The sequence below is a fragment of the Prosopis cineraria genome, unplaced genomic scaffold (assembly GCF_029017545.1).
Source record: "Prosopis cineraria cultivar Desert tree isolate PC_DT_omini unplaced genomic scaffold, ASM2901754v1 PC412, whole genome shotgun sequence".
Lineage (NCBI taxonomy): Eukaryota > Viridiplantae > Streptophyta > Magnoliopsida > Fabales > Fabaceae > Prosopis > Prosopis cineraria.
In genome coordinates this window covers 1-51597 of record NW_026555737.1, presented here as the reverse complement: position 1 = coordinate 51597, position 51597 = coordinate 1, and the positions used below count along the sequence as shown (strand labels likewise).

At 32.1% G+C, this 51597-nt stretch overlaps 3 protein-coding genes across 9 annotated transcripts; 1 reads left to right on the top strand and 2 right to left on the bottom strand.

Annotated features, from left to right (window-relative positions):
* Nucleotides 1-16342: 16342 nt before the first annotated feature.
* On the top strand, nucleotides 16343-35173 carry LOC129296996 (protein ALWAYS EARLY 3-like). Of its 2 annotated transcripts, none has more exons than XM_054935395.1 (20): nucleotides 16343-16481; nucleotides 17300-17349; nucleotides 17499-17614; nucleotides 19530-19628; nucleotides 19859-19921; nucleotides 20567-20644; nucleotides 21078-21267; nucleotides 21578-21837; nucleotides 21916-22297; nucleotides 24454-24531; nucleotides 26348-26559; nucleotides 27938-28258; nucleotides 28344-28522; nucleotides 28620-28902; nucleotides 29815-30048; nucleotides 31428-31589; nucleotides 31684-31827; nucleotides 31941-32156; nucleotides 32601-32897; nucleotides 34793-35173. In XM_054935395.1, exons 3-20 carry the CDS (start codon nucleotides 17516-17518, stop codon nucleotides 34964-34966), a joined length of 3471 nt encoding a protein of 1156 aa, XP_054791370.1. In that variant the 5' UTR covers nucleotides 16343-16481; nucleotides 17300-17349; nucleotides 17499-17515; the 3' UTR covers nucleotides 34967-35173. The 2 variants fall into 2 exon arrangements, with proteins under 2 accessions (XP_054791370.1, XP_054791371.1); XM_054935396.1 differs by lacking the exon at nucleotides 16343-16481 and adding an exon at nucleotides 16522-16764.
* Nucleotides 35174-41332: 6159 nt separating this feature from the next.
* LOC129296999 (uncharacterized) lies at nucleotides 41333-43664 on the bottom strand. 3 transcript variants are annotated; one of them, XR_008590081.1, is made up of 6 exons: nucleotides 43467-43664; nucleotides 43097-43251; nucleotides 42139-42206; nucleotides 41945-42040; nucleotides 41681-41867; nucleotides 41333-41546 (listed from the first exon to the last, which is right to left on the bottom strand). XR_008590081.1 is itself a non-coding variant. In XM_054935398.1 (5 exons), the coding sequence occupies exons 1-5, from the start codon at nucleotides 43571-43573 to the stop codon at nucleotides 41811-41813; spliced, it is 483 nt and encodes a 160-aa protein (XP_054791373.1). In that variant the 5' UTR covers nucleotides 43574-43664; the 3' UTR covers nucleotides 41333-41810. The 3 variants fall into 3 exon arrangements, 1 of the variants encoding a protein (XP_054791373.1); XR_008590082.1 differs by having other exon boundaries at nucleotides 41333-41536; XM_054935398.1 differs by having other exon boundaries at nucleotides 41333-41867.
* Nucleotides 43665-47652: 3988 nt separating this feature from the next.
* Nucleotides 47653-51565, bottom strand: LOC129296998 (sucrose nonfermenting 4-like protein). Of its 4 annotated transcripts, none has more exons than XR_008590077.1 (6): nucleotides 51329-51368; nucleotides 51163-51226; nucleotides 50924-50993; nucleotides 49626-49740; nucleotides 48321-48542; nucleotides 47653-47953 (listed from the first exon to the last, which is right to left on the bottom strand). XR_008590077.1 is itself a non-coding variant. In XM_054935397.1 (5 exons), exons 1-5 carry the CDS (start codon nucleotides 51351-51353, stop codon nucleotides 48451-48453), a joined length of 366 nt encoding a protein of 121 aa, XP_054791372.1. In that variant the 5' UTR covers nucleotides 51354-51368; the 3' UTR covers nucleotides 47745-48450. The 4 variants fall into 4 exon arrangements, 1 of the variants encoding a protein (XP_054791372.1); XR_008590078.1 differs by having other exon boundaries at nucleotides 48353-48542; XR_008590079.1 differs by lacking the exon at nucleotides 51329-51368 and adding an exon at nucleotides 51549-51565 and having other exon boundaries at nucleotides 47745-48542.
* Between the last annotated feature and the right edge of the window lie 32 nt (nucleotides 51566-51597).

Sequence of the window (51597 nt, the reverse complement as noted above, 5' to 3'; positions counted from 1 at the left end):
TTAAGTAGAGTTGATAAGGTATTCAAACATAGGATTTATAGTTTACACATTTTGGTAATTATAGGCACATTGATGGCCTAAAATGGACATTTAATAGGGTTGATGGAGTTGTTTGGGAAGCCATTAATAATGCTTAAAAAGTTTGGTAGAGCCCATAGGAGTTAGAGGCAATTAATGGACCCCATAGTTAGGCCTAAATGTTAGAAATGCGAACTTTAAAATATTTTCAAGTGTTGAAATAAGAGTTTAATTGTGTAAATGGTGCTAATGTTGAGTTTGGACATAGTTGATTATAGACTAATTGTTCGTGCACTTAATTAGCTTGAGAAGCAAGTTTTAGAGCATTGATTGAGAGAAAAATCTTTGATCTTTCAAAGTTGAGACAATTAAGGGAGATCTCTTATATGTAGTTATTTATTAATTGAGTTATGTTTTGAAAATGAAATGATAAATATGAATGACTAAATGTATGAGTATAAAGTGTGTAAAATATGTGAAGTTTTAATTACCTTATTGTGGTTATAATTGACAATTGTGGATTTTGTATGTGTATATACCACAATTATGTGTTGAATTATGTAGTTGATCAGTGATTGAGATAATGATGTTGTTGTATTAACATGTGAATGTAACATGCGTGTGAAGTAGAGAATACGAGATTGTGATATTAGATTAAGAATAAAAGTGATATGTGTAAAGTGAGAATATTTATAATGTTCACATGTGAAAACTTATGGTGTGAATGAAATGAGATTGTATTTGTGTATGAGACACGTTAAATATGTGAGAATAAATTCATTTGCATGATTGTTTGGTGGGAGTTCGCCCAAGAAAAGAAGTAGATAAATCCATGTGGTATTTTGTGGTTGGATTCTAGTAAATGAAGGCTAGCTTATCCTATTATTTATTGAGGGACTATCCTATAGTTGTCAAGAGATTTAAACCTAGCTATCTCTACCTGTTTGTTGAAGAGACTAGCTTAGGGTTTATGATACTCTAGGGATTTAAGAATGGAGGAAGCCATGGTTTAAGGGTAAGTATAGTGACCTTTAGCCTAGTTGCTACTTACAATTGGTGAGCTTGGGTAGTTCATTCATACACATAAAGCACTAATTGATTTATGGCCCATATTTTAGTTAGAGGAAATAAGAAAGGTATAAGGAGGAATCGATAATACATTCTTATCTGATGTGTCACATGGTTGTTTAAGTTTATAACAAATCGTGATAGTTGATTATACCATTATTACATGGTTTTTATTATTGTGGCAATATGTATTATTATATTTGATTGGGCCATTGTCATATGGTTGTTATTATTATGGCAATTTGTCTTGCGATATGATTTGTGGAAAATGAGAATAAGATGAATCTTTTAACTATGATATGTTTTATGTATGATTAAATGTGTAAGAGTATTTGTCTTTCATATATGGTTATTGTCAATTAATATTCAATTACATAGGATATACGTACTTTAGTTATTGAGTGGTTGTACTCATCTATCTTTCTCAATATTTTATAGACTTTAGCTCAGGTGTAGATAAGGAAAAAGCTTAAAAGGTTTAGGAATTTCAATATTCCTACTGTAAAGCTGCTTAGACTTATTTCTTTTGTGTAATTAGAGAATATTGCCAACTATAGAGCATTTTTATGTACTTGCACTAAATAGATAATTATAATTGACCATGGTATTTTAGGTAGTGTATATGTAATTTAATCATTTCTAATAGAGCTAAAATACTAACGTAAGTATAAGGATGATTTATATTGTTCATTATACATGAATATTGATCAAATACATGCTAAACCTTCCCCTTCTGTTTTTGATATTAAGGGGTTGAGAAATAAAAATGAGATTTTATTGTTATTGTATATGTGATGTGTTGTATAGGTAGTCTCAAATTTATTGAGTATGGTCTAAGTATTAAGAGTAACTTTTGACACATGTGTAGGGTTTTAGATACCTTTGAGTTGTGAAAAATTGAGAAAATGTGTTTCAGTGTCCAATTTCTTTAATATCTCCCTTACCTAAAACACAATTAGCTATCGAATTTAAGGTAATAAAGGGTCTAACCCCAATAAGAATTACTAAGTTTTAATTTTGTAGAAATGAGATCTCAAGTTTTTATAACTTAAAATAGATTAAAATTACTTATTAAATTTTAATCAGAGTAGAGTAATACTTTAGAAGCATGTGATACCTCAGAGGAGTGAAATGATTTGAAAACAATTGAAAATATTAAAGTCTGGAAAAATATTGTAGTGCATTGCAACATGTGCACATGTGTCGCGGTGGCTCTTTTTTTGTGCTACACATTGTGGCGTTTTGCACGTTATCTGTGACATCCTAAGTTTTCAAATTAGAAATTTTTAGTATTTCCAAGGGCATTATGGTCAAGTTAGATAAATTAATTGATTAATGACATTATGAGAGACTAATATAGTTGTTGGATTATTGGGCGCCTTAGAAGAAGGTTGGGTTAAAGTTCGAGCGGGCCATGACACGAAGGAAGGTTTTAAATTGATAAGGGACTCTCTATGCCATGTGACACATGTACCACGGCAGACATGTTAATGTGCCAAGTAAGGTTCTCTTAGCTACTTTAAACCTTTGAGATGTCAAGGTTTACCTCTCAATATAAGCTTTTAGCTTGCTTTTCAAATCCAAAGTAGTGCTCAGACTATTAATCAAGTCCAACTTCAGCGAACATTGCTAGAAATAAACTTTGACTCTCGTTTTCCATTTCTACAATACCTAATGCCCATATTTCTCACATTTAAGCCGACCTATTTGGTTTATTAACTCTATTTAGCTCCCAATAGTTTCATTAAATTCTTAAACCATTATTAATGGCTCCTAACAACTCAAACTCCCTCATTTATTCCACATTTTTAGGCATTAATGCCTTCCCAACTACTAAAACTTGTAAACTTATAAATCTTAGGTTTAAATACCTCAAAAAACTTTTATTACCTCCATTTAAGTCAATGAATTTGGATCCATAACTTATATAGATAAAAAATCATCTCCTATTATTAACCCTAACCAAAAACTTCAAGAAAATGTAAGAAAAAGAGAGATTAGGGCTTGAGAAACTTACCTTAAGTGATTAGAGGATCTTAAATGCTGCCAAAACTTTAAATCTTTAAGTCCTAACAGAGTAAAAGATGTTCTCTTCATTTTCTCCTTCTCCCTCTTTTGATTTTTGTCTCAGTTCGCGACGAGTTTATTAAAAAATTTGACCATGTGCTGCGGTGCACGCATCATACATCGTGGCTCATAGCACAGAAAGGCCTTCCTTCTTTATATGTCATGTGTGTCGCAGTAGATGTGCTGCATGTTGTGGCATATGTCACAGAGATAATCCTTTTAGGTTTTCTTCATTTTTCAATGCTTGAGTAGCTTAACTTCACTTTAGACCCATAGATAGGGTTAAAACCACAACCAAACACACTTATTAGATCTCTCTGGCCACACACATATCAAATGACTTAATTATCATAACTAAACTTAGTTAAATAGAATAAAATTTTATTAGGATGTTACAACTTTCTTGTGTAAAATTATTTAAAAGTAAAACTTATGCCATTAGCTAGGTTATGAAGTGAGCTTTTTGTAGATACCTCAATTGGATATTGGATGAAGAAATGGGCTATATTGGAATTTATCCTTGTGTGCTATCATATGATGGCACAATGTTGTTAAATTTTGTGTAGTACCATGGAGCATGGCGCCTACACTGTGGCACGTAGCATAAAGAAGAACAAGCCGCAACACATTCCTTTGTTTTTCACTCTTTTGATGTTTTTCAACTAGTTTTAAGTCTTTTTAACTACTAGATGGTATCCTATGCTTCCATAATCATTTATTCTTAATTTTTGATTGGTTTTATTAAAGCTTAAAATTGGGATCCCATTTTTTGAAAGAATTACCTTTAGGTTTTAAATTACTTTTAATTGGTTGACTATTGTTGGGCAATCCTCTTGGGTTAATTCCATTAATTACCTTGTGTTAAGTTATTTTGGAGTTGGATTAGTAAGAGTAATCTTACACACCAGTTTATCATCTATTATATATGATCGAGGTGATGTTAGTTTTAAATTGCCCCTATTTGATATTTGTTTTTAAATGGGTCCTTTTGGACACTTTTATCTTTTCTAAAACTTGTTTTTGGACAAATTAGCTTCTTGGACACTACGATTTATTAATAAATGATTTTTGTAATGTCTTTTGAGGTTTTAATACTTGCTTTAATGGGATCTCATTTTGATAATCACTTATTTACCTAAATTTTATTTTAAATTACCATGGTAGGTTGATTTGAAATATCTAACTCTTTAATTACTATGGTAGATCATTTTTTACTATGATAGTTGGTTTTAGAAAAAAAATTAGTTTGTAAGAAAAAGTTCTTTTCTATCATGTGGTAGGCTTTTGTAAAATGGTTTGACACTTTATTATCAAGTTAGACACTTTTTTACCATGGTAGAGTTTTAAAATAGTATATAAAGTTTTTTCTACTATGGTAAACCTTTATTTATCATGGTAGTATTTTTGAAAGCATAAGATTACTTCTTATTATCATGATAGACACTTTTTCTATCATGACAAGTGTTTAATGGATAAACTTATTTGTAAAATTATGAAATTTGTGAAAGATCAATATAAATTTTTAGAATGTTATATTTTGGTATTAGAGTCTTTTGTTTAAGACTCTGTGTTATGATACCAATTTAACCTTATTGTTTGGGTTTTGTGTGCTATTTAGAGTTGTGCATTACATATAATGGTTGACAATATACATATTAGCAGGTGCTTCTCCTTGTATGACTTTTTTTGTTTTTAAGTTGACGTTCTTTGTCATATCCTATATCCTTTAGAAAGAGAGATATGATGTTTATTACATAAGCAAATCAAGAGATTTTAAGATGAACAACCACAACCTCAACCAATAAGTGATAAACCAGATATGGTTGAGAAAATCATGGAGAGATCATGCCATGTTAGCTATACCTTATTTGTTTTAAAATGTTTCTTTTATTTAATTTTGTCAATTATTTCAAAATATCTACTTCATACAGGATACTTACTAAATGCATATTATTAAGCCAATTTAGATGCTTTCCACTTTAAAATTTATACTTTCACTCATTCCCTCATATGTCACCTAAATTATTGATTGATTGATTAATGATTGGTTACGTTAATCCTTGCAAAATGATTGAAAAATTTGCACTTAATTTAAGGTAAATGACAAAGTTATGATTTTTATTACGATTGATGATAGTATGGGAATTTGGTTACTATTTAATATTTAAATATGTAAAATTTTTTTATTGTGAAAATTGCAATATGGTCCCTGCAGTTAATAAAAATTAACTTTGACCGTTAGTTGACTAGAAAATGATAGAAAAGGACATCAAAAATTATAAAAAAATGTCTTAAAAATTACAATAAAGGAGCCAAAATGATAGACAAGGACTAAAAATTATAGAAAAAAAACAAAAATTTTTAGGATCTTTTTATGGGCAACTATCGTTCAAAGTTAACTTTGGTTGATAGCAAGGGCTTGATTATATTGTTTTTAAAAGTTGAGGGAATAATTTGCGTAACATCTCAAAAAATTTAATTATGATTAGTTAAGTTAAATGAGAATAATTTAGTAAATTAATGTGATGTATGGTCAAAAAGGATTAATGAATGTATTGTGTTGTGGCTTTAACCTTAGGTTTTCAAGTCTCAAACAAAGTCGGGTCACCTAGACCTTAAAAAGGAAGAAAAACAAACAAATATGGCTTTGTATCACATGCTGTGATGTGTGCAACATGCATTGCGACACATTTGGCTTGAAAAACATAAAGAGACCTCTTTGTATCACATGTCGCACACGTGTGGCATGGGTTGAGGTGCATAGACAAAAAATAGAGAGAGAAAAGATGTTTGAGAGAGAGGACAAAGGAGAACACAAAGATCTATTAGAGCTTGAAGATTTAAAACTTTAAGAGCATTTTTGAGCTTCCAATTACTTAAGGTAAGTTTTTTAAGCCCAAATCTTTCTTTTTCTTCCTCTTTTGACAATTTTATAAGTTAAAGCTTGTTGTTTAAGTAATTTTTGGACTATAATTGTCATAGGTCTGAATCTATTTCTAAAATAGAGTTAGAGGGAGTTGTTTGAGTTGTTTAAACTAAGGATTAAAGGTCTTACATATTAATGGTAGTCGTTGGACATTAATGTTCAAAAATAGGTAATAAATAAGGGTTTTAAAAGTGCTTGAAGGCCATTAATGGCAAGTAAAGGGTTTAATGAAGTTAATGTGAACTAAAGAAAGTTAAGACACCCAATGGGTAAGCTTAAATGCTAGATATATGGGTTTTGATATATTTAAAGTATTGGAATAGAGTTTAAATTGTCTAAATGGTGATGATAATTGTGGGCTTGATTAATTGTAGCTTAATTGTTCCTTGCACAGTTTTGTTTAAGAGCAAGCTTAAAACCTTATATTGGAGGGGTAAACTTTTGATCACTCAAATGTTTAAGATAACTAGAGGAAATCTATTTTGTGTAGTTGTTTGTTAATTTGTATAAATTTACAAAATGATATGGTCATGATTAATGATCAATTTGAAGCAATGTTTGTCAAGAATACCTAATAAATGTTTGTTAATCAATGATGGTGAATATATGGGAAAAATGTGTGTATATTTCCAAGCATTATTTTAGTGATGTGAAGAACACGCTTCGATTACATTAACCAAAGCTATATGCATGTAAATGTGTTAACATGAATTTAGTAACTAAGAGATGATAATAATGTGATTGATGAAATGAAATAGTATAAATGATTATATGTAATGTGATGATATGAAATTTTATGTGACACCTACATGTGGAAGCTTGTTGATGGTAATTGAAATCAATGAGCTTATTGTTGTATATGAGAACATGTTGAAGATGTGAGCATGAATTCATTACATTATTATTTGGTTGAAGTTCACTTAAGGAGAAGAATAGATAAAGTCATGTAGTATTATGCAATTGCCTTTCGGTATTCGAAGGCTAGCCTTATCTTATTATTTGGTGAGAGCTTGTCACATTGTCAAGGAACTTAAACCTACTTAACTCCACTTGTTTATTGAAGAGATTGGCTTAGCGTTTACTATAACATTCCAAAAATTATTTTCTTGATTAATTAAGCTATTAAAGAGTAATTATATAAATTTAAATATAATTGGGTTTGAGGACAGTTAGAGACAGTTAATAGACCTATTAAATTTAGCTTTAGCTTTTAGATTGAGTTTAAAAGTGAATTGGGCCACCCGGACTCAAATTGTAGAGAGCAAATTGGAATTTGGCTTCTTATGTATTATGCTGCAACGTAATGTCAAGAGTTAGTTTTTTAAAAAAAGTAGAAAATGACAAAAACAAAGAAAGAAACTTGAAACAGAAGGAGGGCGATGAAGAGAGTATTTCTTTGCTATGACATCAACTTTTAGGTATTTTGGAGGTGATTGTAGCTTAATTTCACTTAGGTATGTCTTCATTATCTCTTTTTTTTCTCTTTACATGTTTTGTAAGTAAGATTTGAGAGATGATGATTTTTAGACCTAAGGTTATGGGTTTGAACCCATTAGTTTAAATGAGACTAATGAAAGTTGTTTGAGTTGTCTAAACATAACTTTAATGAGTTTGAGCATCCTTGAGCTTGGACTCATTAATATGGACAAAATTATGCCCTAAAGTGCCATAAATGGTAGTAGTTGAGGTAGGTGACTACCATTGATATTGATTAAGGAGTTTGCTAGTGTTAGTTAGAGCTAATAAGAGTTAATAAATCTAATAGTTATTCTTAAATGTAAGAGATTGTAATTTTGAGTAGTTAAAGTGTTGATTAATAGAAGTTGAAAAAGAATTTGTGATGATATTAATGATGATTGGTATGACTAATTATAGATTAATCATCTTATGTACTATTCAAGCTTTGATCTCTAAAAAATTTGAGATAACAAAAAAAAATTTAGTTCATGCATTTGTTTGCTTAATTGATTAATTATAAATGTTTATAAAGTCATTTAAAAAATATATTATGATTGTGAACTTATTTTAATGCAAGTGTGGCATGATGCAGTTGATTTTATGTGATGTGTTAAAAATAAGTTTGATGATAGTTGAGAAAGGAGGATAATTATGTGTAATGGTAATATGATGATGATGATGTGATGAGATGGAATAAGTGTAATTTTTGTAGTATGAATATATGATATGAGTAAGGGTCTTCAAAACCTACCTAAACTGAAAGGAACTAACCAAAATTGAGAAACAATCAAGTTTGGTTTAGTTTTTATGACGTGAAAATGGATTGGTTCGATTCAGGTTTTAATTTTGAGCACTAGAAACTGAACTAAACCTAAACTAGACCTGATTAAAAAAATGCTACTTATTTATTTATAAAATATCTAACCTTAATCTTAACCCAATCTAATATGAGTTCAGAAATAAACCCAAACCCCTTACCCAGTAAATAATTTATTAGCCTACTTCCTAGCCTACATGAAATTAAAGGGGGGACTAACTTCCAAAATGCAATATGGTGGCTTGACTTGAGGGTTGAGAGACTAGTCAAACCATTCACATTCGGTTATTTAAGAATCCATGAGTCAACAAATCCTGACTTCCTTTATGCTCACGCTTTGGGATTAGGTTTCCCTATTGCTTAAGGCTTATTGTATGGTTTAATCTGTGGTTACCATAGAGGTTTTGGTTAAGCACTGGGGTAATAAGGAAAATGTTACATTGATAACACCCTAGGGATTTAAATTGGGGGAAGCTGTTGTCTAAGAACGAGTGTAGCAATTTTTGGCTAGGTTGCTCCTCACAATTGATGAGCTCAAACAGTCCATTCACATGGATAGAGCCTTATTTGATTTATAGCTCATGGTTTTAGTCTAAAGGTACAAGGAAGATACAAAGTTAGTGTGATCATACATATTATCCCATGTATCATATGGTTGCTAAGTTTAAAGCAAGTCTTGATGTTTGATTTTGCTATTGTCATATGATTGTTATTACTGTGGTAATATGCAATTGTTATATGTAACATCTTGATTTTTCCAATCCTGCAATTAGTTGCTAATCAATGGTTAATAATTACTGAGTGATTAGAATTTTGGATGATAACTTGATGTTTTGATTCTTTGGGATATTGAATGAATAGATAAGGGTGGAAGGATAGAGTCTTAAAACGGAGTGTGCGTGTGTGGTGAGGATTTTCCTTACTATGTTATAAGCCAGAACAAGGTACTAGCACCGCAGTACGTAGCATAGAAAATAACCTGATAAGTCATGGACAGCTCGTGAGAATAGAGAAAAAAGGGAAAGGAAGCATGAAAGGAAGAGAGGAGAAGCCATCTCTCTATTAGGACAAGGATTTGTGGAGTATTGGAAGGCATTTTCGATCGATAGCTTATTGGGTAAGTCTCGTACAATCCTTAGCTTTGATTCTTCTATAATTTCTCTTAGTATAAGTTATAGAGAAATTGAATTGAGAAAATTTAAAGGGTTAGTTTCTTACCCTTTAGTAATAAAAAGGCTCTTGGGAGTTAAATTAAGGCTTTACGATTGGTTTAAGGTTAAACGATAAAACTTTAAAGCTATAGGCTTCATTTGGCCATAAATCAATGGTAAAAAGGGTGAAAACTTGTAGAAGTGAAATGGAAAAATGATAAAGAGTGACAATTGAGTGATAATAAGCCTAAATTGACTAAGTGAAAAGGAATGGATGGCTAAATGTAGCTTTAAGTGATAATTAAGTATTTTTGATTAATTTAATTAATTGACTAATAGTACTAATTGGATGTAGATTATTATGATATGTGTATAACTTGAAGTGGAGAGCTAGTGTGGTGACTATAGTCGTGCAAGAAATCCATAGGTAACCTTTCTTATCACAAAAAAGTTGAGGTAACTGAATAACTTTCTTTACTTGATCATCTATTGTAACTATTTGGGAGTATGAATATTATTGCATGAAAATGTTTTAGAATGAGCATATTTACTAAGTGAATATTTAATGCATGAAATCAATTTTTAAAGATTTGAGTTTATGAAATTGCATTTTTGTGATTATATATGTATGTGTACATGGTTTTATATATGTGGATATATGGTTTATGCGAAAACATGATTATAGGGAGCGAGAGTTGACCTATAGGGAAAAGTAGTAAAAGTTTATATGGCATATTTTCCTTAATGCTCACGGAGTATGGTGTTGGAGATTATTACCTTAGTGCCCATATAGGGTGTAATGTTGGAAATTTAGGCCCTTTAGCATTTGTGATGCAGTGTTAGAGCCAACAACACCTCATTATGTGTGATAGGAAAAACCATAGTCTGAAAGTGAGATAGAATGCCTTTAATTGAGTAATTCTATCACTGAAGGTGTGTTCAGGATTAATAAGTGTGTGCATTGATTTAAGGCGAGCCTATAGTTTTGAGTCATGGTGATTTGAAAGTTCGAATGGTAGTAATCATGTTTATGAAAGTGGTGAATAGTAGTGAAATATAATATTGATGAAGTGAATCTTATATTATTAGCTATGTTTAAAAGTGTATTATGCAATAAGTGCTTATAGTTACTTGTGATAATTAATAGTAGTGAGTTATTCTATTGCTGAGATTATTATCTTGCCTCGTTGTTACATTTTATAGGTCAAAGTAATGAGTTGGGGGAAAGGAAAGACTCCGAATCAGCTTAGTATTGCTAAAGCCGAGCAAACTCTGAGTTTGTGTAATGAACTTGTCTTTTGGTATATTGTAGAATGAAAAGTTGTCATAGGTTGACTCATGCATGGTTTAAACTATGACTTGTAATGATTGTATATCTTAGCCTTATAAGTGTTGAATTATATGAAATAGGCTAAGAATTAGTTGAAATTGTTGTAATTTATAGTGATTTTGTAAATCTTAGCCTTATGTGTAAATATATAGTGAAATGAACAACATGGGCTAAGATTTAATTATGAACATGTTGTAAAAATATTAATGGTAAATATATGGTGAATGAATTAGATTTTGGCCCAAAAACTATATTGTGGTAATATTTTAGAAAAGTTCTTATTTAGGAAAATAGGCTGTTGAGCGGCCAAATCTTGATTTATGTATATATATGATGTGAAAGGTCCGTTTGGACTTGATTCTAGGCCTTGAATGGTCTTGTGAAACTAAGAGATTAATTTGAACGCTTTGGTATACCTAAGTATTTGAAAAATAACTTTTTACACTTAGATGTCTAAATTTTAATCAGACTGTTAGATCATGTCCAAACTTTCTCATTAGCTAGTTTATGAAATAAGCCTTGTAACATCCTAATTTTTAGATAAAAAAATTTTATGAAATTTAAGTTTTTTTTTAAAATGATGATAATAATAGGAATTTATATTATTTGAGGTTATTTGAAAATAATAATATGGTTAGGCATTTAATTATGAATTAAAAACTTAAGTTTAAAATTATATAAGAAATATTTTGTTAAGATATAATTTTAAGATTTAAAAAAAATATTATTAATGTGTGAGTGTGAGTTAAAAAAAAAGAAAAGAAAAGAAAGTAAAAAAAAAAAGGGGGAGGGGGTTTAGTCCCACATCGGTTAGATGTGGGAATGAAAGGCACCTCCTCATGTATAAAAAGAGGAGGTGCATTGTGGAGGAAGCATGAAGAATTTTTTATTGCAATTTTTATAAGGGCCCAAGATACAATTTGTGAAAATTGCAAGTAATGGCCCAAAGGTTTGAATAATTAGATTTAAACCTATAGTTTTTTTTTTAATATAATTTTGGGACCACAATCCCATTTTTATATTATTTTTCTCTCTTCCTCTCACGTTGCTTGGCGTTTTCTCGCAAGGGGGGATTATTTTCTTTTTCTTCAGGTATGTTCTAACTTTCCTGTTTAGATTAACATTTAAAAATTTATTTAATTACAAAATTAATTTTATAGTTATTTTCTAAATAATATTAGCTTTCTAGTGATATGATTATTTTGTAGAATAGAGTAAATATTCTGATTAAGATTTTTCTATATGATAGTTAATCTGATGATATGATGGATTAAAAATATAGGTTAAAACTCTTAGGGATATAATAAATATTATAAAATATTTTTTTGAGATTGAAACTCATGTTTAAGAATTTTTGAGTTAAAATCTAGATCTATATGGTTGAATTTATGTGGAATCTGAGATGTAGGGATAAACCTATGATTATTAAATATTTAAGTATGAATAGGTATTTTTAAGGCTATAGAAAGATGATTTGAGGCTTCAGGATAATTCTAAAATTTTTAATTTATTTTTGGACGAATTTTTAGAATATAGAAGGATGAAATTGTGATACGAGAAGTGATTTAAGGATAAAAAAATAGTTTATTAAGGTATGAGAATTTTAGAAAAAAATTTGGGAAGTTAAATGAGGCATAAATCTTAAATTAGTATTAATATGGATTATAGATGTAAGACTTTCTAATTCTTTAAATTAGAGTTATTTATTTTAATGTAAAATTAATATATAGTATTGTGAAATAATTATGTAGATTATATTGACAAAGATAGTGGTAAAAAAGGAGTTGTGAAGGAGAACTTGTTATTCAAGACACAAGGTAACCATTATTAATGTGTTGTGATGAGTGTGTTTGTGAATGGTTATGTGTTGACTTGTTGTTTATAAAAACTATGAATTATTGAAAATAAATATTGTTATATACTTGTTTGAAATTATTGCCAAATGGGTCAAAAATTTATTTTTATTTATCATGATGAGATATTATTGTTCGGATATATTCCTGTTTGGATATTTGAATGATGCATGACTTGTCAGGGTATTTTAATGTATGGTGTTAATGGGAATTTCTGTTCGGTTAATTATTACCACGTGGTAAGCCCTTATTGAACCCAATGAGTGGCGTGTCACTTGGTCCAACTCACCTTTGGCCGGGTGATTTGGCGTCCGAGCATGGCGAAAGGAGGATATAAGGTGTAGTCATGCAAATTAAATACTTGTTCGGTTTGTTTGAAAATATTGTTTGGTTAAATGTTTTGTGTGCCCACTTAGCAATCGCATGATTAGTTACATCCGCATGCATCATTACATATTAATTTTTGGTTACTGGGACTTTTAAGTCTCATTCCCCGTGGTTAATATTTTTACAGGAGCGAGTCCGGCCGAGAAAGCACCAGAGGTGTAACTATAGTGTATGAGACACCATCTTTTATGTTGCCTCTTATTTTAGATTATACAATGTATCTTGTGCCAACTTAGGACATATCTTTTTTGTGAAGCATGTAAACTCTAATCCTTTTTATTAAAAGTATTTATATGACCAAGAGGATTATGTCTGTCCCTCTTGATTTATGATCTGATTTGAATATCATGACATGAGGATCCTGTCTGTCCCTCATGGTTCTAATTTTTTTTTGAGATATTTTAAGACTTGTGATATATTATCTTAGATGTATCATGGTAGAAATTTTTCTACCATGATAAGGGTATGATAAGGGTTCAATGAAAAAAAAATTTGTTGAATTAATAATTTTTGAAAAATCGGTCTGTAAATTTGAGGGTGTTACAAGCCTTATGTGGGCACTTAAATCACTCCGATTAGATATCGTAAGTGAAAACAACACACACCAAAAGTTTGCTCTGCAAATTGTCAAATTACTGTCACATGTGCCATGGCGTATGGCACAAAAAAGGGGAGCCTGTGGCTCTGTGTCATATGCCATGGCACATGTCCCATTTTCAGACCTTGTCTCCTTGATTTTAAACTATGACTTGGGTGTATAATTTCAATGATATTTCCAATTAAGAAAACATTGTGTTTTGTACTCGCATTAATTATTAATGCATAATTGATTGGTTGTATTTTGGGTCCTAAAATTATTGTGTAAGCATGTTGTAAATTTCAAAAAGGTCAAAATACTCGTGTAAGTGTATTGATGTTAAAATGTTACTACTATGTAGTTCTTTTAATTAAATGTAATGATGGACCTCCCCCTATTGTTTTTGACATTGAGGGGTTGATGGTTGAAAATGAAAATTAAGTGTCACTATATAATTGTGGTGTGTTGCACAGGTAGTCCTAGGTCCATTAACTATAGTCTAAGTGTTGAGTGAAGCTTTTGGCACATGTGTTAGATTTTGGACAACCTTGTCTATGTGTAAGTGAAAAAATTTTGAAAATATATTTGAGTGTTCAACTTTTTTGTGTGAAATTATTTGAAAGTAAAACTTATGCCAATGGCTAGTATATTAAGGGAGCTTTTTGTAAAAACTTAGATCACTTTGATTGGATATTGAATGGAGTAATGGGGCATGTTAGAAATTTTCCCTGGCTGTTGTCAAATGACAAAAATTTGTTGTTAAGATCCTATGCAATGTGTCCTTGGCAACAACATATAGAGGAGCAAGTTGTGGTGCATATGCGCATGGCACGACATATTCCTTTGTCATTTTCTCACTTGTTATTTTTCAACTAGTTTTGAGGTTTTTTGATTGTCAAATAGTACCCCATGCTTTTGTATTTGTTTTTACTTTGTTTTAGAATTAATAAAGTTGTGTTTGAAGTGTTTTATAAAGTTTAAACTTCGAATCTCAATTTTTGAAAGAAATACCCTTAAATTTTTTAATACTTGCAAAAAGTTAACCATCGATATTCAATTCTTTTGGATTAATTATATGATCTCACACAATGTGTTAGTTAAATGTTGGTTTACTAAGACTAACCTTACTATTTATACAATAAACAAGTTTATGATCTATGATGCTATTCAAAGGAGTAATTTGCTCATTTACCCTTAATTATTTAATTTGATGTCCTATGGCTTAATCATCATTCTTCCTTATTATTTTAAAGGTAAAAGTCTATGTTTGCCTTTGAAGTATTTTTCGAGAAGCACTTAACACTTTAAACTATTAGTTGGAACAATTTTATTCTTAAAACAATTAAAATGAATCATTTTTGCCCTTGCCATTAAATTTTCTAATGATCAATGTTAGAGTCCTAGTTAGCATTTTCTAATTATTAATGTTGGAAATTTGACAATAAGGGCAAAAATGCTTTGTTTTAATTATTTCAAAGACAAAATTATTTCAACTAATAGATTAGCATGTTGAGTGCTTTTTGGAGAATATTTTAAAAATAAAAATGTACCTTTATCTTATTTTTAATTTAAATATAAATTATTTTAAATTTTTTAGTTATGACATGAAATACATTATTGTTAATGGATGATTATGAATTAACTATGTAAAAAGACACTCCAAATTCTGACACCTTTGTTGTAAGTTTTCAATTTTTTCTTTTAAATTTTAGTCAATATTTGATTGCTATTGATCTGATGTTCTAGCCTTTAGGATCTCACTATCATTATTTCTTATTACTATTTTGAATGCTCCCTCCAGTCCATTTATAAGATATTCATCTTCATATCTATTATACAATGTCTTCTAATAAGATTCTTTAGTTATTAATATAATGAAAATATTTGATAAGATATTAATTATGTTTTGAATACAACCCTTTTTTAAATCCATTAATTATAAGAGAGAATATAATGTAAATTTTAAAATTTTCATTTTAAATAAGAATACAATTAAAAATTTATTCTATTTTAATCAAAGTCAATAATTTAACCATCTTGGTGGCTTACTTGGATGTTTCTTGTAAAAGAGACTAGAAGGAGTAATTTTAGATAAATTTACATATATCATTAAAATTTATTAAATATTCTGTTCGTTAAAAAATATAACACATTTTTAGTATTTTAAAGTTTCATCATCGCATTTTTTTTAAAAATACCCTCAATAAATAAATCACTTTATATTTCTTCTAGAGTGAAACACTTACGGTAAATATAAAAAAATTGTGTTAATTTAAAAATAAATAGCTGCTTTATCGAGATAAAATTTAATTAAAAATATTTATATTTTTAAATAGAAGGAATACACTTTACAACTTTATTATTTTTTAAAAAACAATTATAAATTTTTAAAAATATTCTTCAATTAATAATTGTAAAAGATTGAGGAAAGAATATGATAAGGGGAGAATGGTAATATTAAAAAATTACATTTAATAAAATTTTATTTTTATCAAATTATTTATATTTTCAGATGTCAAATTATCTTTAAAATTATTTTATAAATTGAACTGCAGAGAGTATAAAATATTTTCAGTTTTGGGGTTATGACGTGGAATTTATTATCGTTAAGGGGTGATTACGAATTACGAATTCATAATTAATAATTTATAATTACTTACAATCGCACTCCCAACGCCAGCACCAACACCTTCATCGCGGTTTTTCAACTTTTTCTATCTATCAAACAATCATCACTACTGTCAATGTCACTAGTTTCTCCCGCCACTTGATCGCGTTCTAATCTAACAGCCTTGCTTCGAATCTTCGATGTGAAGGCTCGCCGAATAGGTGAGCTTGCATTTCGATGATGCTCACTTTTCTTTTATGTTCAATTCGTTTGAGTGATTCAGGAAGCAGGACTTTTTTTTTGTTTGTCAAAGTCGGAAACTTCAATTCTGGAAGATCTTCTGGATTGTTCTAGTCTGATATGCTTGCAGAGAAAACTTAGATCAAGAGGGATAAAAAGGCAAAGTCTCTAAATTTCGAATTTCGCGCTGTTTCGGGTTTCAATGGACGTAAACTGAAGCAAAAGGAAGCGTTTTGACTACAGAGATGATTTTCGTTAAAAGCTGTATGCAATTAGGTTATGTTCATGGATTTATTTCTTCGAGATGCCGCAACTCTTCTCTTTCTACTTGTTTCGCTGCTGCCAAATTTAGTGTAGCAGCAATCCTTGCTTCTCTCTCTCCCTCTCCCTCTCTCTCAACTCGACGAGTAGTGATTTTTCTATCACGGTTCTCAGCTCGGACTTGGCATTGAAACTTCAATATATGCTTCCTCTCCTGTCATTTGATCTGTTATTAGAGAGACAACTATTTTCTACATAAATGACACATCAATTGGTTGCAGAACTTGGACTAGGGTGTTTCAACTTGCTGTATCTAATTTTTATTTATCATAAATTCGTTAGTGAAGCTGCAGATTCCTGATTATATGTTCAATATTTCAAACTGTGTTTTTTGGGTAGTGTGAAGGCAACTGCCTGCCTGCTAAATATTCTATTTTCGTCATTGGCTTGTACTCTTCTTGTCTTTCATTGATTCGTGGCAAGCAACTTCTAGTTTTGAACTTGTGATTTCTCATCAACCCTGTTTTTGGATGGTCAGGAGATGCTGCTTCAGTTGTCGTTCGTCTACGACAAACATTAGATTCTCAAGTACAAAATCTTCTTTACATCGAATTCCCTGTGTTTACTGTGGCTAAGTGCAACTGACTAATTGTTGTTGAAGTCTATAATTACTTCATTATATCTGATTTCTTTTGAAAATTGTGATTTTCCTTAAATTCTCTTTCTGATAATTTCAGAAAACCAAGCATTACCCATGGCTCCATCTAGAAAATCCAAAAGTGTCACTAACAAAGATAAAAATACAGACAATGTTAGCAAGACTAGGCCGCAGGGTAGTCCAGGAACTCAGAAGGTATGTTTGCTGCTAAACTGCTTTACAAAGAATTATTGTTACACATAACTTTGTTTACAATAAGGAAAAATATCATATGTGTGAAACTTTGATGCTAACTTGCATGTTGGTGCTTTTTTTGTTGATCTTTCTATTTAATTATGTGTGTATGTGTGTGTGAGAGCCTGTGTGTCATGTTGTGGTTACACACAGACATACACACACTACAGTAGGTGGTAAGGAAGAATTTCACTTGTATATATATACCAGTGTTGGAATTTTTTTACACAATTTCTTCATTTCCACATTAATACCTTGCACCTAACAAATAGCTTGACTTTTGATGCCATTCTGGTGATGTTAACTTTTAATTGATACTAGATTAGACATCAAGTTGAATTCAAAATAATAATGCTCTGACCATTGTTTTTCTAGATGGTCCGATTGATTGATTACATGGTTGAACTTTGATGCGTGGATCCAGCAAATATGACCATGTTGTGCTTTTGGTGGTCACATTTAGTTACTGAAATTTTGATATGGGTGTTTGAATTGATTATAACAATTGAAGATAAATTCCAATAATAATGCCAAAGCACCTAATTTATAAGTGCAATTCCGTGATGTATGTGGATGTACTCTTTGTAATGTTGCTCAATATTAATTATTTTTTGTTTATAGATATTTGACAATGTTATTAAGAATAAATAGGTTTACGTACAAAGAAACTAAAAGAAAATAGCACGCAAAAGCCAAATTAAGCAAGACTAATCAGCTAAGCAAAGATTGTCAACCTCCTTGCACATGCCCCATAGACATGGTATCCAAATCGTCATGATCAAGAAGCTGGAATTTCAATCTTTGCTGACGCTATTGTCTGAAATTAAATTAATTTTGAAACGACATATGAGGGGCCTGTTTGTAATCCAAGCTTTAAGCCCAAAGGGTTTTCACTTTTCACTTGAAGGGACAATTTAGAAATATTAATAAACCATTTATTGGCGTAACCTTAACAGCTGAAGCTTTTAGTCTGAAATGGTCCTTGATTGAGATGACAAGATAGGTTCAGAGACCAAATGGTCAAGATTTTGTTCTAACAAAATTTTTATTATATAATAATGTGTATTATGGACCATGGTTTGAAATCAATTAATGTATTTTTCAGGAACCAGAATAATCTGGATTTCCCCCAGTGTCTTCTAGCAATCCTTTGTTTCCTTCTTGTACAGTTTATTTTATTTCCTTTTTCCTGAAATATAACCGTAATTTGATGACGGTAGGATATATAATTTATTGTGTGCCTTTATGCATATGCCCCCTTGTGGCATTTCCAATGCATTTGTAGTTATTTATGATAAGAGGAGGCAAAACAATTATGATGTGCATTAATGAAATATGGCTCTTTTTACTCTTTTGTATCCCTAAGAGAATGACTTAAGTTAATTAAGAGAGATGAAGTAATTGTAAGCTAATGTATAACCAATGTTATAAATCCTCTGGTGGGACCAAGTGATTTGCTGCAAGTTTAATCTTATTATAGTAGTGGAACATAAGATAACACAAAAGTTGTACTTTAATACTTTGGTTTTTCAGTGTAAAGCAATTTCATTTCCTACTCTCAATATCTGCGTTGAAAAGGCTTCATTATGCATGTGTATTATACCAATTTACATGTTATAAAGTTGGGGCTCATTTTAAAGGATCTGCAGTTCCGCCTTTGGAATATGAAGTTTGGTTTGTCTCAGTTCTTTCTCTCTTTTCTTTCATCACTGTTCCTCTATGACTCTTCACTCCAAGAAACTGAAAGGAAGTTGTCATGATAGTTTTTCTGGTGTCTCATTAGGAGTTTTCTAATTTAAGAAAAAGAAGTAACTTGTTAAATTTGGTTCAGCATTATTTGCTTTAAATTTCATTATTACTTTTCAATGATATGCAGAAGAGAAAATTGGCTGACATGTTAGGACCTCAATGGAGTAAGGAGGAGCTAGAGTGTTTCTATGAAGCTTTCCGTAAATATGGGAAAGACTGGAAGAAGGTTAGTTTATTTTTCAGTGTTGAGGTGCTTCTCATTAATTAAGGTTGGAATGAAAGGTGGGATTTTCGTTTTGCTATAAAAGGGGTATGCCTGTACTTGCTGTTGCCTAAAATTCTTTGTAAAGTTTCTGGGTCAAGCTTGTATCTAGTTATTTGAACCTGCCTTTTTTCAGCTCATGGTCTTTATTGAACATTTTGTCCTGTACTTGAAATTTTTCCCTTTGCTTACAGGTGGCTGCTGCTGTGCATAATAGATCTTTGGAAATGGTAGAAGCTCTATACTCTATGAATCGAGTAGGTGCAGTGATAGCCTTGACGTGCTCATTAACTTGTACACATTGCCTAATTGCATATCCCACAGACACAGATTCTAAAACATACTGCACATTTACATTTAGAAGCCGATTAAGGTGTCTTGGCCTTGGATTTTGTAAATTTATACTTCCAAAATAATTATATGAAACGGAAATAAATGAGCTGATGAAATTGAATATTTCTATTTCTTTGTTTATTAAAAAGAAAAATAGGAACACTTTTTTCATTTTAATATTTTTGTTCCTGATATATAGTTACGTTTTATCTCATATATTATGCCCCTGGCATGTTATTTTTTCTTTTCTTCTCTTCTCTTAAAATTTATAGGTTTACTTAGAAAACAAGAAAACAACTAGATCTAATTGATGGCAAGCAGCTTATACATTCAAATTTCATAGCAAATGAAGTAGGTAATGATGTACAAGAAGGAGATATTGCTTTACGGGAACCTCTATGATGATAAAGGAATCCTCCTGTGATGCGTTTTGTAGAGAAAAATTGTTTCATTTTTTAATTAAGTTTCACTAGTTTGGTTTATTTGGTGATGTATAATATCACATTTTGATGGAATGGATTAATGTGGTATATTGTTTTTAAACCAAGAATGTTCTGGGTTATTTTCAGGCATACTTGTCTCTTCCAGAGGGCACTGCTTCTGTGGTTGGACTCATAGCAATGATGACGGATCATTATAATGTACTGGTAAGCTTGAACTTCAATTTAAAGCTACATTGAATATTTACTAGGCATTACTTTTTCTGTAACATTCCTGTGGCTGGTTTGAGTGGTTCTGTTTCCTGACTGTTCTTGCCTCCAGCTATGGTATAGATAATTCTCTCACCCTGTATTTCAGTTTATTTAACAAGTTCTTTGTTTTCCTCTAGTATTTTTAATATACGAGGGTTGCCTACTTATTGAAAATTGTGTAGGGCTATTATCCAATAAGCTTACTGATCTGTCAACCCTCCCATACCATGATAAACAGATCACTCATAAGATCATAAATTGTATTGCTAGTGTCGTTACATTTAGAAAAAAATGTGTACTTTATAAAATGTTTGTGATTTGCAATGGGTAATGGGCAAATTTTTGGAAGGTTCAAATGCAAATGTAATATGGATGTTTTAATTGGAAGGGAGGAAGTGATAGTGGACAAGAAACCAACGAAGAAACAGAAGCATTTACAAAGCCTCCAAAATTTTCGCGGCAGAAATGTTCAGATGGCAACTATAAAGCATTAGATGGACATTTTTCAGATCATTCTCAGTCACATTCAGTTCTATCAGGTGATGGTTGCCTGTCATTGTTGAAGAAGAGGCATTCTGGTGGGTTGATATTCTAAATGCATATGAAGATTACTTTGATTCATTTTCCACTCTCTTGCTTCAACTTGTGTTTGGTTTTAAAAATCAATTCTTACATTAAGATTGAGGAAGAACAATATTTTCTCCTGCTGGAAACACGTCAGATGCACATACACTGGCACAAATTTTCTTCTGTTTTCATTATTTGGTTAGCTCCTGAATTTCTGGAAAGACTGCCTCTCCTCTAATAGTGTCTACTTTTATATTTGAAAGCGACTTCTATCAAGGCTCTTATTTTTTTATTTATTGTTATTTGGGGTTTTGTTTTAAGGAATAAGTTCTCATGCTGTTCGCAAAAGAACTCCCCGTGTCCCTGTTTCACATTCCATTGGTAAGGATATTGGTGAAAAGCGTTTTTCACCAGCTAGGCAAGGTTCCAGGAAAATGGTCGACGGTAATGATGTTGCTCATAAGATTGCATTAGCACTGACAGAGGCTTCACAAGTAGGCGGGTCTTCCAAAGTTTCTAGATCGCCAAACAATAAATCTAAGGGCATTATGTCATCACCTGGTCAGAATAACAAGAGGAAGGTATGCAGTTTGTCCAGTTGTATTATCTGATATTTTTGAAGATGAACCAATTAACTGTGGGCAATCATGGTTCTTCAGCACACTAAATCAGAAGCAGCAGCATCCAAATTTTGCCATTCTGACTTGAATGAGGGTACCTCTGAATTGAGTTTAGGAAGCACGGGGTGTGGCAACGGAGATTATTCTCGAAAACTGAATCAACGGAGCAACAGAGTGAATGCCAGAAGAGGAAAACATGAAGAAAAGGGAACAAAATACTGCAGAAAAAAGTTCGAACTCAAAGGAAATGTGAATAAGCATTTGGATGATGTAAAGGAAGCTTCCAGTGGGACAGATGAAGATAAAGGACTGGATTTAATCAAGTATAAAATAGACACTAATTTTGCTGGCACCAAAAGTGCTAGGTCCTCTTTCAAGAGTCTCAGGAAGGAAAGTAGAAAAGTACTGCTTGAAAAAAAAGGTAGGCTCAGTTTTTTGTAATTCAAAGGTATTTTTGTAGTTCCAATTATTTCCTTAATTAAGTTGTTTCCCTTTTGCGGCTGTTAAGTAGGCTTATTATTTCTAACTTAAATTCTGCTCAGAGCATGCCGTATATTTTATTGAACAGAGGATCTCATACTCCTGAATATGTTGCCTAACTTCTTAATCAGTGGATTAATATGGAAGTATTGCTTTCATCGTATGAATGAATGTTTTTTTATTTAATTAAGAAATAGGAAAATAATGAGAAATGTATGGTATTTTGTTATATTATCTCACTAATATTTTTGTTAAATCTTCTGTTTTGTTCTATAAGATTTCTATTGTTTTCCCCAAATATTTGGAACGGGAGCTAAGTTTGGCCTTTTGCTTGAGATAATACAATACAAGCACTACTTGCCTTTTATGGGCTTAGTTGTTAGTTCATTTGCTAGGTAAGAATTTGGAACAAGTATTTAAGATTGCAAGAACTGAATTTGTATTACTTCCGCTTCTTTGATATTAGGTATTAATACATTTAGCGTGTCTCTGTTTGTATATGTGATGTTAGTATATTAGGCCAGGCTTCTGGGGCTATTAATAGCTTAATATAGTCACTGTGTTGAACTAGATAGCCATGTCTTGGCATGCATGAGTTCAGATTAAAGTGAATGAGATTCATGTGGCTTCTCATATGTTTTGAATACTAGCAGTCTCAGCTTTTGTTCTTGTTGATGTTTAAGTAACATGGGGAAGTAAGTTTGAGAAGTATCTTCTTTTTCTATCTCCCTTTGCATTTTGATAATGAAGGGTGATATTATTGTCAAAGTGTGTTATAGATTTACCTGAAATAGCTTCTAGCATGTTACTCTCCTTAACACAGTGCTTGGTTCAACAATGGGGAAGGGAGGGATTTAAATATTCCCTTCTTTGGTTTAGAAATGGAGACCAGGGGAGGGAAAATAATAATAGACGGACAGTTGTACACCTATTACATTTAAGTTGTTTCCTCTCATTTTATAAATGTTTAATAATATATAATTATGATATATTACAAAAATAAAATAACTGTATTTTTAATATTTATTGTAAATTTTTTATTGATGCATTTTTAAAAAATACATAAAAAAACAACAAATGTATTATTATTTATTTTTGTTAACGTTTAATTGATGTTTTTTTAATGTATTGAAAACATGGTGCTTTGCTTATATTTGAAAGTTACAGGTGTGCATGTATATGACGTGGTTGGCTGAATAAATGAATAGATCTTTTTGTATTTTTTTAGAAAAAGGAGTATTCATAACATATACTTTTTTTCTTGTTTGTTATTAGTGACAGTGAATTGTCCATCTTAAGTGCTGGGAAAAGATATATAGTTTTTGTCCTTTTTTTAATTTTTTTTATTTGTTCCTTGAGGAGATGAGAGGGGAATCAAAGAATTTGTGGTCTGGTTACTGAAAGAATATACAAATGCCATTGTTATCCGTGTGAGCAGAGAATTCAGAAGAAAGATAAAGCAATTACCCGTGAAGGTGAGTTTATTAAGTTGCACATAAGGGCAATACAAGAATATCTTTAAATAATGAAGTTAATTTAGTCATAATAAATGGGGCTGCACCCCTCCCCTCCAAATTCCCCCACTTTTGGAGGGGAGGGAAATTTTTTTGAACCAAATGAAGGAGGGGAATAAAATCCCTCCTTTCCCCTCCAATCAAATGGACGATAAATTTTATCTACTTATCTTTTGATAGCAATAGTAACAACAACAACAACAAGTCTTATCCCATTAGGTGGGTTCGGCTACATGGATTATATGACGCCATTGTGCTCTATCATTTATTAAGCTTTTAGAAATATTGTTAATTAAAAGGTCTTGCTCAACAACCTTTAAAAGTGTTCTCTTCGGTCTTCCTCTACCCTTCTTGACAGAACTCAAAGTTATCTATTATCTTTTGATAGCAAGAAATAAAATTTATTTGGATGAGAATATTTTTACATTTTGTTTATATTTCCACCATCTGGTTAATACTTGTTTGTCTTCATGTTTTACTTTTCTTCTGGCTCTGCCCTTAAAGTGTGCACTTTGGTTCCGATTTGAAGCATGGTTGTTATCACACATTTATTTTTTTTTCCTCTTGATGCCTCTATTTGTAGATGAAGGCTCTTCTTTTGATGCTCTGAATGCCTTGGCTGATCTGTCTTTGATGATGCCAGTTGCAAACCCTGACACCGGTATGACATTTAAGTTTGGACCAATATTTTCATGCCGTTTCATCTAATTATTCTTTGCTTCTTCCTCACAAGGGTGATTTCCAAGTAAATTAGAATCTTGCTAGGACTATGTTGTTTACTGCTGGGCATTCTGAGTGTTTTCTTACAATTCTCCGTTCATTACCTTTTTTTATGTTGTTTCCTTTTTATTATTTTCTTTCTTGTCCAAGAAGTCAATGTTTATATTGTGCTTCTATCAGGATTGATTTATCTGGATGAAAATAAGAAAAAAATTGACAGGTGAGAAAGAAGTAGGAATAGAAGAGATTAGATGGATGGAAGAATGAACTCAGAATTCATTAACTGTCAAAGCTGTCTCCAGTTTCTGTTATGAGGCTATTTAATGATTCTATTTATTAAAACTAACTAACTTCCTTCTTTCTGTTACTAACTCTGATTGACTAACTAATTTGAATCTCCTAAAAATTACACCTACCAAAAAGCCAGCACTGTTTTTCTGGTCTACTTCATGCTATTATGGCCTTCAGGGCCCAAGTAAATCCAGTGATCTAGTTCAGCAACATGAGAGCTTATCACTCCAGCTCTCAAGAGGAGTTGTCTTCTATTTCACAGCCACCCAGTCCCATCATAGGCAGTCTTCTCTATGAAAGCAAATCACCTACAGATCTGTGTATTTATCTATCTCTCTTTATACAAATAAGAGAGAGTGATATTTTAATTTTAAATTTAAAGCTAATATGGAGTCTTAGTTTTATCTGTAGAGAAGCCAAACTGATCCTGACATGTCACCAAACAGATACTCATCCTCCATAGCTGGAACTTCTCCTCATCATCATGGGCCATAAGTTTAATGGCAACAATTACCTTGTTTGGTCCTGAAGTTGCCTTGATGGTCATTGGGGCCTCGGAAAACTATAATATCTCACTGGAGAAGATGCTGCCCCTGCCATTTCTGACCCAAAAGACATGACTTGGTTTGTTGAAAATAATAATAGGATGTTATGGTTGGTCAATTCTATGATAACTTCATTGGAAAAGCATTTGTCTCGGCCAAGAAAATCTGGGATGGTATTTGAGATGCTTATTTGAAGGTGGAAAATTTTGCTGCCCTGTTTTAGATTAAAGGCTTCTTAAGGAATCTGAAACAGGGTCATACCTTGGTAACCAGTATTACAATGCCTTGATGAAGTATTGGCAGTGACTTCAACACTATGAGATCTATGAGTGGATCAACTCCAATGATGGGTGACTGATGCAGGGTTTTGGAAAAAGAATGCAGCTAAGTTTTTTTCCTTTTTTTGTTACTTGGATTGAGTATTAAGTTTAATGAGGTTAGGGGAAGAATTATGGCTACACGACTCCTACCAGTCCTTAAAGTTTTCACCAATGTTAGATATGAAGAAGGCAGGAGGCAGCTCACTCTGTTCAAGTGAGCTGCTTGCGGCACCTATGGGTTTGATGGAAATCCTGTAGATATGATGAGCTATTTATGACCATTGTCATAAAGTAGGTCACACCAAGGATGCATGCTGAAGGATGCATTGAATGCCCACGGATTTGAAGCTAAGGCAACCATGGGAAGGTCATGGTCTCATGGTTTTCCTGCTTTTCCCAGTCAATTTTTTTCCTTAGACTTTGGCTCCTTTTTATTATATCTTTCTGTGCCCTTTATCATTGTTTGTTCATGCAGTATACTTTTGGTTATTTATACAATTCCTACGTTCAGTTTATAATTTGGCATTGTTTACAAAGACCTATTTGCTTTCATCATACTTCAAATTTAGAGCCTTTGATATGTTGTCTTCTGTGTGTTTAGAGTCACCTGTTCGGGTGATGGAAGAAAGCCAAGGAGTTGTTGATGAGTCTCAAGTGGAAACCGATCATGCAATTTTGAGTGATGAAAGCACTGCTTTAAGTAAACTGGGTTTGATTTCTTCTGATCATGGAGTTTTTGTTCCTCAAGAAGAAGGCGCCTTCCACCTTGATGCTAGAAAGAGGAAAAGAAGACAAACATCTTCAATATTGAAAGTAAGAGTCAATAAACTTCTAGCCTTGAGTTGTAGTTTTTCTTTTAAAATAATTTTTTACCCCTTTTGTCTTAATTACAGTTTTTGTCCCCCTTGCATTTAAGAAGCTGCAATTTGGTACCTATAGTATCAATTTGAACAAGGCATCCCTTTAAATTGGCAAATTGGTGCAATTTATGTTGCTGGGGTGGCACTCTTTCTGCTGACTGGATGCATGCCTCATCATTTATATAAACAAAGATAGTAACATGTCAGCAAAAAAAATTGTCAAATCATCAAATACACACTAAATCTAGAGGGACCACAATGCAACCTTTTCAAAGTTGGAAACACTAGAGGCTCTGTTTTTTAAATAGCTATCATTTCTCTTTATTTCTTATTTGATGTTTGACATTTAATATTCTACTGAGCAAGGGCCTTGCTTATTGCTGCCAATATATTAAGTATATCTCAAGTGTTTGAAATTTTAGTTCATTTTTCAATGTAATTTAGTTCTTCACTTGATTCCAATCTTGGAGATAGCTGCAATATGTTGGACAGAGTATAATAAGTGACAACGTTGCATGCAATATCAGGAAGGCTTTCTATTTCGCTTTGGAATAGTTTATCAATAATACTACTTGTAATTCACTATTTTTATTTGGGGTTGGAACGTATGGAGAATAATAATATCACATATCAATATCTTTTCCTTGTACATAATGTTTTGTTTCCTTATTACCTTTTCTCATTGTTCCTAATTGTTGGAAGTTTGATCCATTGATTTTGTGCTTGTGTTCAGAGTTTTTAGTTAACTGAGTACTTTTGATTGCTTCTATTCCTAGGGTTATATTTCATCCCTCTAGCTCTAGGCAAGAACCCTACCAAGCATTTATAGTTCACACACACCTGTGCACACATGTTGGTGTACTTGTTAGTGTTGATTGACCACTTATTTGCATACGTTTGTGGCTTTTTGCACTGTTGTGCAATAAGTCTCAGTACCTAACTTTTGTTTAGTGGATGTTCAAGTTTGAGGTAATTTTTTTCATTATGATGAATATAAAGATAAGATTTGCTTTACATGGAATTTATTTATTTTTCGCACAAAAGATATTTAAGACTCATGTTGTGACGGAATTTTTTTTTTTTTTTTGATCCAATGTTGTAACATCGATGTTGATTGGGGCTAAGGTTCATTTTTTTTGGGTTGGTTTTCTTCCTGATTTTGTCACTAGTAGACAACCAAACTTCTTGCCATTCATCTATTATGAATTACATTTGTAATATCAAACCTTTGTTTAGGTGATGAGCTTTTGTTCCTTGCTAATTGAACTTGACAACCTTTTCTTTATTTCCGCATGGCCACTTATAGTATCATAGTACCAACATCATTGCAGGCTACTGACAACGTGACAAAGTCTGTTGCCAAGGGTAAGCGCTCTTCTATTTCTACACCACATTCAAGACAATTAAAGGTGGTACAACCCCCAGGAATGATGTCTTCAAGTAATGATGACAAAGGAGGAAGGGATGATTTGCTGCTATTACCCATAAAAGTTTCACCTACAGACAAAGCGGGTCTAGCAACCAAAGGAAGGCATAGGCGGAAGATGGAAAAACCAAAACCAATGATACAACAAGATAGAAAGGTGTCAGAAAATAATTTTAGTGGTCAACATATTAAATCCATTCTCCAGAACAGCGTATTGAGACACAAGGTTGGTTACCCCTCATTTATGTGAATAGATGTTGGCTGAATATTTCAATCTTTGATTTCAAAGTTGTGTTTTTCCATTATTGCAGGAAAAGCTTATTCATTGCCTGTCTTCACATCAAATTCGGCGATGGTGCACTTTTGAGTGGTTTTACAGTGCTATAGATTACCCATGGTTTGCAAAGATGGAGTTCATGGAGTACTTGGACCATGTTGGATTGGGGCATGTTCCTAGACTGACTCGTATTGAGTGGGGGGTCATTAGGAGGTATTTTGTCTGGCATGATTAATTGTACTTGCATTTGCTGCTAGACTTTCCTGTCATTCTTGTTAAAATATTTCATGTATTTGTTACTCTTGTGCAGTTCTCTTGGCAGACCTCGGAGGTTTTCTAAGCAATTTTTGGTAGAAGAAAAAACAAAGTTAAATCAATACCGGGACTCTGTTAGGGCACATTATGCAGAACTTCTTGCTGGTACCAGGGAAGGCCTTCCAACTGATTTGGCCAGGCCGTTAATTGTTGGACAGCGTGTCATTGCTATTCACCCAAAGACGAGAGAGATTCAAGATGGAAGCGTACTAACTGTTGACAACTGTAGGTGTCAGGTTCAGTTTGACCAGCCTGAGCTGGGGGTTGAATTTATCATGGTATTCGTTGCTCACACTACTTCATTTATTCAATTAGAAATCCTATCTTATCTTCCTGGGATTATTTTCTTATCTGTAACGGAACAATAAATAATAACTAAATAATTAAATATAATAAGTATTTAAATAAAGCAATTTTTTTTTTAAAAAAATAGAACCAGTGTGCTCAGGAGAAAAGTTGATGCCTTCGAACACCAACTACTTGCACTAGAGGCAAGATCCACCTACATCTCTTACCCTTATCACTTGAGTTAGCCTTAGACAGTGTTCACATATCTATTTTTCTTAAAAACCACAATCAACATTTTCTTATATTTAACTAGGATGTAAAATTGATTGCTCATAATAAAGTAGCTGATGTAACAACTACTGACAAGGTAATTTCAGAGATTGCTATCTGCTGGTAGAGACTGTGAGACTCTTACATGATAGTTCAGGCTATACACTTGTACTTATTATAGTAGTTCTATATGGGTAGCTATGCCACTTGAAGTATAGCTACATGAGAGTATATTTTTTCTTATTGTAGTTCAAGAGACTATAACCCTGAAGGAACTCATCTGCACTTTTTAATCAACGTGGGAAATCAGAACATTGGTCATGTATCATGTATGAGCTGGATGCTCAAAATGGAAAACCCTACATTATTTTCACGAAGACTCATTTTTCTTTAACATCTTGAAATACCATCAATATGTGTCAGGACACGTAAAAGATAATGAATTTTATAGCCTATGATTATTCTATGCATAATCACAAATTGTAAAGGCTGTTTCACTGAATTTTCTCAACCAACCTTTTCTTCAGCTTTACCCCTTGCCCTATCATTTATTTATTTTTATAAACTTGTCCTATTATTTCTAATTTTCAGTAACAAAAGAATAATGTCACAAAAGTATTTTCATGTGGCAGGATATTGACTGCATGCCTCTGAATCCTAATGAAAATATGCCAGCATCTCTGATAAGGCGCAGTGTGATTCCAGATAAACTAGATGACAACCTTATTGAGTTCAAGCTTAATGGGAAATTGAAACAAGGAAAGATTGAGGAGCACAGGATATTGTTCCCTAGCGAGAACTTTGATCATGTTGATGCTCCTTATATACCCCCCTCAGCTCATGGCGTCAAAAGTTTATTGAACCAGGTACAAATGTATATTCAGACGGAATGTAGTTTCTTTGGGTTTTATCTTATGGTTGTAAATACTTTGAAGTATACATTTGTAAAAACTCTTATCAGAAGACTATTTTCTCTTCAAATGACTCCTTAAAAGAAACTAGTTTTTTTAACCAATATAGAGTTTAGTTTAAACAGAAATTTGGTGAACTCCTTGTAAGGATATTTCCAATCGGGAATTTTAAACAAGAGTGGTTAACTGTGTTCAGAGTGTAGAGATCAGCTCATATAGTAATTTTGACTTAATGCATGCTTGGAGCTGAAATAGGATTAGTGTATCCAGCTTTTAATTCGATTATTTATGGCTGAATATTGCGCAATAGGAAAATACTGAGTCTTGCGATAAGACTTTTTCAATCCCTTTTGATGCCAATTTGTGCTAATAGGTTTTTGCACCACAATATGATACAACCTATTCTAATATCTCAGAACTGGCTACATGAGAAAGAAATTCCCCATATAGGATATCAGATGTCGCATAGAATTGGTACACTTCGTTTTATACGTCAATGCTCTGTGGTCAGTCTTGGTGACTACTCAGCACGAGCCCAACATACCCGCCTGTCCTTTGTGCTTCTGTTATTTTTGTACCTGCTCTCATCTCTTGCCTTTTTACTGACCTGACGTCTTTTGCCTCCATTTCCCCTATTTTGACAACATTAATTAATATCATGCATGTGTGCACCAGTATTACTTTTCCATGATCGTTATTTTCACGATAGTGCTTAATATAGTATAGTAATGCACAAATTTATAATTTGTAAACATGAACGGGATTTCAGGTAGCCTAATGCCATAAAATCAAAACTCTAAAGATTTTTAAGGTTTTTTCTTTTTTTTGGGTTGAGAAAACTAATGCCCCTTTTGGTTTGTGCTAGAGAATAAATTCTCATTACTTTTTTTTTCTGGTAATGTTTATTATACCTATGTAGTCATTATCTACTTTATTTTTTTTTCTTCCTTTTTTAAAGTAGGGACTCATGGTTTATTTTTCATTATTAAATCACTTCATTGTATTTTCCCTTTCATTTCATATATCAAAGGAGCACTCATAATTTAATCCTTCCATCAGGCGCCCCATAGTGATTATGCATGTTTTTCTGTTTCTTGTTTTCCAAGAAAATGTTTCTCTTGGACAACTCACAACTTTTCTGTCCTAACATTTGTGTTTCTTAGGGAACGAAAATATGGAATCAATCTCTTTTATTTCTCATTTGAACAAATTGGTTTCTGTTGACGTTTCTTCTAGCCGTATTGTAGAGTCAACTTATTAATATTATATTGTCCTGCCAAAGTTTCCTGAGTAGTTTACTTTGTCCGTTTCTTTTCTTTTCATTTTGTCTCCAGGGCATCTCTTCAAGTTCCAAATTGCAGGCTAATGTTGCTTGCAATGAGATCGGTAATGCCTTACTGTCAGCAAATTCTAAAGCTTTTTTTCATGAACATGTTCCATCCAAAGAAGCTGGCACAAATGCTGTTTTTGAGCTGGCTCGTGCTCTTCACAAAAAGGTACTCCCTAATGAATAATTATGACAAAGGAAAAATATCTGCGTTTCAAATATTCCTATTATAATATTGAAGCAATGAGCTTATGTCTGTGAAGGAAATTGTGCTGTCTGAACTGAAGCAAATGAATGATGAGGCATGTGAAAGACGGAAATATGGGGACCACTCTTTAAAGGATTCAGAGCCGTTTAAGAGGCATTATGCTGCAGCATTGTTGCAGTTAAATGAAGTGAACCAGCAGGCATGGAATTCATGGAATAATTAACACTCAATTGCACAATTAAGTTCGTTTCATCTTTCTTTCCGCCCATTTTCAACGACTTGCAACTTCATGAGTGGATTTCATTTGTGCAGGTCTCTTCTGCCTTGTTTTGCATGAGACAGCATAACACATATCAGGGGAACTCTAATTTACGACCAAGGCCCACAGCTAATTTGGATGATCTTGGTGGTCATGCTAGTTCTTCGTATTGTTCAGCTTCTCACAACCAAAATTGTCAATCTCATATAGCTGAAATTATTGAAAGTTCTAAAAGAAGAGCCCGTACAATGGTTGGTGCAGCTATGCAGGTATAGAAAGGTTACCCACTTTGTGAATAATTACTGCGTGTTTGCACTACATATTTAAAGTGAACTTAACACTAAACTTCGCTCAGCCCTTTACTGTGTAATATGTTTGGTCATGCCAAATACTTGAAATTTTGTGTTATTATCCTTTGGCTGCACCACTGATGACATTGGATGGTTGGATCACCATATTTGAAGATTCATTTGGATGATTGACTCACCAATTATTAAGGAGTTGATCAATAGATTGTTAGAGCGCAAGTCAATTTCTTGTTTATTAGAAGCACTTCAATAATTTTAAGTGAACATTTTACACCAGTTTGTATGCTGAATTACTGGTGACCAGCTGCTAGATGATTCACTTTCAATTTTAATTTAATCCTTGAGGAGTCATGTCACTATCAATTTTCCGGATCTGACTGTAGTTTCTCATAACAATTATTGCAGGCGATGTCATCTTTTAGTAAGACAGAGAGTAAGGTTGAAGGAATTGAGGAGGCAATTAATTTTATAAATAATCGGCTTTCAGTGGATGACCATGCTGCTCCATCCTCGCAATTCATGCCCACAGATTCTGTTCATGCCACACTAGTTTCTCAGGATCAGATGATTGCAAGTAAATCAAATCCTCTGCCAAGTAGTCATTTACAAGATCCTGAACTAAACAGCTCATCTGATCAAAATGAAGTGAAAATTCCCTCGGAACTTATTTCTCAATGTCTAGCTACATTGCTGATGATCCAGGTACGTCTAGTGGCTCTTCAATTTACCGTTTACCATAAACATTGCATATGGTCAGTCTCACCTCCATTGTTGTGGATGTTTAGTTGTTTTCACCTTTATTTTTAAAGGAAGCAAATATTATATTAACAATAAAATGTCAATAAAATACGTGAATTAAATATCCAAGGAGAAAAATTATGCTCAGAATTCAGAAAATGGAGTCATCATTAGAAGTCAAAATCCTATGGCTGGAAAAGAGATTGATTAAGGTGCGGAGGTCTTCAACAACTGTGTTGGTAGCCGAGCCACTGAGGAAGTTTGCAGAGATAATTTTTTTTCTTCACGAAATGTTTGATGAGATGATTCATTGGGCAGTTGAAGTAGGGCCAATAATTCAGGATCCACCAAAGAGCCATTCTCAACGCAGCTTGATGGGACAATGGGATATTACAGTTGATTTCCAGAATTGAACATTAAGCAGGGTGGATGAGGCAAGTTGAAGGATGATCGAACATTTAGCAGTGTTTGGATTTAATCTTCTTCATCCATGTAGTCCATTAATAACCAAAAGGTTATTGTGATTGAATTTGGGACCTGGCAATTGAGTGCAATTATAAGCACCCCACTTGAAGATAGAATCCAAAAAAACATACGAAACGATGTGGTTGGGGAGATTGTCCATAATGAATATTATAGAGTTTCTAGTTTGCCTGATCATATTGAGAAATATGATGATACCAATTGAGAGATATTATCATGATAAAGCTTAGGAAGAGCCTCTAGTAACCATGAGATAAGACCATTTTCCCCAAAGTCTAGATCTCAGGAGCAAGCATTCAAATCATAATGTTCTAGTGAAATGGCATTGTGAGAAAAGATGATTGATTGTTTCTGACTCACTGCATCCAAGAGGACAATTAATGGAGCAATTGATATGATGCTTTTGCAAGACCTCTCCAATAGGTAGAGACTGATGAAGCAACTTCCAAATGAGTAGGAGATATTTCGGAGGCAACCAAATTTTCCAAATAAAACTCCAAATTTTATTGGAAGATAGCCTCTAGAACTCTCTTAAATCCCTCCTTTGCTCTATAGCTACCATCCATGGAAGATCCTCAAATGAGCTTGTCGTTTTTACAAGTGACAGAGAGAGGAATATTCACCTCAGTTCTGTTATACAGAGTGCAAAGTTTCCTTGAATCCTATCTGGTAGCAGACCATGTGGAAGAAGATGGAATGATCAGATCTGAGACATGAAATCATTTTTAGAGGGGGATGGCCTAGAGGAGCAAGTCTGGTTCAGAATACCAAACTTTGTGGTTTGTGGTTACTGCTAATTATCGCATGTCCTATATTTTTCTAGTTAACTCAGATTTTCTCACGAATTTTTGGGGCTCTTTAGGGGGCTACTGTGTCCTGGGTCAGGATCCCTGTAAGATAGCAGCTATTAGCTAACTATTGAAACTCCCTTATTGTGTATGATGAAGCTGGAGTTTCTAGTTCTGGAAATTAGAAACACATATGATAGCATGAAAAGTAAAATACTCTTTCCTAGTCAATCAAAATTATAGCAAAAAGCCACATGGAACAAGCTCAAGTGATCAAGGGTGAGATGAGGTGTAGGTTGTGACTATGACAACTCTCCTAATGTAACAAAACATCAAAAATAACAAAAAGTAGGATTGGCTACTCTAAGAAACGCATTTCATTTGTGGTACCTAACTGTTTGTTTTTTTACTAATGTCATTTGGGATTATTAAGATGCATCCAATTATTTCTTGTCTGGTTCCACTCTACTTTTTGAGAAAGTGATTGTTACTGCATTAAGGACTACATGGTACTTTTGATTATTATTACTGTTATTATTGCAAATTCTTGACCTGCACCCTGACCCATCTCTGTAAAACAAATAACAGAAATGTACAGAAAGACATTTCCCACCTGCCGATGTTGCTCACGTGCTAGATTCTGCAGTCACAAGCTTGCAGCCATTTTGTTCAAAGAATCTTCCAATATATGGAGAGATACAGAAATGCATGGATGTCATCAGAAATCAGATATTGGCACTCATACCTACCCAAACTACCTAGCTTCAAATCCATTTCTTGTCATTTGGTAAATCTTTACGACTCTCAGCAATCTCACTTGATTAACCAACCATGGGGTATCCATGTATTTGATAAAACACGTGAATGCTAGTGTTGGTATTACATGTGTGTTTTTATTATGTAGATAACAGCTTGATCTCTCTTGTGGTAAAAAAAAAAAATTACACCTTGGTGTCCTCTTTTCCTCAAGTTTTTTTTTTTAATGAAAAAAATTTAGGTGAGTTGGATCCCAAGAGCTCACCAGGGACAGGGTATACCTCCAACCTAGAAGAGTATTTATAGAAATATTTACAAATTGCCCAACAGCAAGGTTCTTATATTGACAGCGAGATTTAATCACAGATGTTTTATTTAAGGTATTAAAAATCGGATTACTCTCAAAAAGATTAAAAGATAGCTTTAAGGTGGAAATATCTTGTCATATATAATAATAGTTTATTATATAATGATGCAAATATCAAAGATTTATATTGAAAAAATGTAACTATTTTTAAAGATAAAAGAATACTATGAGGTTTTAAAATATTAGCAACCAAAAATCTTTATTTGTTATATTTTATCTCATTATTAATTTTGAGATATAAAAATAGGGTGAGGGTATTCATGATTTTTTTGTGTTTTTTTTTTCTGACTCAACTCATCTTTATGGTTTAAGACAATATGGGGCTTGTCTAGAGTTGGTAATAGGGCCAACCTATGGGTTGCAGGTTTGCTTATAGCAAGTTGCAAGCTTTGTAGGATGGGTTGGCGTAACTCACATCCTGATAGGGTTGTATTTTTGCTAGCTCGCAATGGGTTGGCAAGTCATTGTTAGTAAAAAATTTTTAAAATAATTTTTTAAATTTTAAAAATTATAAATTCACCGCTTTTTATTATTTTTTATGGTAAAAAACTATATTTTTTTCTTAAAAATTAATTATTAAAATAACAATAAAAGTCTTTCTAATTCATTAAAAACAAAATACAAATTTAAAATATATTAATACAATCTAAAAATATATATATATATTCCATGACAAACAAACATAGTAAAAAGTTAAAATCTAAAACTTGAAGATAAATTTTGCAATGGAAAAATTAATAACAAAGTAAACTCTATAACACTTCATGATAAAATGCCCAGATTATCACAAAAACAAAAATAGGGGAAGAAAGATAAATTTTGTAATGAATTATATATTCAGAAGGGGAAAAATAATGATGACCCAAAAAGACATTGGACTTGGAGCATAAAACCAAAGACAACAAAATAAGCTCTTTGTCAACTTGTTTTTAGTTGTTTTACTTCCATACATGTATATTCTTTTTTGGAATAAGAATTTCTTTCCAAGCTCAAAACATGTGGAAAAACAAATTGTTTTTAAGTAAGATTGGAAAGTTTAAAAAAGATGCGGTTAATCCACAGCTTGCATATTCAAGTTATACGGTGCGAGTTAAAACTGTCTCGCATCTAAATGAACTCATTTTTTCCAACTAAATCTGCCACTATTTTGTGGGTTGACAGGTTGAGCCTACAAGCTCAACTCACATTATCAGCTTTAAGCTCACCAAGTGGCTACACAATTTTAAATGTATGTTTTAAATAGACAAATTAATATTGGGATAGTGTAGATTGGTTAGAGATCAATATTGTCAAAATTAGATCAAAACAATCGGTTTAACAAGTTGGATTAGGAATTAGCTTATAGTATCGGCTTGTAGTCTCACAAGGACACAATTTAGAATTGATTCTCCCCCTTCCCCCCCCCCAAAAAAAAGGGTTAAGGGTAATTTGGTTCTAAACTTTAAATTCAAGAGCGTTATATATTTTAAACTCATTTTTACTACAATATTCTTCTTTAACTTTTAAAATAGTACAATTTTCCTTTAATGTTAACAAAAAGTTAACTTTGATTGTTAGTAGATAAAAAATAATAGAAAATGAGCCAAAAATTATAGATAAGGATCTAAAAATTACAAAAAAAAAATGTCCATGAAAATTTCTCGGGTTCTTTTTTGTAAGTTTTGAGATCTTTTTTTAAAAATTATTTTCTGATTAACTAATAGTTAAAGTTAACTTTTATTAATAATAAAAATGATATTGCATGATTTTCAAAATTTGAAGAATAATTATATACCAAAAAAAGAATTTAGAGTTTCAAGTGCTCCCGAACCTATAATTTAGGGTCAAATTGACATTTAACCCCAAAAAATTGATCGAACTAAGCTGAATTGGTCAAAATTAATGCTTTGGTGGGTTTGAAACTTTTAATTAGTGTTTGTATTAATATATTTGAATTTGAATTTGAATTTTAAATTTTGAATATTACATTTAAAATTCATATATTTAAACTCTTTTATTTGAATAGTGTGAAAAAAGGGTAGAAGAGAAATAAGTCAGGATTTGATGTAAAAACTAAAGATTTGAAGTAATGAATTTATCTTTATTTTTCAATTGGTGAGAAATAACAAGAGATATGAGATGAGGGGCGAGAATAATACAGGTAATGTTAATGAAAACAAAAAAAGAAGAAGAATTGGGGTAATTGAAATTTCAATAAGAAAGATTTAGAAAGAATTTAAAATTATAAAAAAATAATAATAAAATATAAATTTGAATTTGAATCAAATCACAATATATTGTTGTTTCTATTTTCATATAGATATTGTTGTTTGAAGAGTTTCCAATGCTTCATGTTGCGCCACCATCACGAGATAAACCACTTATATATTGAAATGATGAGAAAGTGAATGAGATTGTTCAATTAAAGAAGTCCAATCTGCAAGGGCTTCTATGTTGTTATGTTGGTACAAATCAAGATGTGAAAGTCAATGTGGTTCCTCCAACAATTCCTCCAATGACAATCTTCAATCATCCGGTGAGTGAAACGTGTGTTTTTGTACTGTACAAGTAACAATATTTTGCTTGACATTATATATATCTTATTTGCCAAAAAAAAACTAGAAAAATTTTTTCACACATAATGCGAATGGTTGGTCATAATCTCGCAACAGAACTTGTGAAATTGGAACAAGGGTTGCAAGTCAAAGGAGGACTACCACAAGGGGAGAGAAAAAGAGAAAGATAAAGCGAAAGAGAAGGCCATATTATAAGATCTATGATTAAGGGAGTATTGTTGGATATAAGGGTGGGAAATATTATAGAGGATATGGGAGAAAAGAGTATTATGAGTATATAAATGATACAAAAACAATTAATATAAATTTGAAATATGAAGAAACAAATTAATATGGACTGAGAACTAGTGGACAATGTTTATAAAACAATTAACATAGACTTGGAATCAGTGGTGGATGTCAGGGAACTAATTCCCTTTATTAATGATGAAGGTGGAAGTACACAAGGAAATGGTTTTGATAATGATAGTGATAATGATCGTAAGTTGAGGAAGTCTCAAAGGGTGATAACACCTTTGATACAATCACCAAACTTGACAAATTTTGGAAAGGCAGCCAAGCCAAGCGAGGCTGAGCGTCTTTATCACTACATAACATAGCAGATAAATAATGATGTCGGTCAGGAGAAAGTCATTGAGATTGGTTCATTCTTTGTTGGAGGAAATGCAATGCTTTCGTTCAAGAAGCTGGTTAAGTAAAACTGCAAGTGATGATGAATTTTATGTCTCTTTAAGTACATGTATTGTGAAATGCTAATAGAAAATCTCTATTGTAGGTTGTATGTTTTATAAGCCACATGCTGATACATGAACAAAAGTAAAGTGGAGATGTTCGACGACATATTTTTCTATCAAATTTCATAGTAAGACTTGAACACTTTATGATCTTCATTGCATGAGTAATACTTGTTATATGCTGCCATTGTCAAAAGACTATTATATTGTAAGACCTAGACAATTGGAAAGTTACTGACAATAGCAGATTTGTGAAGCAAAAAAACAAAAAGCACAATATAAGTGATTGTGACATTTTATTTACTCCAGTTATAAAAAATGAGCATTGATATTACCATGCTTTTGTCCAAAAGGAGCTTACAGTGTACCATCTTGACCCATTACTATCAAACAATGATCCACTATCTAATGTTACATTCTAGGAGAAGAGGGAAACCGATAAGAAACCGATAAGTGGCCCAAAACTTTATTTTCCAATTTGCACTTGTCTCACAAGACAATAGGTGAGTTCAATAGAGTATAAATATATATAGGTTCTATACTTGATGTGGTTGACATTTCATTTGTTTCTTGTAGATTTGACTACAGCATAGATGTCATATAATAGCTATAAGGAAGGGAAAATGTAATAGGCAGAGCTTGAACTTCTTAACAAGTAACTTACACTTAACACTCTTAATTATTAAATGCACATGAGCTACTTGTTAGTTAACTAATGTACACTTGTTGAAACAAACTTTACACTTATTCTTTCCCACAACCTTGTCTGAAATTTGAAGTTGACACTTAACACACTTACTTGTTAAATGAACATGAATGTTTGTTAATTAATTAATGAACACTTGTTAAAACAAGTCCTACACTTGTCCTTTCTCGTAACCAAGCCCTATCAAATTTTTGAATTTGTTAATTAACACATGCTTGCTTGCAAAATGCATATAGATACTTATTAATTAATGAATATATGCTTATTAAAACATGTTTTACACTTATCCCTTCTTACAATCAAGCCTTATCAAATTTTTTAACTTCTTAATTGTCATACCATTGCTTCTTAAATGCACAAATATACTTGTTAATTAACTAATATATGCTCGTTTAAACAAGCAAATGATTTGAAACTTGAAAAATAAATTGACAACATATATTAAATTTTTTATAACATAATTAAGAGCCTTGGTGGCTCTATAACCTTTCGGTAGCCAAAGTGACTCAGGTTCAAACCCCTCTTTGTCTACCTGGAAGATTTAATAGGCCATTAGAATCCGACGATCATCCGATAGCTGGCCATCAATAGTGGTATGGTGGTCAATGCCGAGGAGGGTGTTTAAAAAAATATAAGGATATTACAATCATTTTTCATTTAAAATTATTTTCAAATTATTTCTCTGGTTTCCATAAGTATCTTTTGGTTCTTTTGATATATTAAAAGCCTCTAGCAATCCTTGAATGATATTTTCATTTTTCAAAAATGCATATGCGGATTACGAGGTGACACCAATGGAATCAATTTCATTAACATATACTTAACTCTACTAACCTCATTGCTAATGTGTACTTAAACTTGTCTTCATTTTCCACATTCTATTAAAGTCAGATGTAAAAGAAAGCTTGTTTCCCTTTACCTTTTATTTTTAATCATACCTAATCAATTTATTTTCATCTCATCAACGTATTTTTACCATGTCAATAAAGGAGTTAACAAAATTATAATGAAATTATTTCTGTCAATGCTAGCTCTTGAAGTTTATGTACATTTTAAAACTATAAATATTAACATTGCAAACTAATCAAACTAAATAAACTAAGAACAATGAAATAAAAACATAAAGATTAAAAACAAAATGCAATCAAAGTATAAAGACCTACAAGATCCTTTGCAATTTTGTAAATTACAATCATAAGAATCAAACAAAAAAATTATCACTTGAAGATTTAATTATATTTTAACCCTGAAAGTTGTTGCCTACTTCACGAAAAAAGTTCTCCTCAAGCGTAGGGATTCCAAACATTGCATTCAGAAGTAACAATTTAACTTGCTAGACGAGCATTGGCACAAATGAACAAACTTATGAGACACTTGCATGCCATCTTGTGTTGAGTGTTCATGTTCATTGCAAGCAGTTCTAACAAACAATAAAGGAGTATTGTTTGCCACTACATAAAATTGCTATATTTTATCCACATCTCTCAATCTTGCACCTTAAGTCCTTACTATTATTAGAATATGTATCCAAATTTGTGTGCAACACAATATCTACATAGCACTTGGTTGGGTTTAACAATTGCAAAGTCTTAATTGCATAAGACACATTACTAAGTACTAGCATACTATTTTGAGAGGGATCCAAATTGTTCATGTGATATCTTCGCACAGCATTTACATTCTACTCAGCACAGAGAACATCAGTCCAGCTTTAAGAATATAAAATATAAAAAATAATGTTATAGTTTAAAAATATCCTTTATATTCCTAAATTACAAAAAAATAGCAATAACAGAGACAATTAATGTGAAGTAATTACAACATGCGTGCAACAGATATTATATATTTCCTCCTTTTTCGTATGATGGAAAAGAACTAATTTTCCAAGAGAAATACCAAACGCCCCCAAAATCAAGTGAGAGACTACTTATTTGATTCAGATTAACCTTCATATCCATAGGAAGTCTCAAACTGCAAACTAGTTAAGACCAACGTAGGCGAGAATTAGAATTCATGGTTTTGAAGCAAGTATATTTCATGTAGCAATTGGTGTCTACAGTCTAATGTCTTAAGATTGAAACCAAAATCACATTCATAGTTCTTTAAACTGTTAAAATATCATTTCTGTAACATGATATGCTCCACTGCATCTTGGATCATCATGAGGTAATAATTTGTGAACAGTTACCAAAACATTGCCAACACCACCAACCCCTGAAATAATCTAAATAATAAATAGTTCATCATCTTATCTTGTAAATGATCTGGGAAGTCAATATGCCAAAGCTGTATCAGTGACTCCATGCGTTGCTTGTGACTCATTTGAAGGAAATAACACATGACAAAAAATCCACTGACCTCAGTCCTCCATTTGAAATCCACAAGAAACTTGGTATAACGTTGAATCACAAGGCAATCATGTCAGATGCCCTATGGGGCCGGTTAAGAGGATGCAGATTCAACATCCATGGCTGTCAACCAGAATGAATCAAAATTTGAACTTCTTTTTATGCTTTTTGACTACAAGTCCTGGATCCTCTACTTTCTGCAGCGAAACAAATCTAGTTACTTACTAGGTAAGAAGTGCCACGCAAATAATAAAACAAATCACCAAGCAATGACCTTTCGCTTTTTCTTTTCCTTTTTGCCTATTTTCTTCTTGTTCTTCTTCTTTGATTTTTTCACTTGAGAAGGTTCATTCTTCTCATCTTCAGAATCCTGCCAAGATCAGTAACAAATTAGAGAAAGTGACAAGAGCATATGCCTGAACAAATATTCAGAAACCATTAGAAATAATGTATAATCAAGCACTCCACCTCATAGTCAGTGTCACCAAAGGAGTCTACATGCCGGACACTTCTTTGTGGATTTGATGTACTGCGTGCTGTTAAAAATCAGATAAAATTATTGTTGATGAATATTGCACAAAATCAATCATGAAACCCCAAAGTCATGTTTTGTGAGTGGACAATCGGATTTCTCAAGTAACAAAAAATGTACTTACAATAATTTAATATTCAAGTTGATTATAACATTGGCCGAAAACAAAAAGTTTGGTAATGGCATGCCAAATATGAAAATCTTTTATTTTATCCAGTATAATTACTAAACATCTTATAATTTTCAAAATGATTCATAAATTGATGTCTATTTATCCACCTCTACCAAAGAAACAGGCCAAAATTGACAGAAGTTATATGTACCACTTCACAACCATGGAAGTGAATGCATTTCTTAAAAGATAAAATGAATACAGAACAATGTTTATGGCATCCTAAACAAAATCTATTATATAATACAGAACACATTTGTGTCTCATTTACCAGTCATATAATATCTACAATTACCTTCTTTTTTTTCCATCGCCCGTGTCCTAGGAAACTTGGGGGTATTACCACCTCCGGCTCAAACTAAATCAAACCCCCACTATGTGGGACCATTATTATCAATGGCAGCCTCACAGGTATCTCAAGAATACCTTTGATATATTTATTTAATGCAACTATATATTTTAGGACTCAAACACGAGACCCATACCAAGCTAGTTCAACTCCCTTGACCAATTAAACCAAGCACCCTCAGTACAATTACTATAGCCAAACTTAATGCACTACCATTAACTATCCATGTTCGTATCAGAATATTCCACTCAGGCAAATTCTACTCTATGAAATATTTTCATATTCACAACTATTGCTCCTACCTTGGATAAATAATAATTCCAAAAAACAAAACGCGAAGGAAACTAAAAGAAAAGCAGAGTCGAAGGTTTACTTGCAAAAACAGTCTGTTTGGCATTATTGACAGCGAGTTCAAGAAGATCAGGGTTGATAGACGCCAGCCCATCAGGCTCCTTCAGTTTTCTCTCAAGAAACTTTGCTAATGCCGCCGCTTTGTTTGTGGTCACCGGTCCACCAGGATGAGCCAACCTTCATGGACATATAGGCAGTCGGCAACACAAAGTTAATACCAGAACAACAAACACTTAAAGGACCTGAGAAAAAAGGAATTAATAAACGAAGAATTCGATCGAAAGCTTTTTATCTTCATTTTGAACAAACAAAATATGTTCAACAGCTTACGATGGAAGCATGATTGTTTGTAAGCGTGAATCTGAAGGAGAAAAAGAAAAGGATGCAAGAACCTGGGCTGGGAGCTGGAAGGGCGAGATTGACAAGGAAGAGGCGCGAATTTACTGCCACGAAGTGCGCGTCTTTCATCTTCGCTTAGAGTTTCGATCTCTTTCACCATTCTCTCTGGCTCGTTCGCTCGGCCACCACAACGATCCGACCACACCTGCACCGGCGGTTTAACCCAGTTTGGCCAAATAAGTAAATTTATATCCCAGCTAGGCCTAATTCAGCGTCGTTTCATTTTATTGTTTTTCAATATATAAAGTGTTTTAAAATTATTTATATTTATTACATTTTTTTTAATATAAAGATCAAATATTATTATATTATCATGAATAAAATGAGTACACAAGGCAAGTTTAATTTTTTTACTACAAAAGTTGACATGAGTTGAGTTTTAAAGACTCATCAAGTGATCAAACTCAAAACATAAGTTTAAATTTATTTACAGAAATATTTATATTTGTGAATAGAGTTCTCATATTAATAACAAATAACAGGATTAAACCTATAAAAAAGTAAACAGCCTTGAAAGTAAAAAAGATAAACTTGAAATCTAAGTCAGGAGTTAAAACTCATAAGAACCAACTTGGGCCTAACATGATAAGAGAACAATAAAAAGAAACACAAATATTAAGCTGGAAAGAGAAATCATCATCAAAGTTGTGATTCTAAAACAAACATGTACGTTATTTGTTGTTGAAATATAGAACGTAGGAAATTAGTAAACAATAGAAATCCAAATAGTAAGATGAAAGACTCCAATAATAAGAAAGCTTAAAACCAGTAAAAGTCCAAATTAGACGATTAATCACTAATGTTGGGTTTTGGCCAAAAAAATGTTGGGCCTTCAAAAGCTCCATACCAGTTGCTTAGCCCAAACCTTGCTTCCTGGGTCGGACTAGGACACGTGCCAAAAGAGTTGGGGCTCTATATTTGACAGACACTTCCAAGTATGAATAATATATTTAAAAATTTGGTTGCCTATAGAACAAATTAACTCGTGCAATCCATGAAACCTGGGATAAAGTTTGCTATGGTTATCCTCGTTCCTAAAAGCATTTTAAAAGCACTTGTCTTCCATTACTATATTCCATTGAAGGTTTAAGTGCAAAAATATTCAATAATGTTTTTTGAACAATAGGGGCAAAAATACTCATCAAATGTTAATCAAAAACATCCAATAGTTTAAAATAAAAAAAATAATAAAAATACTCATGATGTTATTAAAATTGGTGCAAAAAATGATCAACCCCTAAACTTGTCCTAACGTTCATTAGTTTTTGATGTTAAATGCTAACTATGCTTATTATATGTCAATATTTGCTAACATAAACTAAAAAATAGGCAAAAATATCCATGAAATCATAAGCAAGAAGTATCCAGCAATCTAAAGTGAAAAAAAAAATAAAAGTACTCATAACGATACTTTAATAGGTGCGATAGTAATTAATCTATACCACGTGATTTCTTTCCATCATTATGTATCTTACCCCTTCCTCCCTCCATTTCTACTCATTTTTCTTATTTGCAAAACCTAAAATTTAATACAGTAAGATAAATTGCACACAATTGAAGATTGAGAGCAAAGTAGCTGTGACTTGCTACAAAGAACACAAGCACTCCATGAAGGAGATTGTCTCTACTCGTAATGCTTTTGAGGCTACACATCTTCTACGTTACCTACCTCAGAAACATTCGCACAACCTTGTCCTTAAGTGATTTCGTTCACAATGAGTTCAAAATCCTTAATGGCTTCCTGCATTACTGCAAAGAAGCGAGAAATTTAATTTGCTATTTCGTCAAAACATTTTCCTACATGGTATTCATGTGATAACCGATCAACATGTAAAAAATTCTACCTAAAAATATTTTTTGTCCATATCAAAAAAAAAGTTAACTTTTGCTCATGTGTCAGTGAAATAATCAATATTGAAAGGATTTAATGGATTAGTCACTATTGCACCTATTAAAATAACATTATAATATTCTTGCCCTCTTTTTCTTATTAAGCTACTGGATGCTCTTGGCTTACGGCTTCATAGGTATTTTTACCCCATTTTTAATTCATGTTAGCAAACATTAACACGTGGCAAATATAGTCAGTATTTAACACCAGATATTAACGAATGTTAAGGCAAGTTAAGGGTTTGGTCATTTTGACACCAACTTTGATAATATTATGAGTTTTTTTTTTATTTTAGATTATTGGATACTTCTGGCCGACCACTTGCTAAGTACTTTTGCCTTTTTACGCTAAGAACATCCAATAATTTTTAAGTGAATGAAGATTGAAGAATACACATGAACTTATTATAATAAGTGCAACATTATAACATTCCCCATTCTATTAAATTTGACTTTTGTCCATCAACATTGATCATTTAAAAAAGGAAGTAAATAAATATAAGATATAAAAATACTCATAAACTTTTTTTTTTTCTAAGAGCTTCTATTATCTTTAAATCAATAATGGTACATAAGTATCCATTAACTATAAAAAAGCCATATAGCCTAGCTTGGCCCAAACAACTTAGGCTAGCCCAAATACCTAAATTATTAAATATTACTTTATTTTATTTTTTTAAGTCAATTTCAATTTTTATATAAAAAATTTATATTTTTAAAATCTAATTTTGATTTCACTTTATTAATAACAAAAAAAAAGAATTTGAATATTTAGGCTAAACCTATTAGAGTTTAGGCTTACCTCAAATTTCTTTGGGCTTATTCAGATAGTCCAAATAAGCTCGAAATAAAAAAAAATTAAACTCTCAAGCCCAATTCTGAGATTTTTCAGGCTTATTTAAATTAGTTTGTAAAGATTAACCTAAATTATTAACTCTAACCTTTCTCAATTCATTAAAATAACTTAACATTGACCATAAAATTTTAAGAATATAAACTTAATGAATTGTGAAAATTAGCCTATTTTATAAATTAATGGAGACCCATTCATCATTATTGACTTGAGAATATCAAAAGCTTTTGAAAAAAAAATTTATGAATTTTTTTGCACATTATATTTGCATCTTTTTTTAAGAGTCAATGTTAACGGGACATTAGTCAAATTTAACTGAATTGAGACTATTGCATTCATTAAAACAAGTTCATGAATGTTTTTGCATCTTTGTTTATTTAAAGATACTAGGTACTCTTGAGGGAAAAAAATACTAAATATTTTAACTCTAACATTAATCATTAATATGGTCCATTCTCATACATTAAAAAAAAAGGATAAAATTAGAAAAATGAAATACCAACCACTAAACTGCTTTCCTTGATAATAGGGAAAAAATCTTATTTAAATTTTGCTCATATATGTGCCCACAATTGATGTGATCCAGCGATCGAATATTGTCATGTCATTTAAGGGTTCCAACCAATCCCTTCTCCAACTCCCAACTTTTCTACCATTAATCTGAATTTTAATGACTAAAAGTGCTTGTATTATAAAATTATTATTATGTTAAACAATAAATTTATTTATAAGAATAACATTAAATAATATATTATAAAATTTAACAGCTTACATTTATTAGGTTATTTCTTATGCAATACTATTATTATAATAATAATAATTTTATAATACAATAAATCTCAACCATTCAAATTTGAAATTCAAGAGTAAAGTAGTTGAGAGGAGACTGGAGAGGAGGAGAGATTGGCAGAAGGAAGCCTGTAAAGTGCAAACCAAGCATCTTAATTCACGAAAGGTTTAAATAAATATTAAATACATTACAGGCCTACGACATTTTCAAATAAATAAATCACAGATTTTTATTAAAATTAGTTAGTTAATAGTTTATACTACTAAGTATCAAAATACCGTCATAACTTTTAATAGTACTCTTCATTGAAATCTTTATCTTCTATCCTGAAGTTAAATTGAAAAGAAAAAAATTTGAATGAATCCCAAGTATATTCTGTTACGAAACATGTAAAACTTGTAAAAATACAGACAAAAATTAAAGCCTTATAAATAGAAACAAGAGAATAAATAATAAAAAATAGCAAGACATGGTGTATTCAGTACTGTTTAAAAATGTTCATTCTTCGTTACGCAAGAATAGTTTAATTGTTTATAAATTCCATAAGATGTATTGATGTATTGTTCAAAACCTTAATGGGACTAATTACAGTAGTGTTTCCATAAGTGAAATTATAAAGACTATCATATCATACTTTGAAATCATATTTGAACAATAACTCCGCCCAATGCTTGATATTATTTCTCATTCTCATTAAGCACTCTTGAACAGTTAACAACAAAATTGAAGGGACAAAAATGCCACAACATGGAACTCATTCTCATCATATATAGGATAACAGAGCCTACCCTTAAAATCAAGCTTAAAATCCTCCGTTCAAGTTCCATAATAGAAGACCAAGGAGCCTTACCTCAGTAGGTGAAAACCGACTGACAGGTTTTCCATAACAGAAATGAATGAAAATAATTCATTCAGCTTACATTTGCCCAGGAAAATCTCAATGTACACTGAAATGAGGAAAATGAAGGTGGGGAAATTAAACCATATTGTACCAGCTCAGGAGTTCTCTTCAAAGACCAAAAGCTGATAATAAACTATACAAAACACCAGAATTTCAATATTCTTCCTCCCATAAATTATCTTCCCCAGTCTTCATATCTTCAACACAGTACAGAATGACTACAGATCTTAAGCTCCCATTTTTTCTTGTATTTATACTGGGAGCACGATGAGGATAACAAGGGATGGGTAAGATAAATAAAAATGGGGCCAAACTCAATTTACAGACCTCTTTCTCTAGCCTAAAATCATTAAAACAAGGCAATAAAGCAAGAGGCCAATCCAATAATATTTTAAGTGAAGAGATCAAATTACCAGTTAAGAGAAAAAAAGAGGGCATAGGAAACCTTTTAAAATGGCTGAGCAGGTGGTGTTGCTTGAATATATGCACAAATGTCATAACCACTGCACAAACCATTGTAATTCTTCATTTTCCATTCTAAGTCTAACCAAGGAAGAACTTGAATATGTCACTCAGTGAAACAATGCCCTCTACTCGCTTGCTGCCAGCTTCCACGACAACTAAACGCCTAACGCCTGAATTTCAGAGTCAACATAGCAGATATTTCTCAGCTGAGTAATCCTATAAATGAAAGCAACTTGATATATGGAGAAACTACGACATGACAAACAAGAAGCACCAATACAAATTCATGTATCAGATACAATATAGCATGATATGGTGGATAAGGTAATTTTCAAAATTTAGGATACAGGTACAGAAATATTTAATAATATATCTCAACATTTTATTATATAAGCATAGGTATTTTGATTTTTGAACAAGAATTTCTAAATTAATATAAGAATATTTGTAACAATCAGTCAAAATATTAATTTTTTTTTTTGAGTTTTTAAGTAATATAGAAAAACTTATTGGAAAAAAAACATAATACAAATGTTAGAATATATGAACACATACTGAAATATCCTACTAGTATTGTATCGGATACAAATACATTTACTTTTTTGAAATATCCGTGCTTTATACTCAGGAGCTCTTCTGTTTATGCCGTAACAAGTCACTGATTATCACCAATACTTTTCTTTCTTCAGAATCATTGCATACCAAAGATGGATTCCGCAAAATTGGTTTCAAGATTTTCTTTATCAGATATGGAATGTCCTGTTTTTACTAGAATTGAACAGATTCAAACTATCAACAATAATAACAACTAACCTCATCTCACAGGTAGAGTCAGCAAACAATTCAAGCTATCGTTCCATCTTAATGAGAAAGCCCACTTCTTAACACCTACTTCCTTCTTTCAAACAACTTCAAGTTTACTTTTTACATGTTATTAAACCTGTTAACTTTGTTTTTTTTTTAAATACAATTTCGAGATACATTCTCCAGTCCAAACGTGTAAAAACGACTACATATTTTTATGCACACCCACGTGGGTAACCATTGCTAGAAGAAAAGTCCCCAAGCACTCCTGATTACGCGTAGTCTGTCCTGTTTATGTGTTTTTTGGTAAAATTCCAAGGGGAATGAAACTTACAGTTTTAGAGACAAGAATTAGAGAACTGGGCTAAAAGAGAAGACAATGTCCCACAAAACAAAAATGTAACCCTGAATGTCCATTCCATTTCATCAAAGAGCAAAGAACAACCTACCTGGATTTGCCAACCGTTCCATCACTTTATGCAGAGAATCAGATCTCAGACACATCTGACATCGCTGACTTCTAAGATCGTATGAATGATATGAGTCCTGGCCTAACTGCAGAGCCTAGAGAAATATGCAAGAGAGACTAAGAACCAAGAAGAAAATCACCAAATAAATGTCAATCTGATTTCAGCAAAAAATAAAAAGGAAAAAAAAAAAAGACAGTACACTTCTGATTGAAATTGATAAGGCTTGCAACATTAGCTACATACTGAAATTGACACTAATCTTACTATTTATAAGTGCAATTTTCCTTTCCCATTTTCAGTTAAAATCCTCAATTAGTAGCCATAAAGAACAAACAAGGGACAACTGGACAAGAAGAGAGTCGCATAAATCCTGACCACAATGCGTTTTATAATTGTATGTTTTTTTAAAAGCAAACGAAAAAAAAGGAAAACTACTGAAAAATCTATCAACTGCAAGAAAACTTCCCCCACCGTCACAGAATGTGACAGCCTAAATGGGGGTCGATTTTTTTTTTTTTTTGGTGGTAAAAAAATATCTTCATTAATAGGTATTCCTAATATTTGGTTGCTTAATCGGTTAAAAAAGACATAAATCTCTCTACGTTTCCATTAAATTATGAATGAGATAAGGAACATCAATAGGGAAATTTTATATCTATCAAGATTTTCAATTTTATTTAAATTAATATTTAGAATATCTTTTAAGCAAATTTGGTTGTATTAAATTCATATATATTATCTCATCTCAGATTTAATTATAAATTTGAATAAAGTTAATCATATCTATAAGAATTGCAGTTCTTTTTTTTTTTTTGCCAAAAAATTGCAGTAGTTTAGATTAACTAGAATTAGGGCTCAACAGCCTTCACTTTAGACCTTTTGATTATTTGATAAAACTGCAGTACTTCGCCATCTACTTCAACCAACCAGGAGATCTCTCTAGCAGTCATAATCAACCAATAGCCAAGAAAAGCAAATCATTTTCTCTTTTGGAGGCATAAAACTCAAATATTTGAGAATAAAGAAAGTTGTGCATTTCAATAAAGGACTAATATTCTAATTCTAACCATCTCCAATTCAAAGGATCCTACTATTATGATATGACCAGTTCTATCAACTCTTAATAACACCACATATCAAACCTCACAAGAGCAGCTAAGTTTACCAACAAAAGGATCAAATAGAAGCACAAGTTTTCATTTACTTCATAACTTTATTGTCAATATAAGTTTATAGCATGCGAAACAAGTTCAGGGAAAATGAGAAACAAAGCATACCTGATGGATAGTCATTTCATCAAAATTGAGGCGTGTATAAGCCCTGTCCTTTGCCAAAGCTGTTATATCACTATCAATATAAGGGGAGGGCAACTGTGAGAAACACTACAAGCGGCTGAAAAGAATTAACTTCCAGGACAATTCATGCTCGAACTAAAGATAATTTTAAAGCAATTTGAAGGTTCAGTCAACCATTGCATCAAGAAGAATGATAATATGGATATGAAAACACAACTAACCTTCGGCAATATATATCTAGTAATGAATCATTGTCATCCACTATCGGTATAGAACTTATTTGGGCTGCAAAAAGTAAAGGACAAGATGTTGATATAAGAATAGCTATTTCATAATAAAAGTAAATGTTTTTCTTATCCTTTTTTGATGATTAGAAAATGGAATTACCCTTATTCCTAATTAACCTAAGCATTATCAGTATAGAACTTACTTGGGCTGCAAAACAATTGAGAAATCAACCTTCTCAAAGTAGAAAAAAGTGTACTCTGCCATTACACTAATACCTCAGAGAGTTGATGTGGTACCAATTTCATTATTATTTCAACCAATAGACTTTCTTCTTTATATATTATTTTTCATATTTTCAAGGTCAGAAGACGAAATCAACCTTGAACTAATAAATTTTAGGGCTGAAGTAAGAGATGCACTAGGTCTCA

Excerpts from the sequence above, each read along its gene's own strand:
- LOC129296996 (XM_054935395.1), top strand. The coding sequence starts at position 17,516 with ATGGCTCCATCTAGAAAATCCAAAAGTGTCACTAACAAAGATAAAAAT. Across the intron at positions 21,268-21,577 it reads GTTGAAGAAGAGGCATTCTG|GAATAAGTTCTCATGCTGTT; the intron begins GTGGGTTGATAT and ends TTTTGTTTTAAG. Across the intron at positions 28,903-29,814 it reads TGGGGGTTGAATTTATCATG|GATATTGACTGCATGCCTCT; the intron begins GTATTCGTTGCT and ends TTCATGTGGCAG.
- LOC129296999 (XM_054935398.1), bottom strand. The coding sequence starts at position 43,573 with ATGGTGAAAGAGATCGAAACTCTAAGCGAAGATGAAAGACGCGCACTT. Across the intron at positions 43,252-43,466 it reads CCTTCCAGCTCCCAGCCCAG|GTTGGCTCATCCTGGTGGAC; the intron begins GTTCTTGCATCC and ends ATGTCCATGAAG. Across the intron at positions 41,868-41,944 it reads AGGAAAAGAAAAAGCGAAAG|AAAGTAGAGGATCCAGGACT; the intron begins GTCATTGCTTGG and ends GTTTCGCTGCAG.
- LOC129296998 (XM_054935397.1), bottom strand. The coding sequence starts at position 51,353 with ATGCTTAGGTTAATTAGGAATAAGG. Across the intron at positions 50,994-51,162 it reads CTAGATATATATTGCCGAAG|TGATATAACAGCTTTGGCAA; the intron begins GTTAGTTGTGTT and ends TTATATTGATAG. Across the intron at positions 48,543-49,625 it reads GGAACGGTTGGCAAATCCAG|GCGTTAGGCGTTTAGTTGTC; the intron begins GTAGGTTGTTCT and ends TCTGAAATTCAG.